The sequence below is a fragment of the Eucyclogobius newberryi genome, unplaced genomic scaffold (assembly GCF_026437365.1).
Source record: "Eucyclogobius newberryi isolate DKJ021-1_F unplaced genomic scaffold, fEucNew1.0.hap1 SCAF_10, whole genome shotgun sequence".
Classification (NCBI taxonomy): Eukaryota; Metazoa; Chordata; class Actinopteri; order Gobiiformes; family Gobiidae; genus Eucyclogobius; species Eucyclogobius newberryi.
In genome coordinates, this window is record NW_027315724.1 from 29,334,918 (window position 1) to 29,397,920 (window position 63,003).

At 39.7% G+C, this 63,003-nt stretch overlaps 6 protein-coding genes and 1 pseudogene across 6 annotated transcripts; 3 read left to right on the top strand and 4 right to left on the bottom strand.

Annotated features, from left to right (window-relative positions):
- The first annotated feature begins 1,804 nt into the window (after positions 1–1,804).
- On the top strand, positions 1,805–4,792 carry LOC140367320 (sialate O-acetylesterase-like). Its single transcript, XM_072453746.1, has 9 exons — positions 1,805–1,984; positions 2,298–2,467; positions 2,543–2,681; positions 2,769–2,937; positions 3,014–3,105; positions 3,482–3,615; positions 3,712–3,866; positions 3,943–4,126; positions 4,250–4,792. The coding sequence occupies exons 1-9, from the start codon at positions 1,864–1,866 to the stop codon at positions 4,574–4,576; spliced, it is 1,491 nt and encodes a 496-aa protein (XP_072309847.1). The 5' UTR covers positions 1,805–1,863; the 3' UTR covers positions 4,577–4,792.
- A 2,515-nt stretch (positions 4,793–7,307) lies between these two features.
- On the top strand, positions 7,308–18,977 carry LOC140369915 (uncharacterized). Its single transcript, XM_072456990.1, has 27 exons — positions 7,308–7,478; positions 8,377–8,480; positions 9,666–9,715; positions 10,717–10,855; positions 10,926–11,052; positions 11,200–11,348; positions 11,431–11,556; positions 12,293–12,454; positions 12,635–12,812; positions 12,895–13,025; positions 13,104–13,269; positions 13,339–13,442; positions 13,524–13,621; positions 14,227–14,279; positions 14,441–14,572; positions 14,677–14,734; positions 15,590–15,672; positions 15,750–15,786; positions 16,368–16,601; positions 16,678–16,748; positions 16,827–17,056; positions 17,144–17,280; positions 17,423–17,569; positions 17,658–17,755; positions 17,896–18,006; positions 18,358–18,503; positions 18,856–18,977. Exons 1-27 carry the CDS (start codon positions 7,336–7,338, stop codon positions 18,942–18,944), a joined length of 3,303 nt encoding a protein of 1,100 aa, XP_072313091.1. The 5' UTR covers positions 7,308–7,335; the 3' UTR covers positions 18,945–18,977.
- Positions 18,978–19,260: 283 nt separating this feature from the next.
- LOC140369931 (sialate O-acetylesterase-like) lies at positions 19,261–21,727 on the bottom strand (annotated as a pseudogene).
- Positions 21,728–28,631: 6,904 nt separating this feature from the next.
- LOC140367398 (collagenase 3-like) lies at positions 28,632–30,103 on the bottom strand. The gene is made up of 4 exons (XM_072453870.1): positions 29,977–30,103; positions 29,681–29,829; positions 29,473–29,598; positions 28,632–28,738 (listed from the first exon to the last, which is right to left on the bottom strand). Exons 1-4 carry the CDS (start codon positions 30,066–30,068, stop codon positions 28,659–28,661), a joined length of 447 nt encoding a protein of 148 aa, XP_072309971.1. The 5' UTR covers positions 30,069–30,103; the 3' UTR covers positions 28,632–28,658.
- Positions 30,104–31,320: 1,217 nt separating this feature from the next.
- On the bottom strand, positions 31,321–38,643 carry mmp20a (matrix metallopeptidase 20a (enamelysin)). Its single transcript, XM_072453782.1, has 10 exons — positions 38,386–38,643; positions 37,207–37,466; positions 36,072–36,220; positions 35,783–35,908; positions 34,792–34,953; positions 34,605–34,710; positions 34,333–34,475; positions 32,797–32,953; positions 32,146–32,249; positions 31,321–31,512 (listed from the first exon to the last, which is right to left on the bottom strand). Exons 1-10 carry the CDS (start codon positions 38,503–38,505, stop codon positions 31,412–31,414), a joined length of 1,428 nt encoding a protein of 475 aa, XP_072309883.1. The 5' UTR covers positions 38,506–38,643; the 3' UTR covers positions 31,321–31,411.
- A 266-nt stretch (positions 38,644–38,909) lies between these two features.
- Positions 38,910–46,120, bottom strand: mmp20b (matrix metallopeptidase 20b (enamelysin)). The gene is made up of 10 exons (XM_072453769.1): positions 45,722–46,120; positions 44,927–45,165; positions 43,735–43,883; positions 43,099–43,224; positions 42,656–42,814; positions 41,829–41,958; positions 41,412–41,545; positions 41,183–41,339; positions 40,048–40,157; positions 38,910–39,072 (listed from the first exon to the last, which is right to left on the bottom strand). The coding sequence occupies exons 1-10, from the start codon at positions 45,845–45,847 to the stop codon at positions 38,972–38,974; spliced, it is 1,431 nt and encodes a 476-aa protein (XP_072309870.1). The 5' UTR covers positions 45,848–46,120; the 3' UTR covers positions 38,910–38,971.
- Positions 46,121–55,106: 8,986 nt separating this feature from the next.
- On the top strand, positions 55,107–60,970 carry mmp13b (matrix metallopeptidase 13b). Its single transcript, XM_072453758.1, has 11 exons — positions 55,107–55,309; positions 55,385–55,495; positions 56,646–56,773; positions 56,875–57,023; positions 57,176–57,301; positions 58,295–58,450; positions 58,531–58,651; positions 59,200–59,333; positions 59,406–59,565; positions 60,493–60,596; positions 60,670–60,970. The coding sequence occupies exons 1-11, from the start codon at positions 55,169–55,171 to the stop codon at positions 60,768–60,770; spliced, it is 1,431 nt and encodes a 476-aa protein (XP_072309859.1). The 5' UTR covers positions 55,107–55,168; the 3' UTR covers positions 60,771–60,970.
- The last annotated feature ends 2,033 nt before the right edge of the window (positions 60,971–63,003 follow it).

Genomic DNA, 63,003 nt, shown 5'->3' on the forward strand with positions numbered 1-63,003 from the left:
AGTCCACACAGTCAGTGCACACAGTCAGTCCACACAGTCAGTCCACACAGTCAGTCCACACAGTCCACACAGTCAGTCCACCCAGTCCACACAGTCAGTCCACACAGTCAGTCCACACAGTCCACACAGTCAGTCCACACAGTCAGTCCACACAGTCAGTCCACACAATCCACACAGTCAGTCCACACAGTCCACACTGTCAGTCCACACAGTCAGTCCACACAGTCCACACAGTCAGTCCACACAGTCAGTCCACACAGTCCACAGTCAGTTCACAATTCCACACAGTCCACACAGTGTCAAAGTTTAGTCTATACAGACTGCGAGAGGCGAGGATCGTTCTCAAGTTCTTTATTTGATGAAAACAGGGAAAAACAGGCAAAACAGTAGCATGTTGTTCGTCTTGCAGCTGAGATTTGACTCTTCACAAAATTGTGCTGTATTTTATATCGCTGTTACTTGGGTCTGATAAAAATGGCCTGACCTTCGCTATGACGTCCGCTTTAAGATTGTTTAGACTAGTCCACAAATAATCTGAAAATACACAGAATAGTTCATTGTGACCCATATGCAGCAAGATCGTTGTGACACATGATAAATAGGACACAGACATGACAATAATTGATCAATATCTACAACAGTCCACAGTCCACACAGTCAGTCCACAGTCAGTCCACACAGTCCACACAGTCCACAGTCAGTCCACATAGTCCACAGTCAGTCCACACAGTCAGTCCACACAGTCAGTCCACACAGTCCACAGTCAGTCCACACAGTCAGTCCACACAGTCCAGTCAGTCTGCACAGTCCACAGTCAGTCCACACAGTCAGTCCACACAGTCAGTCCACACAGTCAGTCCACACAGTCAGTCCACACAGTCAGTCCACACAGTCTACACAGTCAGTCCGCACAGTCCACAGTCAGTCCACACAGTTAGTCCACACAGTCTACAGTCAGTCCACACAGTCCACACACAGTCCAGTCAGTCCACACAGTCCACAGTCAGTCCACACAGTCAGTCCGCACAGTCCACAGTCAGTCCGCACAGTCCACAGTCAGTCCGCACAGTCCACAGTCCACAGTCAGTCCGCACAGTCCACAGTCAGTCCACACAGTCAGTCCAAACAGTCCACACAGTCCAAATAGTCAGTCCACACAGTCCACACTCTTACACACAGTCCAGAGTTATATCTCTCCAACATTAATGGTCCTTTGAGTCGGATGTAAGATGTTTTGATGGATGATAACCGGATCTTTCGACCCCGTGATGAGGACAGCGAGGGCGGAGCGAGAGGAACTATCACGTGAAAGACTGGTTTAATACAGCAGCAGTCACAAGAATGCGTGCCAGAAATCTGCCACTGTTCAACCGTGTGGAGAGTTTGCGGCTCACTCCAGCGCCACAGGTCGATGTAGTTCCTCCCCAGCCACATTCTAAAAAAGAGGAAGAGGAGTGGCCGTGTTACTGGAGGTTAAGAAGCCGGAACCGGCCCAAGTTCAGTTCCACCGGGCTTGCTGAAATAGGAGGAACCGAACGAGGCTTCGACACTATCGTGAATCAGTTGCAGAACCCGCGGAGTGCGCTTCAGCACGGATCCTTTCACTTTCACGCTTTCTGCCAACCAAATGGCGAACGTGAAACCTGGACGTAGTTTTTGCGCTGTATTCGCCTTGTGCATTTTTTGCCTCATAAATCTACTTTCTGCTAAGATCAATTTTGGCAGTAAGTTGATACTTTGTTCATTATTGTGACTAATGTTAATACATAGTGTTTTGCATAAATTGTGTGCTATTTACATTTAGAGCAAGAGTGGCCATGTGGGAATGGGACCCTGCGCTTTGCCTCTTATTACGGGCATCATATGGTCGTACAGAAGTCCCCTCAGAGAGCTGTGCTGTGGGGCTGCGGGCCTCAGGGTTCAGAGGTCACCGTGTATGTGCTGGGCCCAACGACACAGAAAAAACAAACCTCTGTCTCAAATGGTAGGTCCTGCTGATGATGAGCGGTGCATACAACTTAGAATATCATAATTAAGATCATCAAATGTTTTTAATGTTGCTACTTGAAGGAACATTTATCCAATCACAGTAAATGGCACATAATGGTATAATGGACTGGAAACATTTCAGTGACTTCCACTAACACTTAATGAAATTAACCCAAACAGGGTTTATTTCTCTTCTCATTCCATGTAATGAACTAGTTTTTCTTGAATTGATAAATTGCTTTTGATAATGCCGACATTATTAAATTAACAGTAATAACGTCTCACTTAATGTTCTGGCCCTTGATCAGAAACTGGGATGTGGCGAGTGATGCTTGACCCTATTGAAGCTGGGGGTCCATACAACATCACAGCTGCTTCGACAAACCCCACAAACGAGTCAGTCACTTTGGTTGACGTCTTGTTTGGAGATGTGTGGCTGTGCAGCGGCCAAAGTAATATGTACTTTCAAGTTTCACAGGTAAAGCAAACCATACTGTAGATAGTAGAAAATACTGAACATAACATGCAATATCATGTTTTCTTTGTCAACTAGATTTTCAATGCATCGAAGGAGCTGGCCCTTGCATCCAAATATCCACATGTGAGGATTTTTATGGCAGACTTAGTTCAGAGTGAAACGGAGCTGCCGGACTTGGCTAATGTCAGTATTCCTTGGTCTGTTCCCAATGAAAGTAAGACTTTTATCTTCTTTTCATTTACACACTATCTTCATTTACAGACACGCACATTTCTTTTCATCATTCCTCTTTTGTATTTAGAGGACTTGGCTCCCTTCTCTGCTGTGTGCTGGTTGTTTGGCCGTTACCTGTACCAGATCTTAAAGTACCCCATTGGTTTGGTAGAGTCCTGCTGGGGGGGCAGCGCTGTGGAGGCATGGTCTTCACCCACTGCACTGAAGAAGTGTGGCCTTGATTACATGGATGAAAAGTAACAAAAATAATACTAACTTTTTGTTGACCAGAAAAACAATTATTTACTTTTAATCCCTACTTTTGTGTGGAAGGTTAATGGGTCCTCACGCAAATTCAATTTTGTGGAACTCAATGATTCACCCATTGCTTAATATGACGATCCAAGGAGCGATTTGGTACCAAGGTAATGCAATACTACTGCATACTTGCCTGACCCGCCAGCCCCGCCCACATTCTGTCCGAATGCGTCTCGGTCTGGAATCGGACCATTGGGGGGCGTCAAAAAAAACTTTCCAGCATTTACCGGTCCAACCACCGCCGCTAATTTGTGTCACGTGTCTCTCAAACGCGGAAGACCTCGTAATCCACCTTGTTTGTTTAGACACGAACGGACAATGCGTTTGTCTGATTGGTTAATCCGCCTGTCAATCACTCCCTTTGGAAATTGGCGCGACTGGGTTGGATCCCAGACCCTCAGGTTTTGTAAAGTAGTCCGTCAAAACATGTTGGGAATGGCTGGTCAGGCAAACTGCGTACTGGCTAATACATTTGTTCAATAGGGGAAGCAAACACAAACTATCACAAAGACTTGTACAACTGCTCTTTCCCTGCCATGATCGATGACTGGAGGACGGCCTTCCACGAGGGCTCAGGGGGTCAGTCGGCAATAGATTTTCCCTTTGGATTTGTACAAGTGAGTTATAAGCTGCGTCTATAATGTTTTTATTTCCATCTAAATGTGTGCATGGTAAAGTCTAATGATCGGTAACAAACTGTGCCCTCTGTCCAGCTGAGCACAGATATAAAAAACTCAACTGATGATGGTTTCTCTGACATACGCTGGCACCAGACGGCAGACTTCGGCTTCGTCCCAAACTTTAGGATGAAGAAAACCTTTATGGCCGTGGCTATGGATTTGCCTGATTCAACATCCCCCTTTGGAACGTAAGACACATTTAATGGTTACACGGGTAATGTTTTTGCCTGCGCTCTGATGCACTGTTGTGTACCACATTTTCAGAATCCATCCGAGGGATAAGCAGGATGTTGCATACAGACTGACACTTGGCGCGCAAGTTGTAGCGTATAATCATATTTTGACATGCAACGGTCCTTTCCCTTTCCTGATTTTGCCCGATAAAATGTACGTTTACATTATATTTGATCAGGAACTCGCAGTCACGCCGTCCAAAGACATATTTGAGGTAAGATTAAAGCATTTCTCTTTCATTTATTCAACATCTGGGTTTTTACGGAGTGAGATTAATCACTAAAAGTAAGAACTTAAGGCAAAGAATGTGTTTTTTTTTAAATATTTCTTTCTGCAGATATGCTGTTCTGCCTCCGTCTCATTATGCGGCCCGCGGTCCAACTGGGTGTCCGCTCCCATTAAGCTGTGGGTCCAAAGAACAATACAGTTATCTACAGAGTTATGTCCACAATCGGAGGAAGTGGCTGCTGTACGATACGCATGGAGAGACTGGCCCTGCGACTTCAAAGCTTGTCCAGTTTACAGCGCAAAAACGGCTTTACCTGCGCCACCTTTTATCATTAACTTTCAGTCTTCATCTGGATGGAAAAGAAGACATATCGCAACTGATAATTACTTAAGCACAGAAGATGATTGGCAGAAAATGCAGAATGGTTTCCTCTAGAAAGAATTAGGAGTATGAAATTACATTCTATAAAAAGGATGTTTAATGACCACTCGCTTTACAGAAAACAACGGCGACATTTATATTTTATTATAGCAACACAGCCTGGTGTTGAAATTATGCATTTAACTTTGTAATCATGTTCAGGTTTGAATGTAATTGCTGCTATGGTACAGTCTATAAATACAGCATCAAGGTAAGCACTATTGGTTAAAAACAAAAAAGGGTGTCCAACATTATTACTGTAATGTGTGGTTAAAATTAAAAATGAAATTGTCTATGCACATAATTGACTGATGTTTATTGTACTTTATTAAGTGCTGATTTTCAGGAGCTGTAGTAGGAGGTGGAGGGTTTCAGATTTGGAGATGCCAGGTGGTGCTGATGAGAAGTACAGGGTGACTGAGGGGTTTGACCTGTGGAAAGAGAATTTATATTTGTACACACATTGTAAAGGCTGTAGTGGTTACATTTTTAAAAAGTCATGCAGTAGTTAACACAACAGAGAAGTGGAACAAGGAAGTGGAGTTTTGTAATACTTTTCAAACGAGGCAAATCAGTCATTCTATACCAGTTCTTTTCAAACCGGGCGGTACACAGGAAACTTTTTATTTAGTAATATTGTCTTGCTGGAAACTTAATTTAGGCATTTCTGGTTGCATATGTTAGTATAGCTCATTTGAGTCAGTTTTAAAAGGTGCCACTAATTAAAGACTGTAAAACATTTCAAACAATCAAGAAAGAAATGTTGAGCTACCTATGACGTGCTCTGTCTTTATGGCGTCTTTAAAACTCTGGTGCCTCTGGAAGGCATCAAAGTTAATGGAAGCGTCATCTTCAGATAGACTGTGAGTAATCTGTCCGTCACCGGGGCGACACACCTCAAAACGTATCCATCGATAGCTGCAGAGACAGAATCAAACATGAGCAGGGGCTAGAGAATTATTCATGTACACTCAGTCCTTTATGGCCTTGTATTTGTTTTGTATTTGTTTTCCACACAGTCAGTCCACACAGTCCACACAGTCAGTCCACACAGTCCAGTCAGTCCACACAGTCCACACAGTCCACACAGTCCACACAGTCCACACAGTCCACACAGTCAGTCCACACAGTCCACACAGTCTGGCCCAGTCAGTCCACACAGTCAGTCCACACAGTCCACACAGTCAGGCCCAGTCAGTCCACACAGTCAGTCCACACAGTCCACACAGTCAGTCCACACAGTCCACACAGTCTGGCCCAGTCAGTCCACACAGTCAGTCCACACAGTCCACACAGTCAGGCCCAGTCAGTCCACACAGTCAGTCCACACAGTCCACACAGTCAGTCCACACAGTCCACACAGTCAGGCACAGTGAGGAAGCCTCCTTTTAAAGGCCCAGGTCACAGGCCATAGGCTGTCAGCGGTTATGAGGGCCTACTGCCACATCTGCAACATATTTTTGATAAATAAATACATCCAGGAGCACTAACAATCAAAACATACTGGAAATAGGAACAAAAAAACTAAGAATCACATGTAGGGGTGAGCGAAATGCCAAAACAAACACAATTGCCATTTTTTGAGGCTGATTCTGAAAATGTATTCTTCAGTGTGATTGGTTGAATCCACTCAACCTGACCATGACAGAAGCTGACCAACAAGAGGAGTTTGTGGGGAAACGCATTCATATTTGAGCACAGACCTGCATTACATAAAAAACAGTGAATGCCAGTATGACAGTATCACCAAAATAGTTGTCACAGGGATGACATCACAATTAAATGTTTAACGCCATATAGCCCAGTCCTAATTGCACGCAGAGGATGATATGGAGGTCACAACGTGAGGGGATGTGGTACATTTAAATTACAAGTTGCCAGGACCACTAGGAGGAGCATGTGGGTTTCATTATGTGGGGTGTGGATTTGGGACGACTTGGGGGAGCAACACATACAATGCTCAACAATTTATGAATTTATATAAAAATGCAGAGAAATGGTATTATGGTAGAAGGCTGAGGAAATTGTCTAGTAACAACCTGAGATATAATTGAGTTATACATTGCTGCAATTGCTGTTATTCACATTATCATAGGTATTATATGAATAAAATAAATCTGCAAACTAATTTTATCATTATAACACAAAATTTTAGTAATATGCACATCAGCATGAATTACAGTTCTGTATATGGGCTATAAGAGAATCAACAAAACTATTATGTATTTGCGTAAGTGTACACATTATGAACCGGTATGCCCACATTTAACTTTACATACGGTAACCAAGATACTGCTATGCATATGTTTATGTGCTACATATAAAATGCAACCACATGGAATAAGAGAATGAGATGGAAGTTAATGTTTTGTTAATTAATACTGTACATTGTTTGTAATGGAACTTAGCAGTTCATTGTAAATAGATGATTATAGACATCACATGAGCTTGAATGAACTAAACTAAAATGAACACGGTACCGCCAAAACTGGGTAATAGGCAAATACATCTGTTAAAAAAATAAAAAAATAAAAAAAGACTTTATATTACCGTAATAACGGTACACTTTGCAATTAGCTATTTCAACTACAACTATTGTTGTTTTATCACGATTAGCCTTGCAGCCTCTGTCAGCATGACTCAGCAGAGAACTCTAATAACAGCCTTCTACAGCCTCTCGGAGTGTGGCTGTCTTTGTGGTGTGCTGCTGTTCCGTGTCCCACAATGTAGTGACATATGTATGTTTGTCTGTCTTCACAGGTCATAAATACTGGATGGTTAAGCAGCTTAAAGTGAAGAGTCACGCTGCCTCAATCTCCGACTTTGGGTTCTCCTCCAGTGTTAAGCACATTGATGCCGCGGTCCATGTCAGTGAATATGGCAAAACTATATTCTTCACAGGGGATTTGTATTACAGGTAACACAATAGCACATCATAGGTTTCTATTGAGACTATAGAGGGCCGTGTATATATAAAAACATATCTATAATGATCTATAATTAGAAGAAGAAAAAAAACTGCAAACATTGACAATTTAAAATACTTCCAAACACAAAGGTATTTGTTACATACACCGATGCTATTCCGTAACACATCGAGAACACAATTCAACCTAGAATATGAAACGACACAGAAACATCAGACATTTGTGTGGCATGCATGGGAGAAAACGCGGGGACTGTGTCAGCCAGGCCGTTGTAAGGAGCCTGGCTGACCCTCCTGCGTCTCACCCCCGCGTCTCACCCTGTTTTTTCCATTGCTGGTTGGTTTTATTAGATATTCTGGAATAGGCGGGTCACATTTCTCATTGGTCAGCCTCACATCAAGGCACTTGGTATTTTTCCGTAGAGATAAAGCCTGCAAAGGGGGGTGCAACTCCCCCCCTGGGGCAACATTCTTTGGCCCATCTTTACGACCCCTTCACAAACAAATGCTGTCACACACCCGTTCTTCTCTTAAACTAATGATGCAGATAAAATATCACTATTATGCAGATAAAATACATCACAGAAATATAATCATATATTCACATTTTATCACACATAATCAGGGTAATAATAAAACAAATATGTATACTTATCCTTGTCAATATCACCCTGTAGTTTCACCACAATATGGACAGTAATTTTATATTTGGATGAGAAAAAGTGTATGACACCAATGGAGACGGAAGTTGGACAAAAAAGTACCACTTAAACTGAATGCAGGTTGCAAGTTTGATAATACAGCGTGAAGTGGCTGTATTATTCACTACGGACAATAGCCCAAAAAGCAAAATACAAAGGCTTTTTACAAATGACTTCTCTTTGATCAGGTACGATGATCGCAAAAGGAAAATGGACAATGGTTTCCCTCGACACATCCACACAGACTGGCCCGGGATCCCGAGCAAAGTAAACGCTGCCTTCAAGCTACAAGGTAAAAATGCTCCCAGGCTCTGTATATGGACATGGACGTTCTATAGGGGAGACCTCAGCAGCTGCAGCAATAGCATACCGCTGAAATAGAAGTTGTAATTTCTTGTTTTCACCATTTTTAGGTGGTGAAGGGTGGAGTTCACCACCACATGAACTTTCTCTTCCCTTTAAAACAATATAGCTTCATATTCCGCTGTACCAGTCCATGACAATAACGTTTAGCGATGTGCAATTAATCACACTGTTTATTCAATTACAAAAACTGCATAATCTAATGATAAGGGGCTCATTTTTGCCACAGAAAAAGCTGGAGCTGAATGATGATATAGGGTATTTGTCACTACTTTGTCAGCAGGTTAACAAGTGGCAGGACATTTAAAATCGATGTAAAGTATCATAATTTAAAATGAAAAAAAAATATTTTTGTTAACATCTTAGAGTTCTGTGGATTTGATCAAAGGCAATACTTTATTATTGCACTAAAATAGAGACAAGATCTTGAAAACACTGCTAAGCAAAGAGTAAATTGCCTCTGACAAATTATTTAAATAGCACAGCTTTTGCAATTTAACTCAAATTTGACCCAAATAACTTTTTTTTTTGACCTAACAACACTCACATTTGTGTCTGTAACAGGGAGCATTTTCCTGATCAGTGGAACAAAGTCCTACCAGTACGACTACAGGAAGAACAGAGTAGTCAAGATCATTTTGTCAAATTCCTGGCTCGGATGTTGACAGCGGTCGGCGGGTTGTTGATTGACATGCATCCAATCCTAGTTTATTTACTGGTGTGGTAATTATTTTTGCTAATAATATTCTTGCACAGTATTGTTTCTTAAATAAATGTGATGGTTTTTTTGTATGTATATTTTTTTTGTGTGTGCAAATGAGACAGCCCACAATGCTCAATAAAAAAAAAAAAATTGACTTAACTGACCTGTTTTAATCTATGTTTCAGCGGACATTAACCCCCCACACAAGACACTTATTTACATAGGAACTCAAACACAGGAGTATTTAAGTCCACTGATGCAAAATAAGCACTGTTTGTATAGATAGTTAACTCTGAAGCTCCACAAGATTGGCCACAAAAACAGCTACAATAAATAAGACGTAGGCCACTACTTTAAAAATGCATGCATTTTGGATGGTGCTGTCGGGTGCTTTGGCCCTGTGTCGTGCAGCGCCAACTATTGCTCCAACAATTTCACCAGTTGACCAAACAAATGCTGAGGTAAGAAGTGCTCAGATTAAGAATCAAATCAAATCAAATCAATTTATTTTTGTAAGGCCCAAAATCACAACAACAGTTGCCTCTGAGGGCCACAGGGAGAAATGAATCAACAATGTCTGTGGTGGCGATGGAGTCAGACAATGTCTGTGGTGGCGAGGGACGATGTCCCAGGGTCCTCTGTCCTTAGACTCTCCTTCTCGGCCAAGAAAAACTACAAAAAAAACCTCTTTGGGAAAAAAGCGTAGAAACCTGGAGGCGTTCCAGTGAAGGAGAGATCCGACTCTCACAGACGGACAGACGGACACGAGGATACTGGAGCTGGACCCACTCTTCAAGCAGATGAGGGACCGACTGAGGCGAACTGGACCCACTCTTCAGGCAGATGAGGGACCGACTGAGGCGAACTGGACCCACTCTTCAGGCAGATGAGGGACCGTCTGAGGCGAGCTGGACCCACTCTTCAGGCAGATGAGGGACCGTCTGAGGCGAGCTGGACCCACTCTTCAGGCAGATGAGGGACCGTCGGAGGCGAGCTGGACCCACTCTTCAAGAAGATAGTGAGGCTGCACAATAGCAAATTGCAAAAGGATATAGCAGTAACAAAGTTGACAAATACAATGCAAATGCTAAATGTATCAATGTCTCAAATGTATCAATGGCTGTGGTTATCAATGTGACCAAAACATACAGTTTAAATGAGCCGTTAGTCCAAATGCTGCTGGATAGATCTGGTTTAAACTTGTTTAGAAATAAACTTTGTTTGGTTTGTCCTATATGCTTAGTCAAATTTTTGTGTTATCAAATTATACTTTTTCTAATAGAGGATTCAATAATTTCATGTCACTTCATGTACCCTCAAAGAACAAAATAATGAACCTAAAATTTAGGTCTATTTTAGGTTCAGTTCAGGTTCATCACCCATATTTTGTGAACCTTCTTAACATTTCAGCATTTTGATATGGGATTTTACTACGCTACTTATTATTTTGCATTCTTTCAAGGATTACCTTTATCAGTATTACTCTGATATTGGGGTGTCAAATGTTACATCACAAAGCCTCGTCGTAGCTAAAGACTTCACAGAGGACTTGGAAGCCATGCAATCTTTCTTTGGATTAGAGGTACTTTTTTTATTTTATTGTTTTTTTAGACCAGGGCAAATTTAGATAAAGATGTACACTAAACTTATTTTATTTTGCTGACCTGAAAGTGACCGGCAGTTTGAATAATGAGACAATAGAAGTCATGAAGGCACCGAGGTGTGGTGTGTCAGACATAAGCAAATATGGACATTTTAGTGGTAAACCTAAGTGGAAGAAAAGTCTACTTACATACAGGTAAAATAATAGCATGTGATCAACTTGATGCGAGCAAGAAATTATTGCAAAGTTCCCCAGCAATGGTTGTGGTGTTGTGGTGCTCAATGAGTAATATTGTGTTCTATACTTTACTAAACTAAATGGACTACTTGGTACTTTTTGTAGGATCACACAGTACACTCCAGATCTTTCAAAGAGTCAAGTGGACGCCACGATTGCCCAGGCCTTTCAGGTGTACAGTGATGTTATTCCATTGGACTTCAAACAGATCGACAGTGGAACTGCAGACATCATGATCCTGTTCAAGGGTGGATGTAAGTGCAAGAAATCTGTTTGAACATTTTTTAATTTGTATTTAAAAAAAATCATATATATCTATGTCATATATTGCTCAAGATCATGCAGACTTTTACCCTTTTGATGGCGCTGGAGGGGTTTTGGCCCATGCAAACTCTCCTGGAAGGGGGCAGGGAGGGGACACTCACTTTGATGATGATGAAACCTGGACTCTAACCCAAAGAGGTAAACATGTTCTGCTAAAGTCTCGAGTTCAAACTGTATGGAGGCTCTGTGCAGGGGGCACATGCACTAAGATTTCATAGGACCACCTTTAGTTTTGATTACAGCACACATTCACTGTGCATAGTGTCAATAAGCTTCTGTAATATTAAAAGAGTTATTTCCATCCAGTGTCTTATTATTTTTCACCAATTGATGCATGAACAGTTGGGTTTAACCCTTGAGCTACCCTCAAAGATAGTTAAAAACTCTTTTTCTTCTTTTACTATTTGTTTTTAAACATAAAACGACAAAAAATAAATCATATTGTGGAGGAAGGGGGGAGGCTTTCTACTACAGATGCCTGCGGATCATCTAGACCTGAAGATAGCATGAAGGTTAAATACCGTGTTGCAGCTGAAAAATCATCACCTGCAGCAGTTATCCAGTAGGAAGAGAGGACCTACTGTATTTGCTTAGTTGAAGCCAAGTGGCGACTTATGTTTTGGCAGTGTATTTGACATGTCGATTCAGGCATGAATGTTGAAAAATACAGGATGTTTTTTCCTGCTATGACGTTATTGCTAACCCTGTCCAGTCATGTGAATCCATTTTCTTTAACCAAATGTTACACATAATGTAACACACATGAAATACAGAGGTTCATACAAGATTTATCAAATCCATACTCAAGTGGTTTGCCCTTTCTTTCTGACTTGACATGTTGAAAATATTTAGTGTTTTCTGTTTTATTGTTTAGGTGTGAATTTATTGCTGGTTGCAGCCCATGAATTTGGCCACGCTCTGGGCCTGGATCACTCCCGGGACAGACGTGCGTTAATGTTTCCGACATATCAGTACGCCAACACAAACGGATACAGACTGCCAGACGACGACAGAATAGGAGTTCAAGCTCTTTATGGTAAAGCAATAAGCATTCAAAGCTTAACTTATCCTAAATGTAAAGGTAATGTATCTCACTGACTCAATCTGTAGAACGGCCTGTTTTTTGTCTGGAACTGGTCTAGATAAAATAGCCCAACCTTCGGTAGTTTAGTGTGTAGAGTTGTGTGACTAACCTTTTTCCACCTGCAACTTCTAGGTAGCCGAACAAAAGATCCTAATCCGCAACCCCCTCCCACACCAACCCCTGAGCCAGATCCAGAAGAGCCTGAAGACCCAGACCCTCTGCCAAATCCTGGTGCAGAAAAATGCAGCCGCAGTTTGGTCTTTGATGCAGCTACTTCTATTAGAGGAGACTTATATTTCTTCAAAAATGGGTACAAATGTAATCATTTCAGCATCATTTTGTTCTTATAGTATTGAAAAATGTATTAATATTTTGGGGAATTTCTTAAACAGCTATTACTGGAGAAAGAGTCCGTCCCTCGTTCGCATACGTCTGATAAAATTTCCCTCTAAATGGGGACAGGTAAATCAAGTGGATGCTGCTTATGAAGTCCCGAATGAAAACAATTTTTTTGTCTTTGAAGGTTGGTGTTGAACAAGATCTATAATTCCAAATTCAGTCATATTTCAGGAATTTACTGTACTAACAATATTTTGAACAGACCGCCAATACTGGGGTATAAGATCTACGTCAAAGACAAAGCTCCCTAGCTACCCAAAACCTTTGACAAACCTCGGCCTCCCTTCTTCCGTCAGTAAGGTGGATGCAGCAGTTTATGTGACCTCAACTAGAAAGACGCTCATTTTTGTCGGGAATCAATACTGGAGGTAAGTACATCATTGACGGATATAGCAAGAAAAAAAAGCCATTTTCATGAGTAACATTGTGTTTTGTAGCTATGATGAGGCCCAAAACCAAATGGACAATGGTTATCCGCGATACATCACTCAAGATTTCCCTGGTATTGGTTCAAGGGTGGATGCAGCATTTGAGAATTATGGTAAGAAATGTGTCAATTGCTGAGATGGATATGCAATATAATAGATTTAAGTTGGCCTATAAATATGAATTCTTTGCATAGGATATTTGTACTTCTCAAATGGCCCAAGACAAAGTGAGTACTACCTACCATTCAGGAGAGTTAATCGTGTTCTACTGAACTATGGCTGGCTCAACTGCTACTGAAGACTGCTGCTTGGCTTAAAAGCCTGTTAATCTCAGGGAAAAACTGCTGATTCTGGAAAAGACACATTCATAAATAATGTTTAGTTGTCACTGTAGATCAGACTGTGATCAGTCTTTAACAACCCAATGTCTCAAATATGACAGCTTACTGAACTGTGACTATGTAATAAACTGTCTTTTACCAACACAATGAATTGTGGTTTAATTTGTGGTTTACTGTGCTTTACCTGGAGTATTCTTTCATCCTGATCAACCAAGCATACGATATATGTAATTAGTGCATTGTTAGGTTACTATTACCGTTTTCATGCTTTTATTTTGTCAGCTGTAGAAATATCCGGTTGTGCAGCAGTAGTGATCTTCCGTGTAATGCTATTCCAAGTAAGTTTTCGGTTCCGCTCTCCGTTAAGACGTAGCTTCAAATATTTTATTCTATTTAAAAATGTATGTAAATGTTGTGAATTTAAGAGAACGACATCATATTAGTCTGATGATAACGCACACGTATTTTATTTACATGGTGTGAAGTTAGCTAGCATTTAGCGCAATGATTTAGCGTTAGCTGCTAAATGTAAACAATACGACGCACATGAATAAAGGTTCCGGCTGACAGAATTACTGCGCGGTTCTTCGCTCGTTCTGGATTGCAAAGGTATGCTTGTTTTAGTACTGCTTTTCAGCTTTTTGACAATAATCTTAACAAACATGGCAACAATCAAAATGTTGGATATTGGAACGGTTGCTAAATATCTCGTTTAACGAAACCAAAAAATGCCGTGGCTACAGTCTTATTATTATTTACTGTTTCTCCAGGACTGAGGTTCTTATGGAGTCCCTCAACACTTTTGAATCTGTGATGGGAACTGACGGACAGGGAAACTACTCATTATTTCCTGCACTAGACAGTATTGCAAGCTTGTCTGGAGCTACTGAATCACTGGAGAGGTAAGGCTAGCTGCGTTGTTCAACCTAGTATTCCTACTTCGTTCTGCAAAGGTAGGCGTGTTATCTGCGCGGTTTAATACTATTTTTGTCTTTTTTATTTTTAGTGAAGCTCAAAGTGAAGTTGCTGAAAAGCCCAACCTGACATGGCTTGATGCTGCACAGGTAAAATGATAATTCACATGTAAAAGGTACTGTATATGCAGCCCGTGCTCCTAATGGTTTCAAAAGGGTACTACAATCACAACTGAACCTGTGTTGTCAGTGCCTTAACCTGCATATTGAGGAGGACACATACACATGTGTCTTCTCAGTACATGGACAGGCAATGTTTCGCGTTCAGCTCAGAATCTCCAGAAGACTCTCACTGAGCTGCAGAAGCTGCACTAGCACTGATTTATGATGGCGTATGTACTGGGGTTTTAGTAGTGACTATTCAGATCAGAGAGTGGACGTTTAGGTCATAGGAACTGGGAACCCACATGTGAGACTCCTAAGAGGCTCTTTCTGCTTTCTGATTGGATAATCATCTTGAGAACTAAAACACAATGAAAATGTTGTTATTAAAGATAAATCAACCTAAATTTGTTATTAGTAAAAGTTATATTTGATCTTTTCTCATATCTGGAGATGCGGGTGGATATTGTTTATGAAATTGAAATACAAATTTTACATACTCTCTTTAAAGGCACAGTATTTAACTTTTGGGAGGTGAAATAATGCACAATTCCATGGAAATGGAAGGTTGAAACCATACCATCTGTTTTATGCCATACTGTATTATAGCTAAAGGAACATAATTTCCATGGAAACAAGCAGCAGGAAGAGCAAGAAGTAAATTTTGTGGTTATCCCACCCCACTCAGTTTTTAAATTAAATTATTTTGTGCGATAAAACCATCTAAAAAAAATGTTTAAAAGGGAGGAAAAAAATAAAAAGAATAAAGTTATGTTCTGTGCCTTTAATTCCACATTCATGGTCTTTTGACACATTACTGACTGCTTTTGTTATGTCTTGTAGATTGTGTTAGAAGAAGCTGGACGGCCCATGCACATCAAGGAGATCAAGCAGAGGATCGTTGACAGGGGACTTGTTCAGTCAAAGTATAAATAATTCCTCACCATATGGTGAATTTAAAAATGCTTGTACTATGGCCAATTTGTGGTGTTTTTCTTGACAGTGCGAAGTCAAGCCTGGAGGCTGTGATGTACCGTGAGGTAAGTATTGTTTAATATTGCTGTTAAGTGTCTCAATCTGCACCAAATGTCTGTATTTTTGTTCCGTCATTGCAACACCTTTTGACTTGTATCATTTGTCGTTTCTATTCAATTCAAATGTTTTTTATTCATTCTCACCTATTTTCAATCACAATTGTCAGGTGTACAAAACATTTGAAGTGATAACTAAACAAAAACGAAAGATATTTCATAAATAGTTTAACGGATCCAAATCAGCTTTTAGCTCCTTCTATTGGCTTCAGTCTCAACTTATGTTTCAGACACAAAAAGGCAGCAGGAGATTCAAGAGGATTGAGAACAGAAACGGAGTCTTTGCGTTGCTGGTGAGTGGGACACTTGCTCACAAATCTCAAGTATGATTGAAAAAAATTAAATAATAAATAAATAGTCCAACATATTAATCGGCACAATGCAGTTTTGATCAGAAGTTATTAGGCTTTATAATGTTGTTTCTTCATTCATATTAGTCTTCATTTCCACTCATTGTTGTACATTGTTGCACATCTCCACAATGCCTCTGATAATGACTTTGTACAACAATTGAAAATGTCTCTTCCCAGACTGACGAGGACCGGCATCAGGCCTTGCAACCCTACACCCCACAGTCTTTCCTCAGCTCTCCACATAATACAGTTTCTAGTTCTGGCTCAGGCACCTCAGCTCCTGCTTTTCCCTCCCCTGCAAGTTCATCTGAACATAAGGCCAAGACGAAGAGAGGGCAACGGAAAAACCAAAATGAAAAGTACAGACTGAAGTACCTACGGCTACGCAAAGCAGGTCGCACGATGATATTTGTAAGTACACATTTTGGAAAAGTTAAAGCCAATAACATGAATGAAGAATTTCTCATACTAATATTCTTACTCTTAGGAGAACGCTGCCCTCTGTGATGAAATTGCACATTTAGAAGAGAAGTTTATCAGAGCCAAAGAAGAACGCAGGTACATTTTCTGACCTCAAATAACCACCCCAAGTAGACAGGCTTCTTATCTTATAAATATTCTCTTTTTAACTCACAGATTTTTATTGAAGTCACTGTTGCAGTACCAAACACTGTCAGAGGGGGAGCTCCTGCCCACTCCCAGTGCCAGCACACATCCTCCTGTTCAAAATGTAGTGATGGCTTCAGGGACGTCTGGCATGTCAGGAGGACACAGCTTAGCGCCAGTGCCAGTGACAGAAGATGGCCCACTCAAAAAGCCCAAGAAAGAAAGGAAGGAGCGTGCCAGAGAGAATGGCAAAGATGAAGGTGAGTGGGGGAATTAAATGTGCCACGTAAAAGGTGAAAAAAGACATCATAGTTTATTATTTCCTTTTACAACTACATTTTCTTTAGTTACAAAAAAGATTTCCAAGAAGAGAAAACTTGCGGATGGCTCTCGCAAACTGGTGCAGCCCATTCCCCTGGACTCATCTGGTCGTCCAGTATTTCCCATAGTACTGGGAGGTTTAACCGTGTACAGTTTGGGAGAGGTCAGTATCATTTAGTCAAGGTAACGCATCACATTTTGTCTCACACACACACATTGAAAACAAGCCAGTTTATTCTAAAATAACAATAATACAAAAGTTAACATTGTCTGTCCTTTAAACCTCTCACTGAACTGTTTTCCAGATCATCACAGACAGGATGTTGTTCCATGACGAGTGTGCCATCTACCCCGTGGGCTTCTGCAGCACTCGAGTGTTTGCCAGTATGAAGAGCCCAGAGCAGCAGTGCCTCTACACGTGCCAGATCAAGGATGGAGGCGCAGGTCCACAGGTAGCACTCGAGTTCCATGCTTGAGATTTAAAACTCCAAATGCAGAATCCACGAAAGCTCACGCGTATCGTTCAATTTTCCCCCTTAGTTTGAAATCGTCCCTGAAGAAGATCCGCAGAATGCCATTGTGGCCTCTTCTGCGCTAACGTGCCACGCCAATCTGTTCAAGGCCATTGCAGCGGCCAGGTACGCATTACACTTACGTTTTTGTGTTTGGACGAGGCGTGTACCAAATGTGAGCCATCGTACGAACGCAATTCACATTTTAATATTGTCACATTTCTGTAACGACGTTCAATTGAATATATATATATTTTTTTCCACAGCTTGAAACCCGTGGTCCCTGTCATACCGTCAGGGGCAGACTTCTTTGGCTTCTCTCATCCTACGATACAAAATCTCATACAGAGCTGCCCCGGAGCCCGTAAATGTACCAAGTAAGTCTCACACTTCCCTAAATTTATACAGAATCAGCCTGAATACACTGGGCTAGGTTTTCCTATAGTAAATATATCCCTATCAGCGCCTTTTTAATATTATCAAACATTGTACGAGTTATTTGGGCCATGGACTTTGCTCAGTTAACATTAATTATTCAGCATTTAGACAAAAGGATATTTGTAACCAAGACAAAACACTGCATACACTGCATTTTTCTACTTCTAAACAAATGCTGATTCACATTTTTCTGCAGTGAGTTGGAGCAGTTCTTCAAAACAAATACAAGGCCATAAAGTGTACATGAATAATTCTCTAGCCCCTGCTCATGTTTGATTCTGTCTCTGCAGCTATCGATGGATACGTTTTGAGGTGTGTCGCCCCGGTGACGGACAGATTGCTCACAGTCTATCTGAAGATGACGCTTCCATTAACTTTGATGCCTTCCAGAGGCACCAGAGTTTTAAAGACGCCATAAAGACCGAGCACGTCATAGGTAGCTCAACATTTCCTTCTTGAATGTTTGAAATGTTATACAGTTTTTAATTAGTGGCACCTTTTAAAACTGACTCAAATGAGCTATACTAACATATGCAACCAGAAATGCCTAAATTAAGTGTCCAGCAAGACAATATTACTAAATAAATTCCAAGGCATCACCAGAAGTTTCCTGTGTACCGCCCGGTTTGAAAAGAACTGGTATAGAATGACTTATTTGCCTCGTTTGAAAAGTATTACAAAACTCCATTTCCCTGTTCCACTTCTCTGTTGTGTTAACTACTGCATGACTTTTTAAAAATGTAACCACTACAGCCTTTACAATGTGTGTATAAATTCTCTTTCCACAGGTCAAACCCCTCAGTCACCCTGTACTTCTCATCAGCACCACCTGGCATCTCCAAATCTGAAACCCTCCACCTCCTACTACAGCTCCTGAAAATCAGCACTTAATAAAGTACAATAAACATCAGTCAATTATGTGCATAGACAATTTCATTTTTAATTTTAACCACACATTACAGTAATAATGTTGGACACCCTTTTTTGTTTTTAACCAATAGTGCTTACCTTGATGCTGCATTTATAGACTGTACCATAGCAGCAATTACATTCAAACCTGAACATGATTACAAAGTTAAATGTATAATTTCAACACCAGGCGGTGTTGCTATAATAAAAAAATATAAATGTCGCCGTTGTTTTCTGTAAAGCGAGTGGTCATTAAACATCCTTTTTATAGAATGTAATTTCATACTCCTAATTCTTTCTAGAGCAAACCATTCTGCATTTTCTGCCAATCATCTTCTGTGCTTAAGTAATTATCAGTTGCGATATGTCTTTTCCATCCAGATGAAGACTGAAAGTTAATGATAAAAGGTGGCGCAGGTAAAGCCGTTTTTGCGCTGTAACTGGACAAGCCTTGAAGTCGCAGGGCCAGTCTCTCCATGCGTATCGTACAGCAGCCACTTCCTCCGATTGTGGACATAACTCTGTAGATAACTGTATTGTTCTTTGGACCCACAGCTTAATGGGAGCGGACACCCAGTTGGACTGCGGACCGCATAATGAGACGGAGGCAGAACAGCATATCTGCAGAAATAAATATTTAAAAAAAAAAACACACATTCTTTGCCTTTAGTTCTTACTTTTAGTGATTAATCTCACTCCGTAAAAACCCAGATGTTGAATAAATGAAAGAGAAATGCTTTAATCTTACCTCAAATATGTCTTTGGACGGCGTGACTGCGAGTTCCTGATCAAATATAATGTAAACGTACATTTTATCGGGCAAAATCAGGAAAGGGAAAGGACCGTTGCATGTCAAAATATGATTATACGCTACAACTTGCGCGCCAAGTGTCAGTCTGTATGCAACATCCTGCTTATCCCTCGGATGGATTCTGAAAATGTGGTACACGACAGTGCATCAGAGCGCAGGCAAAAACATTACCCGTGTAACCATTAAATGTGTCTTACGTTCCAAAGGGGGATGTTGAATCAGGCAAATCCATAGCCACGGCCATAAAGGTTTTCTTCATCCTAAAGTTTGGGACGAAGCCGAAGTCTGCCGTCTGGTGCCAGCGTATGTCAGAGAAACCATCATCAGTTGAGTTTTTTATATCTGTGCTCAGCTGGACAGAGGGCACAGTTTGTTACCGATCATTAGACTTTACCATGCACACATTTAGATGGAAATAAAAACATTATAGACGCAGCTTATAACTCACTTGTACAAATCCAAAGGGAAAATCTATTGCCGACTGACCCCCTGAGCCCTCGTGGAAGGCCAGTCATCGATCATGGCAGGGAAAGAGCAGTTGTACAAGTCTTTGTGATAGTTTGTGTTTGCTTCCCCTATTGAACAAATGTATTAGCCAAACTATACTATACCAGTACGCAGTAGTATTGCATTACCTTGGTACCAAATCGCTCCTTGGATCGTCATATTAAGCAATGGGTGAATCATTGAGTTCCACAAAATTGAATTTGCGTGAGGACCCATTAACCTTCCACACAAAAGTAGGGATTAAAAGTAAATAATTGTTTTTCTGGTCAACAAAAAGTTAGTATTATTTTTGTTACTTTTCATCCATGTAATCAAGGCCACACTTCTTCAGTGCAGTGGGTGAAGACCATGCCTCCACAGCGCTGCCCCCCCAGCAGGACTCTACCAAACCAATGGGGTACTTTAAGATCTGGTACAGGTAACGGCCAAACAACCAGCACACAGCAGAGAAGGGAGCCAAGTCCTCTAAATACAAAAGAGGAATGATGAAAAGAAATGTGCGTGTCTGTAAATGAAGATGGTGTGTAAATGAAAAGAAGATAAAAGTCTTACTTTCATTGGGAACAGACCAAGGAATACTGACATTAGCCAAGTCTGGCAGCTCCGTTTCACTCTGAACTAAGTCTGCCATAAAAATCCTCACATGTGGATATTTGGATGCAAGGGCCAGCTCCTTCGATGCATTGAATATCTACTTGACAAAGAAAACATGATATTGCATGTTATGTTGAGTATTTTCTACCATCTATACTATGGTTTGCTTTACCTGTGAAACTTGAAAGTACATATTACTTTGGCCGCTGCACAGCCACACATCTCCAAACAAGACGTCAACCAAAGTGACTGACTCGTTTGTGGGGTTTGTCGAAGCAGCTGTGATGTTGTATGGACCCCCAGCTTCAATAGGGTCAAGCATCACTCGCCACATCCCAGTTTCTGATCAAGGGCCAGAACATTTAGTGAGACGTTATTACTGTTAATTTAATAATGTTGGCATTATCAAAAGCAATTTATCAATTCAAGAAAAACTAGTTCATCACATGGAATGAGAAGAGAAATAAACCCTGTTTGGGTTAATTTCATTAAGTGTTAGTGGAAGTCACTGAAATGTTTCCAGTCCATTATACCATTATGTGCCATTTACTGTGATTGGATAAATGTTCCTTCAAGTAGCAACATTGAAAACATTTGATGATCTTAATTATGATATTCTAAGTTGTATGCACCGCTCATCATCAGCAGGACCTACCATTTGAGACAGAGGTTTGTTTTTTCTGTGTCGTTGGGCCCAGCACATACACGGTGACCTCTGAACCCTGAGGCCCGCAGCCCCACAGCACAGCTCTCTGAGGGGACTTCTGTACGACCATATGATGCCCGTAATAAGAGGCAAAGCGCAGGGTCCCATTCCCACATGGCCACTCTTGCTCTAAATGTAAATAGCACACAATTTATGCAAAACACTATGTATTAACATTAGTCACAATAATGAACAAAGTATCAACTTACTGCCAAAATTGATCTCAGCAGAATGTAGATTTATGAGGCAAAAAATGCACAAGGCGAATACAGCGCAAAAACTACGTCCAGGTTTCACGTTCGCCATTTGGTTGGCAGAAAGCATGAACGTGAAAGGATCCGTGCTGAAGCGCACTCCGCGGGTTCTGCAACTGATTCACGATAGTGTCGAAGCCTCATTCGGTTCCTCCTATTTCAGCAAGCCCGGGAGAGGCAGGTGGAACTGGTGGAACCGGTGGAACCGAACTTGGGCCGGTTCCGGCTTCTTAACCTCCAGTAACACGGCCACTCCGCTCCCTCTTTTTTAGAATGTGGCTGGGGAGGAACTACATCGACCTGTGGCGCTGGAGTGAGCCGCAAACTCTCCACACGGTTGAACAGGGTTGGAACTAGATCATATAGGGAATTGGAAAGGAAGTGACGAAATCCAAGATGGCGGCGCTGTTGCGGCCCAAATCACTTGCGGTTCATCATTTTGCTACACGGTTTTGGTACACCTGGTGGTGAGAGAAATACATTCACTGTCTCAAGTTTAACAATTTCTTTGCAGTCTAGTTTGTTTTGGGATGAGTTAGCTACACTTTTGCTAATACAAAGTCATGGTATAAACTAGTTTTAGCCAAACGAAGTAAACCTAAAACTTAGGGTTAGGTTTAGGTTTAGGGGTTAAGGGTTAAGGTTAAGGTTAAGGTTAAGGTTAAGGTTTAAGGTTAGGGTCAGGGGTTAGGGTTAAACCCAGACCCATGTGATTTACATTTTCACAGTTCTTTGTTTTACATTCAATGCACGCCCATTTAAATTGTTTCTCAGCAAGACAAGACGGCCAGGAACTCATTGTTTCGTCCTTGTTCACATCAAATGCATCGTAAACTTCAGGTTTAGACCCAAGAGTGAAAATTATTGATGGATCAGCAGAATTAGCGGGACCGTTCGCCATGTTTACTACGGTCGACCACCTGTTTACTTCCGCCCGGCTCCCGCCATGTCGTCCTCGCCATGTCGTCACGGGCATTCTCGTCACTTCCTCCTTTCCAATTCCCTATATGACCTAGTACCAACCGGTTGAACAGTGGCAGATTTCTGGCACTCACGCGTTCTCGTGACTGCTGCTGTATTAAACCAGAGTCACGTAATAGTTCCTCTCGCTCCGCCCTCACGGTTGTGACGCTGTCCTCATCACGGGGTCGAAAGATCCGGTTATCATCCATCAAAACATCTTACATCCGACTCAAAGGACCATTAATGTTGGAGAGACATAACTCTGGACTAGGGATGCTTACTATTTGTGTGTATCAAGAAGACTCAAGACAGATGTATATGAATCAGTATATTGTCTAGTCAGTTCGGCAATACACAGTACATACAAGCATAGCGCTAACGCATCCACAGGTGTTCCTGGACTGTACCATTATGCCACTGAGCGGGGGGGGACCCGTAACATCTCCCCTTTTATAGTTATTAACTATATAGTCAAGAAATTACCTGAACAGTAAGTTATTTCACACAAAACATTCAGTAAACAGAATAACATTCAGTAACCAAGATGTAAACAGATTAACATAACAATTCATCTCTTTTTCTTTCTTTTTTTTTTCTTTTCTTTAAAGGTGGTATGGACGATTTTTTTCAGCAAATTTTTTATCATATTTCCTCGTGGCGTGGATAAATCATTTGTCCTGCCACGTATCAATCATAAAACGCACCTACCGCTCACCTGCAGCCGCGTGCGGTTCGTCCCCACGTTTCCGCGTGCCTAAGCGCATCATAATATAGTTCCCACAGTGTACGGGGCAAAATGAAGACTTCGAGCTGACGCAGAAGTGGACAGAAATCTACGGGAGAAGAGAGATGCGATGCGATCCGTCGCGCTAATAAACAAACGCACGTGTGTGTTGTATCAGTCCGCACGGGGGAGTGGCATGCGCACTTCCGCCTGCGTTCTCAAATCGCAGAAAAATCGCCCATTGCGCCTTTAAAGGTTCAGTCTTTTGGGTGGTTTAATCAGCCTGCCACTGCTGGTTCTATACTCCTGTGGGGACTGGGCATTGCACTCCTCAGGCAGCTCGGTATTAGTCTCTCGTGTGTCCATTTCTGCCCTCGCCTGCGTCACAGTGTCCTGATCAGGACCTTTCTCGTCCCGTGACCTCTCTGATGCATCCTGCTCTGCCGGTCGCAGGTCTACTCTGTTACGCCTGTAGCGGGTCCCTTCAATGTCCACCAGATACGAGCGGGGACTCACCTGTTGAAGACACACGCCTCTTCTCCACCTGCGAGTCCGATCTCCTGGCAGTGGCTGCATTCTGATTGGCTGGCCTGTGTGAAGTTCAGGCAGATCCTTGGCTGACCTGTCGTACCAAAACTTAGCCCTTTGGTGCCTGGCCTTTAATTTTTCGGACACGTCAGTAACCACGCATGGCTTTAGGAGAGAGTCTGAAACAGGGAGTGGCGTTTTCAGCCTCCTAGCCATTAATCTTTGTGCTGGGCTGTAGTTTATATCCTCAGAGGGCGTATTTCTCCACTGCAGTAGAGCCAAAAAGGGATCAGTCCCTGCACTGGCTGCTCGTTTGCACAAGTTTTTACAATTTTTACAGCAGACTCAGCTTTCCCATTTGACTTTGGATGTCTCGGGGATGACACAACATGTTCAAAAACCCCACCCTTTTGCAAACTTTCTAAATGTCTCATTGTCAAACTGAGGGCCGCAGTCTGTGATTATGCGATCAGGTTGGCAATACCTGGCAAATTGTGTTTCACACTTCCGTATTGTAGTTTCTGCAGTGAGGTCGGAAAGCTGCTCTATTTCCCAAAAGTCTGAAAAATGATCCACCATTATCAGAAAGTCTTTCCCGGCCTGTTTGTAATTATTTCCATGCTGAGGATTTGCCATGGACGTGTGGGAAGTGCATGTGACATCATTGTTTCCTGCTGCTGTCAGCATTTCTGAGCGCAGTGATCTTGGGATGATGATTCTCTGACCTTTGAAGAGCACCCCATCCTGTGCGCTAATCTCATCCCTGACAGATCAATACTTTCGAATGGCTACAGGAGTCACTTCTTTGTGCTCAGGCCACCCCTGCAGGACAACTGTTTTTAACATTTGTAAACAAGTGTGTTTTCTGATCTGTTCTATGCGCTGGCTTGTCACATTCAGATAATCAGACTGGTTAATGCTTTCAATGTTCTCTTGTGCCCTTTGCAGGAGGCATACGCAATGGCGTTTGTATGTGTCCCCAATTGTTTTTGACGCAACTGTGGCTCTGCTAAGAGTGTCACTAATGTGCATGTCTGAGCCGGGTTTGTATGTTACCTTAAGATTGTAGTTTTGCAAAGTGAGAAGCATGCTCTGCAGGCGTTTCGGTGCACTCAAAAGTGACTTGTTGAAGATTGAGATGAGTGGCTTGTGATCCGTTTCTGCTTTTATCTCATCCCTGCCATATAGATAATAGTGAAAGTGCTGACATGCGAATACAATGCTCAAACACTCCTTCTCAATTTGTGCATAGTTCTGCTCAGTCTGTGTTAGTGCACGAGATGCAAATCCAACTGGCTGTCCATCTTGTAGGAGACAGCATCCTAGTCCCTTCTGGCTTGCGTCACTTTGAATTGTGACTGGTTTTGTTACATTGTAGTATTTCAAAACTGGTGCTGCTGTGACAAGCCGTTTGATCTCCAGCACTGCTGCTTCATGTTTAGGCAGCCAGTGAAACATCACATCCTTGTCTAGTAGCCGACGCAGCGGCTCACTCACTTCTGAAAGGTGTGGCAGAAACTTGGCAAGGTAGGTCACAAACCCTATGAATCTTTGGACTGCTTTAGCATCAGTGGGGTGGGGCATGTCCTGAACCGCTCTTATTTTCTCAGGGTCCGGGCGTAGGCCCTCTCCTGACAGAATGTGTCCATGAAATTTTACCTCTTTTACTTTAAACTGCAACTTCTTGATGCTCAATCTCAGTCTTATCTCACGACACCTTTCCAGTAGTGCAATCAACTTTGTGTCATGATCCGCCCTTGCCTCAGCATCGGAGTCCCCACACCCCACAATGAGTATGTCATCTGCTATTGGCTCAACCCCTCTGAGTCCTGTCAAAAGTTCATGCTGCTTACATTGATACACTTCCGGTGCGACAGATACTCCAAAAGGAAGCTTGAGCCATCTGTACCTGCCCCACGGAGTCCAGAATGTTGTCATGTAGCTGCTTTCTCTGTCCAATTTGCATTGTAGAAAAGCATCTCGTGCATCCACAAGTGTGAAGACTCGGGCCTAGGGAGCTTGTACAGTACGTCATCAAGTGTGGGCATTTGGTAGTGAGAGCGCCTCAAGGCTTTATTGAGGGCCTTTGGGTCAATGCAAATTCTGAGTTTTTCAGGCTGCTTGACAAACACTAAGTTGCTTATCCATTCGGTTGGCTCAGATACTGGGGTTATGTGACTGTCTTTCTCATGTTTGTCCAGCTGAGTCTTGACAGCGCTTCGGAGTGCCACAGGGACGTTTCTGGGTGAAGCTTGTACAGGAGCTACACTGCTGTCTAGCTCAAAGTGAACTTCCCCAGGGAGACACTGAACAGGCCCACTGAACACATCTGCATACGAGTCAATAAGTTGCTGTTTGGTTAAAGACACTGGGGTACCCTGTTCTATTCTGTTCAGTTCCTCAGGGATGGTGAAGTGCATAAGACCTAGCTCAACAGTTGTTGTGCCTGAAAGGAGGGGTCTTTGTTGGCATCTGACTATTTCAAAGTCCAGCATGTGTCTTTTGCCCTGCACCACACACTCTGTTCTAAATATCCCAATCGAATTAAGCATTTCTCTAGAATACAGTAGGAGCCTGGAACATTGGGGGCCAGTTTTTTCTTATCTTTGATGCTCATCACGTTGCAGGTTGCTCCTGAATCCAGCTGGCACCTTTGCAAAACTCCATTGAATTTCAAATTGGCAAACCATTTTTTTCCTTGTCCGTTCACAGCTCCGATGGTTTCTGCTGAATAGATCTGGTTATCCATGTTCTCTTCGCTGCTGGCATCATCTGCCGTGTTCACTCTTTGATTGGGGCCGGACTTCTTCATGCACACCTTGGCAAAATGATTTTGTGTGCCACATCTACGACATGTTTTTCCAAAAGCCGGGCATGCACTACGCCCCCGTTTGTGTGCACCACCACAGTATCTGCATGCTTTGTCATTGATCATCCTTTGCATGTTGTGTGGCTCTTCTGTGCGCTGTAATGGCCGCTGCTGACGCCTGTTTGTGACATGAACACTGTCCAGTGGCCGGACCTGGGACATCAATTTTAACTTCATGTCAGTCATTTCAGCTGCCCTACAAATGTTAATCGCAGACGTCAATGTGAGATCTTTTTCTCTGAGCAGGTGCCGTCTCACGCTCTCATCGCTGATGCCGAGGACAAGCCTGTCCCGTATTTGTTCCTCTCTTAGTTCACCATAGTCACATGAAGCAGCCTTCTCTCTCAGTTTTGTTACAAATGAGTCAATAGGCTCACCTTCGTCTTGTTTGCAGTTTCCAAACACGTATCTTTCAAATGGCATTTCTTTGGGGCTTGAAGTAGCTCTCCAGTGCATCCAAAATAGCCGTCACGTCCTCTTGTTGCTCCGCTGACAGGGTCAAGTTGTGCTTGTAGACATGGCGGCATTCACTTCCCATTACGCGCCTCAATGTTGCAGCTTGTACTTTTTTGTCCTTGTCGGCTAATCCCGGGGCCAAAGAATAGTCATCAAATTCTGTCCTGAAATGTCCAGTTGTTAGCGATATCACCGGTTAGCTTCATTTCCTCGGGCGGTGGAATGCTCGTTGCCATGCGTCTGTTAGCTCAAGCTCGCGTCCCAAAATTTTTCTTGAGAAAAAACAAAGCTTCACAGAGTCCTCGATGTTGTTTTCACAGCTGAAAAATCCACTTCTGACACCATGTTTGTGTGGATCAAGAAGACTCAAGACAGATGTATATGAATCAGTATATTGTCTAGTCAGTTTTGAAATACACAGTACATACAAGCACAGCGCTAACGCATCCACAGGTGTTCCTGGACTGTACCATTATGCCACTGAGCGGGGGAGCCCGTAACACTTACCGCTACGACGGACCGGATCTGGACTTGTAAAAACGTTTCGGAAGTGAACCGTGTGTCCACATGAGAACACTGAAGTGAACCGTGTGTCCACATGAGAACACTGAAGTGAACCGTGTGTCCACATGAGAACACTGAAGTGAACCGTGTGTCCACATGAGAACACTGAAGTGAACCGTGTGTCCACATGTGAACACTGAATAAAACATGTTCCCAGAGAATGAGCAGAACGAGAAGTGAAGGTCCAAACCTAGCTATAGTGAAGAGACTGCGTTTCTGCAACTTTGCCACTTTTATATAAAAATATTTAGTATTATTCTATAACAGACATAATCATAATATGTCTGGTTATTTTTCACTATCAATTTATTATAATTTATAACAAATAGTCTAATGATGCTTTTTAAATAAATTGAAATGTTTTATTGCTCTATTAAAAGTGAATTACAATATAAATGTTTGTTCTGATCTGAACATCACACACTGGACTCCTGCATGAAACAATGCTGCGATGTGATTGGCTGATTGACCTTACACGCATAAACCTTTATGTTCCTCTCATTGCAAGTTAAGAAATCAAAGTAAAACAGACATCACGAGTCACGATTGATCTCACACATGGTGATGTGAGAGAGGGGACGCAAACTCAAACCCGCTCATCTCTAACTGAGGCTGCACAGGGGCCCGGGACAGGGGCCCGGGGACAGGGGCCCGGGACAGGGGCCCGGGACAGGGGCCCTGTTGACGTACTGATAGTACAAATACATTAACGCACGTCTGTCCGGGGAGTGATCCAGGCCCAGAGCGTGGCCAAATTATGGGCTGCAACCAGCAGTAAATGATTACCTAAACAATAAAACAGAAAACACTAAATATTTTCAACATGTCAAGTCAGAAAGAAAGTGCAAACCACTTGAGTATGGATTTGATAAATCTTGTATGAACCTCTGTATTTCATGTGTGTTACAATATGTGTGTCATTTGGTTAAAGAAAATGGATTCACATGACTGGACAGGGTTAGCAATAACGTCATAGCAGGAAAAAATATTCTGTATTTTTCAACATTCATGCCTGAATCGACATGTCAAATACACTGCCAAAACATAAGTCGCACTTGGCTTCAACTAAGCAAAAACAGTAGGTCCCCTCTTCCTACTGGATAACTGCTGCAGGTGATGATCTTTCAGCTGCAACACGGTATTTAACCTTCATGCTATCTTCAGGTCTAGATGATCCGCAGGCATCTGTAGTAGAACGCCTCCCCCCTTCCTCCACAATATGATTTATTTGTTGTCCTTTTTTGTTTAAAACAAATAGTAAAAGAAGAAAAAGAGTTTTTAACTATCTTTGAGGGTAGCTCAAGGGTTAAACCCAACTGTTCATGCATCAATTGGTGAAAAATAATACAACACTGGATGGAAATAACTCTTTTAATATTACAGAAGCTTATTGACACTATGCACAGTGAATGTGTGCTGTAATCAAAACTAAAGGTGGTCCTATGAAATCTTAGTGCATGTGCCCCCTGCACAGAGCCTCCATACAGTTTGAACTCGAGACTTTAGCAGAACATGTTTACCTCTTTGGGTTAGAGTCCAGGTTTCATCATCATCAAAGTGAGTGTCCCCTCCCTGCCCCCTTCCAGGAGAGTTTGCATGGGCCAAAACCCCTCCAGCGCCATCAAAAGGGTAAAAGTCTCCATGATCTTGAGCAATATATGACATAGATATATATGATTTTTTTTAAATACAAATTAAAAAATGTTCAAACAGATTTCTTGCACTTACATCCACCCTTGAACAGGATCATGATGTCTGCAGTTCCACTGTCGATCTGTTTGAAGTCCAATGGAATAACATCACTGTACACCTGAAAGGCCTGGGCAATCGTGGCGTCCACTTGACTCTTTGAAAGATCTGGAGTGTACTGTGTGATCCTACAAAAAGTACCAAGTAGTCCATTTAGTTTAGTAAAGTATAGAACACAATATTACTCATTGAGCACCACAACACCACAACCATTGCTGGGGAACTTTGCAATAATTTCTTGCTCGCATCAAGTTGATCACATGCTATTATTTTACCTGTATGTAAGTAGACTTTTCTTCCACTTAGGTTTACCACTAAAATGTCCATATTTGCTTATGTCTGACACACCACACCTCGGTGCCTTCATGACTTCTATTGTCTCATTATTCAAACTGCCGGTCACTTTCAGGTCAGCAAAATAAAATAAGTTTAGTGTACATCTTTATCTAAATTTGCTAAAAAAAAACAATAAAATAAAAAGTACCTCTAATCCAAAGAAAGATTGCATGGCTTCCAAGTCCTCTGTGAAGTCTTTAGCTACGACGAGGCTTTGTGATGTAACATTTGACACCCCAATATCAGAGTAATACTGATAAAGGTAATCCTTAATAATAAGTGGCGAAGTAAAATCCCATATCAAAATGCTGAAATGTTAAGCAGGTTCACAAAATATGGGTGATGAACCTGAACTGAACCTAAAATTGACCTAAATTTTCTTTTTACTGAGAGTAGTACATTATTGTGTTCTTTGTGGGTACATGAAGTGACATGAAATTATTGAATCCTCTATTAGAAAAAGTCTAATTTTATAACACTTAAACAAAAATTGGACTAAGCATATAGGGCAAACCAAGTTTAAATTTTACCTTCAAACAAGTTTAAACCAGATCTATCCAGCAGCATTTGGACTAACGGCTCATTTAAACTGTATGTTTTGGTCACATTGATAACCACAGCCATTTGTACATTTGAGACATTGATACATTTAGCATTTGCATTGTATTTGTCAACTTTGTTACTGCTATATCCTTTTGCAATTTGCTATTGTGCAGCCTCACTATCTTCTTAATCTGAGCACTTCTTACCTCAGCATTTGTTTGGTCAACTGGTGAAATTGTTGGAGCAATAGTTGGCGCTGCACGACACAGGGCCAAAGCACCCGACAGCACCATCCAAAATGCATGCATTTTTAAAGTAGTGGCCTACGTCTTATTTATTGTAGCTGTTTTTGTGGCCAATCTTGTGGAGCTTCAGAGTTAACTGTCGATACAGACAGTGCTTATTTTGCATCAGTGGACTTAAATACTCATGTGTTTGAGTTCCTATGTAAATAAGTGTCTTGTGTGGGGGGTTAATGTCTGCTGAAACATAGATTAAAACAGGTCAGTTAAGTCTTTTTTTTAATTGAGCATTGTGGGCTGTCTCATTTGCACACAAAAAAAATATACATACAAAAAAACCATCACATTTATTTAAGATCACCATACAAACACAATAAAGTCAGTGAATGTGAATGCTCAGAACCAGAAACAATACTGTGCAAGAATGTTATTAGCAAAACTAATTACCACACCAGTAAATAAACTAGGATTGGATTCATGCCAAGATTATTCTTTTCTTGATCCAGCTCAAAATGTTCACTGTTACAAGTGATAACAAGCCAAAAATGACGTGATTGGAGCATGTCAATCAACAACCCGCCGACCGCTGTCAACATCCGAGCCAGGAATTTGCCAAAATGATCTTGACTACTCTGTTCTTCCTGTAGTCGTACTGGTAGGACTTTGTTCCACTGATCAGGAAAATGCTCCCTGTTACAGAAACAAATGTAAGTGTTGTTAGGTCAAAAAAAAAAGTTATTTGGGTCAAATTTGAGTTAAATTGCAAAATTGCTATTTAAAATAATTTGTCAGAGGCAATTTACTCCTTGCTTAGCAGTGTTTTCAAAATCTTGTCTCTATTTTAGTGCAATAATAAAGTATTGCCTTTGATCAAATCCACAGAACTCTAACATGTTAACAAAAATAAACTTTTTTTCATTTTAAATTATGATACTTTACATCGGTTTTAAATGTCCTGCCACTTGTTAACCTGCTGACAAATACCCTCTATCATCATTCACCTCCAGCTTTTTCTGTGGCAAAAATGAGCCCCTTATCATTTGATACTTGTTGATTATGCAGTTTTTGTAATTGAATAAACAGTGTGATTAATTGCACATCGCTAAACGTTATTGTCATGGACTGGTACAGCGGAATATGAAGCTATATTGTTTTAAAGGGAAAAGAAAGTTCATGTGGTGGTGAACTCCACCCTTCACCACCTAAAAATGGTGAAAACAAGAAATTACAACTTCTATTTCAGCGGTATGCTATTGCTGCAGCTGCTGAGGTCTCCCCTATAGAACGTCCATGTCCATATACAGAGCCTGGGAGCATTTTTACCTTGTAGCTTGAAGGCAGCGTTTACTTTGCTCGGGATCCCGGGCCAGTCTGTGTGGATGTGTCGAGGGAAACCATTGTCCATTTTCCTTTTGCGATCATCGTACCTGATCAAAGAGAAGTCATTGTAAAAAGCCTTTGTATTTTGCTTTTTGGGCTATTGTCCGTAGTGAGAGTATAATACAGCCACTTCACGCTGTATTATCAAACTTGCAACCTGCATTCAGTTTAAGTGGTACTTTTTTGTCCAACTTCCGTCTCCATTGGTGTCATACACTTTTTCTCATCCAAATATAAAATTACTGTCCATATTGTGGTGAAACTACAGGGTGATATTGACAAGGATAAGTATACATATTTGTTTTATTATTACCCTGATTATGATATCCAGACCATCATTTATGAAATATGCCAAAACAACTTTACATTTCAAGGTTGAGATTCAATCATTGTGCGAAAAGTGAACAGGACTGTAAAGTTACAACCAAAAGAGCAAAAAATATAACAAATACCTTTGTGTTTGGAAGTATTTTAAATTGTCAATGTTTGCAGTTTTTTTTTCTTCTTCTAATTATAGATCATTATAGATATGTTTTTATATATACACGGCCCTCTATAGTCTCAATAGAAACCTATGATGTGCTATTGTGTTACCTGTAATACAAATCCCCTGTGAAGAATATAGTTTTGCCATATTCACTGACATGGACCGCGGCATCAATGTGCTTAACACTGGAGGAGAACCCAAAGTCGGAGATTGAGGCAGCGTGACTCTTCACTTTAAGCTGCTTAACCATCCAGTATTTATGACCTGTGAAGACAGACAAACATACATATGTCACTACATTGTGGGACACGGAACAGCAGCACACCACAAAGACAGCCACACTCCGAGAGGCTGTAGAAGGCTGTTATTAGAGTTCTCTGCTGAGTCATGCTGACAGAGGCTGCAAGGCTAATCGTGATAAAACAACAATAGTTGTAGTTGAAATAGCTAATTGCAAAGTGTACCGTTATTACGGTAATATAAAGTCTTTTTTTATTTTTTTTATTTTTTTAACAGATGTATTTGCCTATTACCCAGTTTAGGCGGTACCGTATTCATTTTAGTTTAGTTCATTCAAGCTCATGTGATGTCTATAATAATCTATTTACAATGAACTGCTAAGTTCCATTACAAACAATGTACAGTATTAATTAACAAAACATTAACTTCCATCTCATTCTCTTATTCCATGTGGTTGCATTTTATATGTAGCACATAAACATATGCATAGCAGTATCTTGGTTACCGTATGTAAAGTTAAATGTGGGCATACCGGTTCATAATGTGTACACTTACGCAAATACATAATAGTTTTGTTGATTCTCTTATAGCCCATATACAGAACTGTAATTCATGCTGATGTGCATATTACTAAAATTTAGCGTTATAATGATAAAATTAGTTTGCAGATTTATTTTATTCATATAATACCTATGATAATGTGAATAACAGCAATTGCAGCAATGTATAACTCAATTATATCTCAGGTTGTTACTAGACAATTTCCTCAGCCTTCTACCATAATACCATTTCTCTGCATTTTTATATAAATTCATAAATTGTTGAGCATTGTATGTGTTGCTCCCCCAAGTCGTCCCAAATCCACACCCCACATAATGAAACCCACATGCTCCTCCTAGTGGTCCTGGCAACTTGTAATTTAAATGTACCACATCCCCTCACGTTGTGACCTCCATATCATCCTCTGCGTGCAATTAGGACTGGGCTATATGGCGTTAAACATTTAATTGTGATGTCATCCCTGTGACAACTATTTTGGTGATACTGTCATACTGGGATTCACTGTTTTTTATGTAATGCAGGTCTGTGCTCAAATATGAATGTGTTTCCCCACAAACTCCTCTTGTTGGTCAGCTTCTGTCATGGTCAGGTTGAGTGGATTCAACCAATCACACTGAAGAATACATTTTCAGAATCAGCCTCAAAAAATGGCAATTGTGTTAGGTTTGTTTTGGCATTTCGCTCACCCCTACATGTGATTCTTAGTTTTTCTGTTCCTATTTCCAGCATGTCTTGATTGTTAGTGCTCCTGGATGTATTTACAATCAAAAATATGTTGCAGACACACATTGTATTTGTTCCAAACACTGATCCCTGTAGTGTCAGAGCCCTTGTTACTGTACCAGTGAAGAGGTAGGACACGCCTCTCGCAGGAACATCATACGCAGCGTCAATGTGCGAGTAGATACTTGGTAAATACGTGCTCATCTGACCCTCTGTCAGCTGGTTCCAGTATGTTGTGTATGTAGTTCGCATCCACATGTATCTGCAAGAACAGTTTATTTTTTCCTCTTTACACGTCTTTACACTTACATCTGAACATTTATTTAACTTCAAAATACTCTATTGTCATATATTATCAGCATGAAAATTGTATAACATGATGGAAGTTCACCTGTTTTTAAAGAAAACCATCTCTTTTCCGATCATCGCCGCTGCATCAAAAGAGAAGTTCGGGTCACACTTTCTGGGAGCCATGTCTGCCCTCTCCGTGGGTTTACCTATTCAAATACTCATGTCAATCATATGACGAATTGGATTTTACTGAGGGTTTTTTTCTTTCTTAAATATAATTAGCTCACCATATAGAGTTTGAATGCCAAGTATATCATCCTTGGACAGGGAGTACTGTTTGTTGCTACGTCTTCTGTAGTTGGGGAACATGATGGCCGAGGGGTCCTGGGAGTGAGTTAAACCAAGAGAGTGACCCAGTTCATGAGCAGCAACTGCAAATAGACTGTAACCTGCAAGAAACATTATAACTTTAACTTGAATCATTTGTGAGATAGCTTTTAGTTAACTGGCATGCATTTGTGTGAAGGATTTTGTCATTTAACTTTTATATTATGTTACCAGGTACATCATTTTCAGGTACTTAGTATTGCAGTATAACTTATTGAACAATAACATAAGTTCATTATCATTATTTTGGAAAGCGTTATATGGAACGTTTTTTTAAACGTGGCTATGTGACATTACAGGTATTTTCATTTTTCAAATAATCGCAACAAAGTACAGGGATGTGGGTGGAGATAGGGGAAAGGTGAAATCAACTGATACAACTGATGTAAATAAGATCATGTTTCATTTTGTTTACTTACTTACTATTAGTATTATCTAGTCTTATGCTAGCTATTTTTACTTTACTTTATTTTATTTCTATTATTATTATTTTGTTGTTATCTTTATCTTTTTATTTTTATTTATCTATTTTATTTTATTTTTCCCCCCTCCATTCCCTATTAAGATAGGAGTTTTGTTAATAAGAGTTTTTTGTTTTGTTCATAAGAGTTCTTTTATTAAGAGTGTTTTTTGAAACTTCCTATAATCTGTTATCTGTCCTTTCCCCTGTATCTACTGTGTTGTAACAACAATATTTCCTGTAATGTGGGGACATTACAGGAATATCTTATCTTATCTTATCTTATAAAACACTCTCAGGTACAGGACAACACATGATTACTGAAACATGCATGAATCAATAAAATACAACTAAATGAGGGAACACTGTCATAACACGGTTAATAGCTTATGTAGATTGATTTAGCATAATTTGTCTCCTTTAAGACCAACCATGACTGCTAGTTGTCCATGTCTCATCCTCATCAAAATGGATGTCTCCTCCAATCCCCGATCCGGGCTGAAAAGCGTGAGCTAGTACACCCTTTGGGCCATCAAACGGGAAGAAATCTCCATGAACTAATGGAGAAACAAGAGTTGAAAGTTCAAACTGTTATACTGCCAGTGAAGGGGGGCATTTTATATCAAATTAAGTGGATTAAAGTGTTAGTTAAATCAAGCCACATACAATTGACACGTCATCAAAATGTTACTGTGATTTTGGTAGTATTTGCTTATTTACATCCTCGTGCAAAGGTCAATATGATGTCAGCTTTGCCCCGTTCAACTTGGACAAATCTGAGGGGAGAGGCGTCGCTCCACATCTTGAAGGCCAAGCGAAATGACTTGTCCACGTCGTCCTTCCTCATGTCTGGGGTGTACCTAGCAATCCTGTAAAAATAAGAAATAGGACGTTAGCGCCGAATAACACCGACCTGAGATTCAAGGTCTGGATTACAAAAGAGAGAAGAGTTTTTCACCAGATTGTAAAAGAAAATCAGATGAAAAGCTTTGGTATGTTGAAGGAATCCTTTGGCTTGGAGAAACAGGACTTTTATAGATATTTACAAATAAGGAGTTATTATATCCAAGAAATTAAACAAAGTAATGACCATTATAACCCTCGGAAATTTTAGTCAAGCCATTTAAATCAGAACTTTCAATGGGAATAATATCTAACTTATGTCAACCCATTGATAATCTTGACAACTCTTTTTAAAATTATGATTATGATTATGAGTATTATGATTATGATTATGATGGTTATTAACAGGAAAAAAGGCCCTCACTGAAATGGCTCACAAACCTCACCAACAATCAAGGACTGGACAGACTCTTATTTTCAATTAAATATGCCATGATTTTGTTTCTTTTGATGTTTAGAAGTGAGAAAAATTTGGCCATAAATTGAAATGGCATCATTTATTTTATTGTGTAAATGTTATATGAATTGCTTTCCTTTGGTAGTCATATGTAACCTTATTTTAAAGTATAAAAAAGAGCTTTACACTGTCGGAACCTGTTGTTAATAAGGCCAGTACTTAAAATGTCACAGGAACGGCAAAAATTTCATGAGGAGTGTCAAAAATCAAACAGCAGAATTGAAGACTAATTGAAACTAAAACTAATATTGAAACTATAAACTCATATCAAGAAGGAATGCATCTAGGACAAAGTTGGACCTTTCCTGAATAGTTTTAGAATTGTCTTCATTTATATCAGACCACATCATAATATTGTAGAAACTGCTTTACATTCAGTTGACAATTTTTTTAAAGTCATAATTGTGGTATCAAAATTGGTACTTAGCTTTGCCTTAGTGTGAAAATTGAGCTCAAGTTTTATTATTATTGTGAATGTCTATGTAGTGGACTTACATGTAGGTGATGGTGTTGTTTTTCCAACGGGGCTTGCTGGGGTAAAAGTTGAAGTTATCCACATCTGGGACCCCGCACCTCGCCTCCTTCATGGTGTCCAGTGTCACGTGGTCAATGAGGCCCGTCTCGCTCAGCCCAAAGAAGTGCTGCACTTCTCTGATTCTGTGGTCCAGGTCTTCGGATGTGGTTTGGGGGGTTCTCTCATGCCTCGGTTCGCGCTGGGCTTCGGGGCTGAGCTTGTAAAAACGAGCGAGATAGTTCTGTGGGAGGAGCTATCTTTAGATACATGGGTGTCATTGATTTCATATTTAGCCATGTTTGAAATGTAAACACCAATATGAGTGACTAAATTACCGGTAGTTGATATGATTTTTTATATTTGTAATAAAGTCAACAAATGATAAAGTCAACAAATGATTCTATAATTCTGGATTATGCTCTATAAAATGTAATTAAATATGAGATTACGTTCTTTAAAATTACACAAAACGGGCGTAAATCAAGATTAAAATATAAATGAGTGGACAAGTAATTTTGAACACAATGCATTCTGCAAAATGTATCTAGACTTGTAAGGACCAAGATTTTTAACAACCAGAGTCTCATTTAAGAAGATATTGTAGTATAGCAGAAGTTGCTGTGGTGGAGGTGGAAGTAGTTGATGTTTTTTGGTGCTAGTTTTTTTTGTTTTTTTGTAGTTCCAACTGTAGAAACAGGTCCAATCTTTGTAACTTCAAATGCATTGCACATCACAAATCATTGTTGATCAGTCTTGATAAAAAAGTCAATGCTTTTCTTTTTCAGTCATCAAATTTCCATTAATATTCCATTGTAATAATAATATAACTTCTATTACGATTACAGCAATTAGTGCTTTTCCTAAATCTGCCAAGAACCCAAAACGTTGCAAGGCGAGGCGTTTCTTCAGATGCACTTAATAAAAATACCTTCCATTAAAATACTTCTATAAATGTATATGTAGAGTAACTGTAGACCTGTAGACTGTTGGTCAGTCTTGGTCAAAAAGTCAATGTTTTTCCTTTTCAGTCATCAAATTTCCATCAATATTATGCAACCATGAAACATCATTTGACTAAAGGAATTAACTGTTCATGCAGCTGAACTTTGCATTTCTAATTAAGACCAGTTAACTTAGAAGTAATATTTCTATGCACAAACCTCAGCCAGTTGCACATCTTCAGCTCTGAGCTCCTTGTCCCGTTGCTGCACTGGTAAAGTCCACGACAATCCCGCCAACAAGGAACCCCACGCGAGTATCCAAGAACAGACCCACTCCATGTTTTAAAATGGCCTTTTCTGCGCTGCCTTTGGATATTTTATATGTGGGTATTCTTAGGGGGAATGTCGGGTGATCACATGGTCGCTCTAGTTACAACTGGGTCTACCTGTCCCAAATTTTCTGGAGGTTTTTGCGGTCACAGCCTCTCCAATGAAACGTCTACATTTGTCTGGTGGCAATGTAATTGTTGAACATGTGTGTGCACTTTGGTTTTGAAGTCTAAAGAAATCCAATGTCTCTTTGCAGTCAAGTCAATGCATGCTACAATTAGTGAGGCACCAGGCTTGGTTCATGTACCGCCCTCCACCACAAAAACTCCCATAATGTCAACATTATATGTAGGACAACTCCTCCAGCCAACCTCGATTTAACAACCAATAAAGAGACTGTTTTTAAATTGTGTGGGCCATTTATTCAGGGATATCAAGTCAGTTCTTTGGGACATGTTCACAGAAGTACAACATTTCAGCAGCCAAGCCAAGAATTTGCTCTCTCAACTCCGACTGTGCGTTTCTGGGTGTAGTCGTATTGATAGACTTGTGCTCCAATGAAGAAATAGATGAAACCTATAATGAGAGAAATGGTGAAAATACTGTAATTTAAGTAGAAATACTGCTTCTACTAATATTACTACAACCATTGACATTGAAGCTTCTGCGTTTCTTCAGAAGCAAAAAATGTTGAGTGTAGTTGATAAAAATACCTCCCATTAAAATACTTCTGTAAATGTATGTGTAGAGGCATGTTTTATATGTGCACTTTGTAGCTATAGCATTAAACATAGCTAACTCCATAGCGACAAGCAGATCAGCTCTGTGGAGTGGCTAACAGGAAGAGCAATAAAAACACCTGAGATGAAATAATGCTAGATAGATAAGTTTAATCTCATTCTGTACAACATTCCATGGAGACAGGTGGCTTACACAAGAAAATGTTACAGAATGCCCCTTTAATATAAGTATTGTACCTGCTTCTATTTGTGCTACTACAACATTACTTTTCCTAAATCAAAAAGGAACCAACATGGCTTAGAAATGGTTAAAATTGTTGAGTTAATTTATTACCTTTTATTACCTTATATATGTATTTCTAATGAACATAACTCACATCCCTAAGGACATAACTGACATCCCGAACATAATTCATCAAGGAAATGAATCGCTCTGCATTCCACTTCTGCAGAGTTACATTTTGTCATTTTGTGGTCATAATGCGGATAATCACGCACGTCGACTAAAGTACACATTGCGCTTGCAGTTGAGAATTCCAGCGTGTGATTTGAGAGCTTTTAAGCTATAAAATAAGAATTACACCGTTGCAGTCGCAGAGGGGAACCACACACTCAGCTGATGTAAACGGCATTCCTCTGACAATAATAGCAACGCAGCCTCTCAATCCCCCGAAGCTACAGACATAGGTTTACTGCAGTATCCAAACACAATTACTGTACGCCCAGCAATCTAAACTCCGGCCTCTGCCTTTAGATTTGGGATTTCTAACGAGCAGTGGCTGCATAGAAATAGTTAAAACGGAAGACTTACTCTCTTTGTGAAATGCTGCATTTATTGTTTCCGTCATATTCAGCCCTGGGAAGCCCTCACTGATGTACTTGGGGCAGCCACGGTCCATCGCTCGCCTGTTCTCGTTATAACTGGAACATATATAGAATTATTGATATTCGTTTCAAAAATGTCTGGTTTGGTGGATGTGTGTGGGCCATGTAACAGAGAAAAGAGGCTATAATGCAATCTGGGCCAAGTAACATATTATTTTCAGACTATAATTTTGTATAATGCGTGTATAATGAAGAATTTAATCGACACGTAGAAGGTGTAAAGTATAATTTAACTCAATTTTAAGATAATTTAAAGATAATTTATGATAAAGTGCTTTCTGGGCTTCTGCATTTTTGTTTAATTGTTAATGAGAGGACTGCATCTGAACAACTGAAAGGATTTGCAAGTTTGTGCAAAGCAGGTTCAAACAGACTAACATGCATTCTCAAATGTATTCACTAGGGGCAATATAGAGTCCACTACCCAATTTTTAAACTAAAGGTGGTGGACATTTTCATAGAATAGGGGGAATTTGGGTAAATTGGGACATTGAAATGTGCAGAATTAAAAATACCAGGTTTAGGGGGCGATTATTTTCTGAAATGTGAAAAATTATTATATGAAAGTGACCGGTGTAAAAGTGTGAGCCCAGTGACCGCAGACTCACATAAACACGCACACAGGCCCATCATGGCTCTACACCACACCACTAAAACTTTAAATTCATTTTAGGCCTATTCAACCAACTAATAGATCTTATGTTTTTTTCATTTTCATTTTAAAAAATTAACATATTTGTAATGTCACACTTCAGAGCTCGAACCACAAAAATATTTGGCAACCAACATGTGTTTGAGAAGGAATACCACCTTCTGTGTGTAATGTTCCCGATATTTTCTTTCCCTGGTGTAAAGTAGACTTCTATAGTTTAAAATCAATCATTACAGTCCAGACTTTGGCATTTCACTTAAAATAAAAATAAACAAGATATGTCCAACTTTACCTATTTATCCTACAGATCGTATTTATTGGTACCTATTTTGCTTTTTAACTTATCTGTAACGATATAATACTAATACTATAAACATTTCTCGGTAATGTCTCTGTAATAAGCAAATACCTCCAGTAAATGTCATGCACAAAGAAGAGCGTGCGTCCAGTTTTCACCAGGTGCACGGCTGCGTCCACCTCCTGCACCCACACAGGAAACCCAAAATGGCTGAGGGGCCTGGGCTTGCCCCGCACCATGGAGCCCTTCACTGTCCAGAACATGCTCTCTGCAAGGTGTTGTTGGTTTCAGTGTCCGCTTCGAAAAATCATTAACACGGTCAATTTACTGTGTCTGTTACCATGGAAAAGGAAGGCTGTGTTTTTGCGAGGAATCCTATAGGCTGCGTCAATGCCGGTGTCGATCTTTGGCATGAAGTTTGAGATGGGCCCCTCCTTGATGTCTGACTGACCGTTAAGTTTGATCCAAAGATATCTTGTGGGAAAACAAAACGGTAAAGGGTTCTATCAGGAATACACAATGTCCAAAAAGGTAATTTGCACATTTTTATTTTTAATTTATGTATCAAAAGACTGGATTAAATTTATAGTAAGTATATTGAAGTAAGTATAGATTTTAACTGAGTAACCTTTATACTATGACTATTTTAACAGATTATTTCAAATTAAATCATATGTATTTGGAGCAATGATATAAGTGCATGTTTTGAGTCCTTGTCCATTACAGTATTATTGGTTTGGAGTATTTATACACTCACTTTTCCCTGAAAAAGAAGGTGGCGTCGCCAACAGTGGACACGGCGTCAAAGCTCATGTCCGGAGCACATCTGTCTGCGATGAGATGAGGGAACAGCCAAGGGTTCAGGTATATGGGGAACAGAACTGGGCCTTAAAACATCAGAGCACAGTTTCAAATCAAGCTTAACTTAAAGGTGCTCTGTGTAACTTTTCTGTTGGGGGTTCAGCCAACTGCTCGTAACCATGGAGATGTAATTGCTTTGCCTGGAATGTTCCACAATATGCATTAGCCAAATCCACCTAGCATTTATCCAAAGGCATGGTAACCTTTTAGCCAAATTAATATATGTATGAATGTATGTATGTATGTATGTATGTATGTATGTATGTATGTATGTATTGTGTCCTTTCTGGGAATGGGCTTGCATCTCCACAAACCTGACTCTTACTTTTCGTCCGGAGCAGCCTTGTCCTGCTTATTTCCATTGAAATGTTCCTTAGTTGTTCCTTTGGCTATACTATTCCACAATATGGCATTAAACGTAACTCTCTTTACTTGGAATTATGTAAGTGACTTTCCACCTCCAGAAATTTACTCTGCCCTCAATGTATTTGATGTTTTATTGCTCAAAAGCCCGTTAAAAACAAGTGTTCTTCTGTAAACGTGCTCGTCTCTCCACAGATCTGCCCTGTAACCTTGTGGCCCCAATTGCTTGTTTATATGGAAATTAGTTCAATGCAATTCTATGGAACATTCTTTGCAAAGCAATACAATTTCCTTGGACACAAGCAGATGGCGTACCGAAAATGTTTGAAGTTCTATATATACTATACAAAATGAAGTTACTGTAAAGTGCGTTGATGTTGGCTACGTCCTCCAAGGACAGTAGGTTCACTGCTCGAGACGCCTTGTAGTTTGGAAACATGAGAGATTCCGGGTTTCCAGAGTGTCTCAGACCTAAAGCGTGACCAATCTCATGTGCAGCCACCAGCTTTAAATTAAAACCTGCAACAGACAACGATAAACTTACTTAAATGTGTATTACTACTTTGTGTTGGCACTTGGTATATACTTTAGTAAAATGTATACATTTACAGATTTTGTTTCTCATTATGTATCTGGCATACAGACAAAGTCTGAACTAAACTCGGGCTGGACTGCAGATCAAAACCCAGACAAAACAAGGACTAATTTATGATCTATATTATCATTTGAAAACAGAAAAAATACTTTGACGAAGCCTTTGACCTTTTTTCCGTCTAACTGTTGTAGAACCAGTGTCTTTTTACCCTTTGGTCCTGCTGTCCACTGCTCATTGTCATCAAAGTGAGTGTCTCCTCCGATTCCAGGACCAGGGCCAAACGCGTGAGCCAAAGTTCCGCGTGGTCCGTCAAACGGGAACAAATCTCCATGTGCTTCACAACAGAAAAACGCAGGCCAAACATGAAACACAAACCACAAGAAAAAAAACACTTTTATTCTCGCCAAGAAAAGGAAAAAGATTATAGGTTTCTCCACAGCTTGCTTCCCTCATGCTGTTGTCATATTTAGCTGTCTGTTGTGATCATAGCTCCTTATACCTCTAGATGTTGGTATAATAGTTACAGTTTACTTGAATGTTTTATACATCAATAATTCTAATAGCATTGGTTTCAGAATTATGAAAACTCAGGACGATAGCGATTAACAGTTTAAACATGGGAAAAAAGTCTTCAAAATGTTGCATATATCCAGAAGCTGAAACCCATAAATACTCTCCCCACAAAATAATGAGACAAGACGAGATTTTAACATAATTTTTAATGGAATGCACTTTAAATAAAGCGTTAAATAAATTCTGCTGTACTCCAGTTATGATGCCAATGATTGAACACTTTAAACTACTGATCTTGTCTTTTACACTTTAGGGGTCGTTGCTTACTCACCATATGTTGCAAACTCCATTATGATGTCAGCGTTGTGGCTGTGTGACCGGACAAACTTAAGTCTGCTGACCCTGGACCAGGCATTGAAGGCCATCTCGATGAGAGAGTCCACTGTGCTGCGAGGAAGATCACTGGTGTAGCGCCGGATGCTGCGTGAGTAAAGTCAAATAGGTCTTTAGGTGAAGTAAACTCTGGATGTGTTGACTTGCAGAGCTAAATAATATGAATTTAACCTTTTGCACTGCCACATTAAATACGACTATCAACAGTTGTTTAGAGTTTACAATTAACCAGTGTAATCCATGCATGTCTTTGGATGGGAGTGAGACTGACAAAAAAACGACACCAAACAACTGGTTTGGACTAGATTTAAATTGTTGTATTTATTTTCCAAATGTGGTCAAATTAATTTACCCTTTACACTGTTTTCCTTTGTTTGTGGATATAGAGGTGGGCTGATTATTGAAATGTGAATAACATTGTAAATGTTGTTTTGAAGAACTGCAAATGTTGTATATTGAGTATATTGTTAATAATGAATAAAATGCTGCTGATTATAAAGAGAAATGGGAAAAAAAAAGTCTTCCAAATAAGGGTGTAATTGACATTTGTGGACTTTACATTCATCTGAACCCTCAATTTACACATTTAAAGTCTTGTTTTAGAACATTTCTCTTTGATTGACATAATATTGTTTAAATATCGTTATCAAGATACTCCAAAGAATATTGAGACACATTTTTTGTTCATACCGTCCACCTGTATGTGTTATTATTATGTTATAGAACGGTTGAACTGATTGTTGTCATACACTTCTGTTTATATTCACCATTCAATCATATACTGTAGTCTAAAGATACTGGCTTGATATAAATGCTGGCTGGATATCCTTCGTCCTGAACTACCGAGTCTAACTACGGGAACTGCGTGAGAGCGTTGCAGACATTGTTACATAAGTTCAGACTTGGTTTGGTATACTTGGCATTCAAACAAACCATAATGTCTTTAAGAGGCTGAAGTTTCAAACTGAGAAATATGCTTACTGTGTGACAATCACAGTCACCCCTGCCAAACCTTTTATTGCCTCTTGAAATTGCTCTCTGATTCCTGCCAGTTCATGCACGGTCAGACATGCATGTTAATAAGCGTTTTACATTTTATTTACTTGTAATTGGATTTTACTTTGACCTACTTGTATGTGATTTGGTTCTTGTTCCACCGTGTGCTCTGGATATGGCTGTAGTCCTCCACATCTGGGACCCCACAGCGTGGACTCGTCATGACATCCAGAGTCTCTGAGTCCAATGAACCCGTTACATTCAGTCCAAAGAAAATCTGCATGTCCTTCACTTTAGAAGTGAAAGTCGAGTCGCTTCTCTTCCCACGCCCCGCCGACTCTTCCTTTAGATTATAGAAGTGTTGGAGATATTCCTATGAGAACACAGCTGTAAATACTCAACATTGTGCACTTGTCAAACAGCCACGACATCTATTACAAATTCAGCATACTGTACTTACTGTTACGGTACTTTTATCCACCCTAACCGCACTAAAGATACTTTTACTTTACAAAATGTTGGAGCAAAAATCATATATTAGTAATGTATTGGTACTCATAAGATTATAGGGACAGTAGTTCAAAGGCAGTAGGAGTAGTACTAGTCGTTTTGTTTTTTTACATAGGAACACATTTATAACGCACACATTTTATAATTATTACATCAACCCTGAATAATGTCAACAACTTATGGGAAGAAAATCAAGTCAATTAACACAGAGAGGGCAGTGCATGTACTTACCTCCGCCCCCCACCCACACAGAATCCACAAAATAAATACAAAAGTCACTCATACAGACGACTCCAGACTTGCCCACTAACCCTCCGATCTTTGTTCAAAAACACACATAGCAGTTGAATATGTTTGCATGCCATCCTGTCAGTTACATTACATTTAGTGCAACTCATGCAATCACAGCAGTCACTTACTGTGGCCAGCTCCACGTCGGCCGCCTGTGGTTCGGTGGTTGAAGAGGTCGTTGTTTCGGACATGAACGCGGGTGCCATAAAACCTGACCAGGGCAGGAGCAGCAGGACAAGACAGGGGAACAACATGGCCAAACTGTGGCGAGGTTTGGTGCTACATCAGTTGCGATGGCCTGCTTGGAGGACATGAGGGCAAGCAGCTAAGGTTAATGAGGAAGCCCTTTTTAAATGGTTATTTGGGTGAGTCACAGCCAAATCCGAGGAAAGCCTCCAACAGTGGCCTGGAATTAGGGAGGGGTTAGCTGACAACTTTGTGTCTGTAAAAACCAAATGTTGTGAGATACAGTGACATGCTGGACGAAGACAGAGTAACTTTAGAGGTGCATTGTCAGCAGTTTGGTCACATTTGGTTAAGTTTAGAACCAAAATAACAACATTTGACTTTTATTTTTGTTCGGGAGCCACGGGAGCGCTCTTCTTGTCACAAAGGCAAACCCGCTTGTTTCGCTTGGAACGGTTGCAAAGAGATGGAAACAAGAAACTTACAATTAGGGGCGGCCGATACTGACAAAAAAGAACATCTAGATTTTTACTTTACATTATCTCGAGAACGATAGTCATATCTGTCAGACATTATTTTAACAAAGAATCAGGAATGTGCTCAAATGTGCCTGTACATGTCTTGGTTAAGGTTCCAGTGTTGCACAAAACATGGTTGAACCATAGATCTAATCACTAAAGTGCAGAAATATCACTTTACACCCATGTTTGGGAGATTTCTGTCTCTTTTTTAGGTAATTTACGAGGTACTTTTCCTGATATAGACGATACACTTCCTATACAAATTGCCTATCTCAAAAACGACTGTATCATAACATTTTCTGTGTGTGTCCCACCTCTACTTTCGAGACACATTTCATAGATGCCTAAAATATTAACTTGGGCACCCACTAAAAGTAAACAACAACTAAATACTTGCGTGTAGAAAATGTTACCACAGAGTTCACAAACCAAGAGATATTCGTATATTATGTCCCTCTCCAAAAAGATGGCATCATTTAATATGGTTTTGAAACTCAAATGATCTCTGTCGGTGTAATCCCTCATTTTCTGTTGAAACAAGCAACTCTTTCTTCTTCAGGAAGGCTCCGCCCAATGGGCGGGTCTTACCACAGAACAGTATTAATATCGGAGTTCTCGATCTAAATTCTTTTATTGACAATGACTCTTGGATGAGAGTCGAAACGTCTATTTTTTCTAACTGAGTCCAGATGACTACAACTGAAGCTTTTTCTACTCAAATGATCTCTACAATTCAAGTGCTGCCATGAATTGACAGATGTCCAACAACGAAGGGAAAATGCAGCAGTCAATTTTCCCGTCAGGGTCAAATAAGTTTTAACTATTGTGAGAAATGGCCAAAGACGCTAACTCAAGCCACACAAGCGAGTTTAAATCAAAACTGAACAATGTGTTTGTGGTCCAACCTAAAAGGAAAAAACACACTAATATTAAATCCAGGCATGATGAAAGTTAAACATGAGGCAAGACGTGTGTCCTAACATTCCCATATCCACCTGTACATATGTAAAGCCATTGTTTTGTCACCTGAAGTTCTCCTGAGGCAACTTACTAAAATCTCGCAACACATTTTGAACACGTCCCACGCATTCTGTCTCTCTCAAAATAAAGTTTGGTCTAGTCCCGCTTTAGCTCATGCATGTTAGAGACTTCACCCAGAGAGTTTTGTTAGGAAGGAGCCAAATTGCAGAAGTGTTTTTTTAAGGCCTTCCCCAAAAAGAAAATGACAGCCAGCCAGAACGCCCGGCCTGACAGAGGGCGCTGCGGTGGTGCACTCAGACAGTAATTAGGCTTCATTGGTCATTCCTCTTGTAGGATAGTGTGCCCTGAACTTTTTTCAAACTGTCACTTTGGTTTTAGTTATGAAGTCATTTTAGGTGATGACTGGGCACTTGCTGGTGATATGAGGCCATGCCACACTGTTTATTTCCCTTTAACCACTGCACACTTTAAATATGTATGAGCTGAGGGACTTTAAATGCTGATTTGCTACTTTGAAAGAACGTTGCTCAACAAAATGTTATCATCAATTGGTAAAACAGTACGTTTCCTGAAACACAAACTAGATTTATTTGAAAAAGTCATCATGTCTTTGCTGTAGTGTTTTGTGATTGTGTCAATATTCTGTTGGAGAACAAAATCCATAAAGCCAAATCAATTGTAGCAACTTGTTTGACTGATGTTTGTTCTTATTGCGCCTGTACTGACACTGCGGCCCCTGTGGACCCTTTGCCAGAAGCGAGTAGTACTCTTAAATTTTAGTTCTTGGAGAAATATTATACCTTGACTCCTACTTAAGTCATATTTTTATTGAAGTAAATGAAAAATGTTGGTCTCTCTACTGTCAGTAAGTCTTACAAGTGACAAAAGCTTCTGTAACCTCTGTATTCTTACTTATGCTTCTCCACACAGCTGACTCTTGCCTGGCCTCATGGAACCTCCTCCTGCTCATTTCACTCAAAAAGTGCTGCCTTCTGCTACAGTTGTCCACAGAATGACAAAACACGTATCTATAGCAATGACTTTCCCAGGTTCTATTTCAGAGGAATCATGCAGGTGACTTTCCACCTCTCCAAAGTTACACGGTGTCACTTTAATTTGTTCATGAAGTGAACTGACAAACCCTTGTTGCTTCATAATAAATATGTATTTATAATAATAAATGTGATCAGTTGACACATAGGACTTCAAAGAATACACAAATACAGATATTTGAGTCATGTGTCCAATAGTACATGCTGTATTTCTGAAACTAATTTCTGCTTTCAACTTGTTTTTAAAATTGCAAATATGCAACTCCTATCAGTTTTTAAGCAGAAGTGTTTTATTTAGTCACACAAACCTTTTTTGTGGTAAGCAGTTTGGTTTCTTTTACTTTAATTTTTTTGCACATAATCATTCAAATGATTGTGCGTGTGCTTTGCTGACCTCTAGTGGCATGTAATCAAATGTGCCGCCTTCCAGAGCCTGTTCACAGTGACTATGAAGTTTAAACCAATATCTCACAATCACAAGGTTTCTACTCATCAAACAAGAATGAACTTATTTACATATAACTTATAACCTATACACTTGACGTGATCCATAAATTATGTTCTGAAATTTAAAGTTGCAAGACAAGCCAACCAGACTATAATTTCTAAAATACATTCTAAGGCTGTTCACGCTGCCCAGAAGTACACTGATGCAAAGAGGAAGTGTTTGTTTGTGTTTTTTACCTAATTAACTCATGATGAAAGCGGATGAGCCAAAGTAAACTGGGGTGAACTGACCACTCTGAGCCATGAACATGTCGTAATAGTAAACCCAACACTATCTTGGACACCCTTGAATGTAACATCCCTGTACAATAAATGAACTGTATTTTTCTGTGTCGTCTTTTTTTTAAAGTAAACACCAAAAACTCCCTGAGAGCAAACTTCCCCTGCAGTGAGTCAGGAGCGGTGTGTAACCAATGTCTCAACTCTTCTAAGCCTTTTATGAATGACTTAACGTCTTTGTATAAAACTGATTAGGTAAGGCATTGATTTCAACCAGTGTGCCGAGAAACACTAGTGCGCCTTGAGGTATTGCCAGGTGTGCCTTGAAAAAAATGTCCACTTTAACAGATTCACACATTCTGCAGTGTCCTGAGCTGACTTCTAATCCAAAAAAAAGAAAGCAAACCAGTCACTGCCAAATATAGTGGCACAAACTACATTTGCCACATTACATTACTTATTACATATACTTTTTCCCGTATAAGGTGTGATTTGGTATTATTTTTTGGTAGATAGTGTGCGGAAGAATCTTTTCAACAAAGAACGTGTGCCATGACTAAAATAAGGTTGAAAAACACTGGGGTAAAGTGTACAACATACAACATAGTGCACACAGAATAAAAAAACAGAAAAACAACCAGCAGCACACTTTTACATACTAAAAATCTCAGATAGAATGTTTTGTGTGTGTGTGTGTGTGTGTTGTTTAAAAAGTTGTTTAAAAATGTAATTGTCACACAAAGTAATAATAGTTTCTTTAATAATACTTTCTGACCAAGGGCAGGAGCAGCAGGACAAGACAGGGGAACAACATGGCCAAACTGTGGCGAGGTTTGGTGCTACATCAGTTGCGATGGCCTGCTTGGAGGACATGAGGGCAAGCAGCTAAGGTTAATGAGGAAGCCCTTTTTAAATGGTTATTTGGGTGAGTCACAGCCAAATCCGAGGAAAGCCTCCAACAGTGGCCTGGAATTAGGGAGGGGTTAGCTGACAACTTTGTGTCTGTAAAAACCAAATGTTGTGAGATACAGTGACATGCTGGACGAAGACAGAGTAACTTTAGAGGTGCATTGTCAGCAGTTTGGTCACATTTGGTTAAGTTTAGAACCAAAATAACAACATTTGACTTTTATTTTTGTTCGGGAGCCACGGGAGCGCTCTTCTTGTCACAAAGGCAAACCCGCTTGTTTCGCTTGGAACGGTTGCAAAGAGATGGAAACAAGAAACTTACAATTAGGGGCGGCCGATACTGACAAAAAAGAACATCTAGATTTTTACTTTACATTATCTCGAGAACGATAGTCATATCTGTCAGACATTATTTTAACAAAGAATCAGGAATGTGCTCAAATGTGCCTGTACATGTCTTGGTTAAGGTTCCAGTGTTGCACAAAACATGGTTGAACCATAGATCTAACCACTAAAGTGCAGAAATATCACTTTACACCCATGTTTGGGAGATTTCTGTCTCTTTTTTAGGTAATTTACGAGGTACTTTTCCTGATATAGACGATACACTTCCTATACAAATTGCCTATCTCAAAAACGACTGTATCATAACATTTTCTGTGTGTGTCCCACCTCTACTTTCGAGACACATTTCATAGATGCCTAAAATATTAACTTGGGCACCCACTAAAAGTAAACAACAACTAAATACTTGCGTGTAGAAAATGTTACCACAGAGTTCACAAACCAAGAGATATTTGTATATTATGTCCCTCTCCAAAAAGATGGCATCATTTAATATGGTTTTGAAACTCAAATGATCTCTGTCGGTGTAATCCCTCATTTTCTGTTGAAACAAGCAACTCTTTCTTCTTCAGGAAGGCTCCGCCCAATGGGCGGGTCTTACCACAGAACAGTATTAATATCGGAGTTCTCGATCTAAATTCTTTTATTGACAATGACTCTTGGATGAGAGTCGAAACGTCTATTTTTTCTAACTGAGTCCAGATGACTACAACTGAAGCTTTTTCTACTCAAATGATCTCTACAATTCAAGTGCTGCCATGAATTTTCCCGTCAGGGTCAAATAAGTTTTAACTATTGTGAGAAATGGCCAAAGACGCTAACTCAAGCCACACAAGCGAGTTTAAATCAAAACTGAACAATGTGTTTGTGGTCCAACCTAAAAGGAAAAAACACACTAATATCAAATCCAGGCATGATGAAAGTTAAACATGAGGCAAGACGTGTGTCCTAACATTCCCATATCCACCTGTACATATGTAAAGCCATTGTTTTGTCACCTGAAGTTCTCCTGAGGCAACTTACTAAAATCTCGCAACACATTTTGAACACGTCCCACGCATTCTGTCTCTCTCAAAATAAAGTTTGGTCTAGTCCCGCTTTAGCTCATGCATGTTAGAGACTTCACCCAGAGAGTTTTGTTAGGAAGGAGCCAGTTTGTTTGTGTTTTTTACCTAATTAACTCATGATGAAAGCGGATGAGCCAAAGTAAACTGGGGTGAACTGACCACTCTGAGCCATGAACATGTCGTAATAGTAAACCCAACACTATCTTGGACACCCTTAAATGTAACATCCCTGTACAATAAATGAACTGTATTTTTCTGTGTCGTCTTTTTTTAAAGTAAACACCAAAAACTCCCTGAGAGCAAACTTCCCCTGCAGTGAGTCAGGAGCGGTGTGTAACCAATGTCTCAACTCTTCTAAGCCTTTTATGAATGACTTAACGTCTTTGTATAAAACTGATTAGGTAAGGCATTGATTTCAACCAGTGTGCCGAGAAACACTAGTGCGCCTTGAGGTATTGCCAGGTGTGCCTTGAAAAAAATGTCCACTTTAACAGATTCACACATTCTGCAGTGTCCTGAGCTGACTTCTAATCCAAAAAAAAGAAAGCAAACCAGTCACTGCCAAATATAGTGGCACAAACTACATTTGCCACATTACATTACTTATTACATATACTTTTTCCCGTATAAGGTGTGATTTGGTATTATTTTTTGGTAGATAGTGTGCGGAAGAATCTTTTCAACAAAGAAAGTGTGCCATGACTAAAATAAGGTTGAAAGACACTGGGGTAAAGTGTACAACATACAACATAGTGCACACAGAATAAAAAAAAACAGAAAAACAACCAGCAGCACACTTTTACATACTAAAAATCTCAGATAGAATGTTTTGTGTGTGTGTGTGTGTGTTGTTTAAAAAGTTGTTTAAAAATGTAATTGTCACACAAAGTAATAATAGTTTCTTTAATAATACTTTCTGACCAAGAACATTCTAAAACTATCCATGAAAGGGTTAGTTTATTGTGAAGTCAATGAAAGCTTTGGTGCCTTGAGGGGACCGAGACCACAACGACACTGTTAGAATCTGCTCCATTAAGGTAGGTTAAGGCACACTTTATTGTCCTCTGCATTTGACCCACCCTCCAATGCTGCTGGGACAACCCGTCAGGAGCAGTGGGACCCAACTCAGATCGTGTGCTAGGCTTTGTGATGACCGTAGCACGAGGTGAAACATGCAAAGGCCCGGCCGGTCTGGGAGTTGAACCCACGACCGTGAGTGCAAGCCACACAATCATCTCCTTCTCTGAGCATAGTAGGATTACAGTTTATTGAGCAGCGGAATACTGCCCCGAAGGAGACCTGTGTGGGTTGTCTATGCAAAGCTACACTGTGCATCGGATACTTTCATTTTTGACATTTTGCCTTCAACATTTTATGATTTACTTTGCAATTCATGCTTGGCCTGGTCCGCGAAGAGCACCTGTACGCCATCTTTGTTGATTTCTAGAAGCACTCACCATTTGTGTTTTATACATTGTCTTTTATTAAGTTAAAATAGTGAGTGGGACAAAGAATGTAAAGCCCCTCTTGGTCTCCACTCAAGACATCACATTTCATTCATCCAGATGTTGGGACACGGTATTTAAATTAGAGGATGGTGTGTCCAACTTTGTCCAGTGAGATTTCTATCAGCATTGTTCAAGTTACTGTCTCGTTATAGTAGAAGTATCAATTAACATCTTTTTTTTTTACAACCCCTTATAGGCACTAATTGACCATAAAAATAAATGCCCTTAAAGGTGTTAGTTGCATTTATTTGAAATTGTTCTTACTTTTTCAGTTCCGCACATGCCAGATTTAGCTTGCTTGACTGTAAGTGGCCTTTTTTTTCCGTCTTTCCACTTCAAACACTGACCAACGCACTGTCATTACCAGAAAGATCCCAGCGTATGATAACAGGAATCATGAGCCATCCTGTCAAATCATTCGGGGACATGCTCTAGCTCTAGTCCGTTCGTCCGGTGCTTCATGTCTAAAAATAATTGTTGTAAACATTCCAGGAAACACGACTGACCCATTTGCCGAGCCGCAGTGTCCAGGTGGAGGTGAAGGAATGCATGTAAGCTAAACGATGATGTTTAGCTTACATGCATCCCAAAATTGTTGGAGTCATGGCTAATTAGCAGCATGTCCTGACCTGTCCTTTATTGTACAATAGGGTGTGAAAATACATGAACCACGCACACGCTGTACAAGTCGCCTCCAGGTATTTGTACAACGTCAGTGTATCAGAGTACTGCCACTGTTAATAAAGCCAGGTTTGACTATCTCTCAGAAATGACAAATAACCTAGATTATCCTAAAAGTTCTGGAAAGTTAAGAACATTTTTGAAAAACACTCTAAACACATGCTATTTTTAACAAGAAATGTGTGACGTTGACTTATAAATCTAAAATGTTACATTTTTCTAATGAACATTGTGCTTTTTGATTCTTTTGCCTGATCAATCAGGGATGAAATAAGATGTCGGTTCTGAAATCCCCTTTTGGCAAATGTTTGGATCACTGCCTTTTTTATTTTATTTAGTTATCCGTGAGCTGAAATCCCAGGACACAAATAAGGAAGCCGTTCCACATAGTATAGAACCTTTTTACCTGAAACTGGCTGCAGACTGTTGAAGAACCTCTATCCCACAATTTTAATTTACCGGTAGGTTGAAAAATGCTCAAATTCCTAAGAGCTGGAAATATGCATTTGTTAAAAAGTGATGATCCAAGTGAAGTAAATAACTACAGGTCAACAGTATTTCTAAATTCTGACTTGTGGCCAAAATTCTTGAAAAGCTGGTCAGCATTAGACTGATGATATGTCGTGTAATTTTTAGTCTAGTTTTAGAAAGAAACTTTTTTTAATTTAATATTGTGTTGCTCTTTTTATTGATACATCGAAAGCTTTTGATACAGGTACACCTGTGAATCCAGCTTAGTAACTGCACCCCGGCTCTGTAAGGGGGAAGGGGAAATAACTAAACCAAGATGGAATATGGTAAAATAAAGTAAAATTCTAATGTTTAATGAACAGAAACACACATAGGAAAGAAAACAAAACAAGTTAAATGCCTCAAAAATGCCCGGGTCACACAGGCCTAACAAAACAAAGGCCCATGAACAGAATCAAACAAATTAAAAAGAGACACAAACGAATACGATCTAGTCTCAAAACACAGCATCAGGCGCTGCCACCTCAGCCCTGACAAACGAGACAAATGGCAAACTGACCACAAAGGCCAGCAGCCCTGGACAGCTAACCCAGGTGCCCTTAAGAACTGGGAGGGGCCAAAAACAGAAGAGACATTTCCTCCAATAAACCAGTCAGTTTTGTCTGTCACTTTAGACTTGTTGATTTTGTTGAGGATGAAAAGTAAACTTCCGCCTGAACTTGTACAGCTGACACTGAGACACATTTTATGACCCAAAGGGGGGAAACCCCAGTAACACTAACATTCTCATTGATTCAACATGTTCTGCAATGGTCGATTAAAACGTCACGGTTTCGACAAGAAATGTAATCATAGAGTGATAGTCAGAGTCTCGATGCACCATAAAGAGTGAAAATATATAAATTTTCTTGGTAAAAGGATGTTATCGACAGCTGATGACGGTTCAGCGAAGGCCAGTCCAGGCTTTGGTCTTTTTTTTTTCACATCAGCACATTCTTGGCCCCTGGGAAGAGGAGGAAGTGACAACTAGAGGTGGTTTTACATGAATCACAAAGAATCACTGAGGGGAAAAAAAGAAGAAGACCAACCTACAGCCGTATAAATACCACTCAGACACACTTATCCCCAATGAGTGTTTTGGACAAGACACAAGCAACAATGACAGGTTCATCACTGCTTCTGCTGCTGCTGGGGATGCTGGGGATGGTGGCTCACTGCTCGGCCGGACCTCTACCTCACGAAACCCCAGACAATCTGCGTGTGGCTGAGGTAAGGAAAATATATCATTCTTGGTTCAACAAAGATGTAATGAGATGTAATGTGTTTGTGTTATTGTCGAAACAGAAATATCTAAACCGGTTTTATGGGCTCCCGGCTGGACTCAAGGGAAGAAAAGGCTCACTGGACGCATTTCAGGACAAAATCAAAGAGATGCAAGAATTTTATCAACTTGAAGTAAGTCATTTTTATCTTTTATATAAAGTTGCCTGTGTAGACTAAAGTTGGCAGGCACACAAGAGGAAAATATAAAATCTTCCGCGATTGTAAGACGTATAAAAATAAGTGCAGAACACAGATTATAGGACTTTTCGCAGGGATTATTGTCTTTCGCTCACATGAAGGACAGCGACACCAAGGAACGCGCAAGTGTCACATGATCGACCGGAGTGAAAACAAACGCAATATTCATTCATTTGAGGTGGTGACATTGACTCATTGTAGCTGTGATGAAATGAAAAGGTTTGCTTAAACTCTGTGTTAGTTTTGTCGGATATTTTCTACATTTTAGGAGCCGTCACTAAGAAGGCTGATTGTGAACATGGAACTTTAGGATTAGACAAATAGTCTCAGAATCACATTGACCCCATAGACATGGGGAATGCTCTTACAGAATCACCACTCGGGTAAATCTGGCTTGAAATCAGGCTCAAATCCTCCTGTGTGGAGGACAAGACAAGCTTCAGGGTTAGTTTTTATTGGGTGACAAATTCCACAATTCCATCTGAAGTTAACATTTTAAAGAGCACTATGTACCTTTTCTGGTGGGCGCTGCTTGTCTACATGGAGAAGCTTCAAATATGGCATTGTCTACCTCCATGGAGACAAGCAGGTAACACCATCTGAGTTAGTTACAGGTCAGATCTGTGGTGAGGCGAGTCCGCTCACAATAAGAACGCATGTTTTTAAAGGCATTTTTGAGCAATAAAAAAAAAACTGTAATTAAATAAATGCTTGATTGATCAGTGTAATGCCCGGCTGTGGAATATTCCAGGCAGAGCAATACCATTTGTACTGGAAGAGTTACAGAGTGCAGCAAAACTAAAGTAAAGGTATTCAGGGTGAACTTTAACTTGCTTCTCAGTCACCCACTACAGGGACAGGATTAAAAAAAAAAAAAAAAAAATATATATATATATATATATATATATATATATATATATATATATATATATATATATAATATAATATAAAAAGGATATGCACATGTGAGTGATCCATCATCGAAAGGTTTCAAAGGTACTCCAGATGCCATTGTCTGATCACAACCTTCAAACAATGTATGTACGTTATAACGTATGTATATAATAAAGTGCTATTTCCCAAGGTTACAGGGAATCTGGATGAAAACACGTTGGACTTGATGCGACAGCCTAGATGTGGAGTTCCAGATATAGGAGAGTACAACCACTTTCCCCGAAAATTGAAATGGCAAAACAACAACGTCACATTCAGGTATTTATCACATTTACAAAGGCTACAATACATACAATAGTACATTTTTAGGGTGGTTTTGAAGTGATGTAATCTTCTATCTCCTGTCTTCTTGTGGTTAGGATTGTCAATTACACCCCTGACCTAAAAAAGTCAGACGTGGACAGAGCCATTCGAAAAGCGCTCAACGTTTGGGCCGACGTCACTCCTTTGAACTTCAAGAAACTGTACCAGGGCATTGCGGACATCATGATCAGCTTCGGCAGCAAAGGTCTAATTGACACGTTGTTTTAGCCCTGATGCTCTGCTGTTGAAATGCCTGGCAGTTTACACGCTGGTGCCTTGTCGAGGGTGATAATAACACGGTTTGAATAGACGTTGTAATGACACATAATGTTGGTTGTCTGGCTGCTTTGTCTGCAGAACATGGAGACTTCAACCCTTTCGACGGGCCTAATGGGCTGCTGGCTCACGCCTATCCTCCTGGACAAGGCCTCGGTGGAGACACGCACTTTGATGAAGACGAACAATGGACCAAGGATTCAAGTGGTAAATAAAGTACACACGGCGGCCAGCAATAGAGCGATACAATATTTGCGATACATCCCATGTTTTGTCAAAAGCATTTTATATCAAGAAGAACATCCAAATTAAAACTTGTTGTACATCAATGGCAGTTTTGTTTTCTTAGAATTGTACAAAGTTTATGGAACCACATTGATCCAATTATTTACTTGGTAGATACATTTAAAAAAAATGTTAAATGCAAATAAAATAAATAAATAAAATATAGCAAAACAGGCACCAATTTTATAACATGAAAACTAAAAATAAATTATGATTTGATATAATATGATATACACATTAATGGTATAAGCGGATAAGGGAACATTAAAATTAATTGTATCTATTGAATTTCTGTGCATTTTCCCCTCATTTTCAATTTTTGTAACATTTCTATAAAAATAAAATATATACCTTATATAGCAAAACAGGCTCCAATAACCTAGATTCACACTAGAAGTAGGCATTTTGCATTATTACAAATCTGAGTAAATATAATATACAATGACAGATGTAGTAAGGATAATACAAGTGGGTGAGCATTAAAACTAGTCTTATCTGGGGTTAGTCTTTTTTCCCCTCATTCTCCATTACTGTGTGTATAGTAAAATAAACAACTTTCACAACTTGTGTTTAGTTTATAATACACTGGCTATTTTCCTATGTTTGAAAATACTGCACATTAAGAGAGTTGCACTGATTTGTGGACCTCCAGCTAAAGACTAAACAAATCTGCTGCTTTTAACTGAACTGGCCTGAAATCAAGAGGCGATCGGGTTTTTTCTGTGGCTGCTCCCAAGTTATGGAACAATTTGTCACCAAAGATTAGAACCAAACAGTCTCTTAACACACTCTTTTCGCACTGGCCTTCACTTTGGCCAGCACTGGTTGTTGTAAACGCGCTCTACAGATAAACGTTGACCTTGATCTTGACCTAACTAACATACTAAAGTACTAAACTGCTTTTTCTCCCTCCAGCTTACAACCTGTTCATCGTGGCTGCTCATGAGTTGGGCCACGCACTGGGAATGTCCCACTCCACAGACCCCGGCGCCCTGATGTACTCGGTCTACTCCTATGGCATCGGCTTTCCTCTCAACGAAGATGACATCGAGGGCATTCAAGATCTCTACGGTGAAACACATTGTGCCGGCGGGAAATGTGGCTGTAACACAATGAGCTGACGTGTGTGTCGTTATTTTATTTGATCACAGGACCAAACCCAGACCATAAAAAGGTGAAGCCGAAGCCTGATGCCCCTCAGAAATGTGACCCTACGATGGGTTTTGATGCTGTCACTGAACTGAGAGGAGAGACCATCGTTTTTAAAGACGGGTGAGGACAATTACCATTTTGTGTGTGTCGATCTGAAACAATTTCCTCCAAACAGTTTCAATCTGTGTTACAAAACAACATTTTACAAAAGCGCAAATGTTGTACGGTGACAGACAAAGACAGCGTAACTTTGGAGAAAAAAAGTCATTAACAAAAATAAGAGTTGTTTTTATTTTGGTTCGGGAGCCACATAACTGTTCTTATTGGAGTTAATTAATTTTATGTATTTGTTTTTATCAGCTATTACTCTGAGTGCATTTTAAATACTTGTGTGCTATTGTGGTTTATCCTCATTTAGAAGTAATTTAAGCTTTTTATTTTAGTGTAAGTGTAAGGTAAACAGCATTAGTTAGTAGCAGGCAGACACATACACAAGTATAAGAACAAGTATTGGAGGTAACTATATTTTCAAGGTAATATTATTGTAAGTAATGCTTGAGTACACATTTTAAGTTTATCTTCCGTCTCTGAATAGTCAAGTGAATTCTTTAACCCAACACAATTCGCATGTATTTCTTGTTAACGCACATTCATTGACGTTGGTTCAGATACTATTGGCGAATCCACCCCCAGTTTGTTGAGCCGGAGCAGAGCCTGATCAGGAACACGTGGCCCTCACTGCCGAATAAAGTGGATGCGGCCTACGAGAACGCAGAAAAGGACCTGGTCTTCATTTTTAGTGGTGAGTATATTTTCAGTCTATTTTATCACTACAAGATGTTACACTAAGCATTATGTTGCTACGTTTCAACAGGGATTAAAATGTGGGCATTGAACGGGTATACTCTCGTGGATGGTTACCCCAAATACATTCACAAACTTGAACTGCCAAAATCAATCAGGAAAATCGATGCGGCGGTGAACATCCGAGAGACTGGGAAGACTCTGTTCTTCACGGATGAGGAATACTGGAGGTAAACTTTATAATACACACTTGGGGAGAATGTTGGATTTCAGGGGACTCTTTTGAATTGATGATGCGTGTAAGATGGAAAAACAAGCAAAGAACTCCAAGGCGCTCTTGAGTTGACGGTAGGAGATATTATTTCAGTCCAACAGAAAATTTCTGTTGGACACATTTAATGTGTTAAAAACTGTCTTTAAGCAAATTGGTTGGTTAAATCATCAGACAAGTGTCAAATGTCTGTCAAACGTTTTTTTTTATGACACAATATTATCTCAATTTCAATATATTGAACGTGTCTGACAGTGATAATGATAAGTACGTTTTTATACAGTTTTTTTTTTTTTTTAACGGTAAAAAAAAGGTTCACCGTCAAGAGCATGTTGGAGATCTTTGCCTGTTTTTTCATCCACTGTTTGTACTGTTTTATGCACGAGGATCCATGAAGTAAAGAACAACATCAGGACTAAAATGGGCTGAATTTAGAACCAAATAACAGCGGGCGTTCAGAAAAGCCAACATTATCACTTACTGTGCTCATCTTAAACGGCAATATAGGAGGAATACTAGAAGAAAATAGATGTATGTGTCAAGCGCTATATAGACATAAAGATGTGCTAGTCCCTATGAAGATTGTATTTATTTGCCTGGAATGTCCCATAAAATGGCATTAAAGCTGTCTACATTACATTTACTGTATTCAATTACAGGTGTTTATTTGCTAAAATGCACAGAAACATGGATTCTCGCCGAGACTGCTTGTCTATCACAAATAAATCCCAAAAAGCAGTTCTAAATCATGACTAAAGAACAGTTAAACATTTACACTGATAAATGGATGAAATGAATAATCTATGAGTCATGCTATTCATCCTAAGACTATTGCTTCATATATGATTATTAAGCTCCTCTTCTAATGGAATCACTTTATTCACAGTTATGACGAAGCCTCAGGAAGTATGGACAAGGGCTTCCCGCGCTCCATCCAGACAGATTTCCCAGGAATGAGCGATGAAGTCGATGCAGCTGCGTATCATTACGGTACAGTGCAGTTTTAAATCACATTTTTCAAAACTACCACTTCCTTTGCTGACGTGTAAGTTTTATATTTCAGGTTATTTGTACTTCTTCCACGACCATGTCCAATACGAGTACAGTTACAACTCCAGGAAAGTCCTCCGCATCCTCAGAGCAAACTCCATCCTTAACTGTTGATCAAAACCTTCCCCGTAAATGATGAAAAATATATATCATTCATTCTGTGTTTTAAATTTAATTGTGCTGGACATGTGGACAAGTCACTTTACCTCACACAGAATTCTGGAAATTCAAAGATAATCTTGCTGTTGTTTATATTTATTTGCACAATTATTTATGTCTAACTAAAGACAGATCTTTTGAATAAGATTGTTCTTCAGTGTGCAATAGTTTTTGCTTTGTATTCCATAGACATTTTTTTTTTTTCTACAATAAAATATATTTAAATAGTCCTTTGGGTTCTTGTGTTTTTACTAAATCTTGTCATATACTAATTTACGAGCACCATTTGTACAAAATGCAGGTCGAAGTGTTTTGCAGAGATAAAAATACATCAATACATCAATATAAATGCATAAAACCACAAGACAATATCATTTCACAACAACAAATAAGAATTAAAACGTGTAGATTTAACCATTTTACATTTTTAATTTCATTTGCAGATCTAATAATATCACTACTAAAACAAATGCATAAATACTCAATACATAAGAGTTTGGTCCCTTAACCTTTTACATGGCGCGAGTATGAAATAGTCGACAGATAATTAGTTGTAATTCTGATGGTGTCCACTAGAGGGAACTCTTCACAACAATATCAGCATGACATAACCATGACCCATGCAAATCTAATAACATACAGTTACCACATCACAAGCACAGAAACAAACTTTGTGTCTTTTAGGATTGACTTGTGTTGAGATAACAACTCCAGAGTACATCCTGGAGAAAAAGAACTAAACTATAATAAGTAATTGTGTCCTGTGCTAAAACTCAATTACTCATGAATGCTGTCATTTAATCTTTAACATCCTATCTCATCAGAATGTTAAACAGGCCAGAATGAAGTCGACTGGAGGCAAAGTCAACCATAATACGATTTTAATATTGTAATTGACATTGGATTAAAATTTGAATGCAAATTCTAAATAAAAAATAAGCAACAAAGAAAAAATAAAATGTTCCATGGTAATTGCAAACCAACCAGACATTGTGGTGGTGGATGAACAGCAGAGGAAAGCTGTTGTGGTTGACATGAGGGAGTGGCTACAAGAGTACAATATACAGTACTAGAATATATATATATATATATATATATATATATATATATATATATATATATATATATATATATATATATATATATATATATATATATATATATATATGTATATATTCACATTTCTGTGAGTATTTCACCAAAAATGCAAAGTGTTTATTAAAGTCTTCTTTTGAATAAACAAGTAACGTATAATACAGTATTAGATGTCTTTAAATTAGACTCATCACTCATATGTGATGTGATTTGACAAAATCACATTGAATTTATCATATTATGTAATATTCTGAGGTTAATCAAAGTTTCTCCGCTGAAATCACATTATGAAATCACATCTTTCACATTTGCCTCCATTCAAAACTTTAGAATGTATTTCTTTACAAATGTTTAAAGTGCCGATAGAAACAGTTTTATTGTATTATTATTATTATTATTATTGACGTGTAAAAGTACGTACAGTTGGACTGATTTAAAATGGAGTTGGACTTTGAAAACACATTACCCTTTGTGGCTAGGTGTTCTTTATTTATTTTTTTATTTAGTTAATTTTATTGTATTTCTGTTTCTGTCATTTCTTTGTGATTTGAATGCATTTTTCCTGCTGTGTGAAGCACTTTGAATTGCCTTGTGTATGAAATGTGCTCTACAAATAAACTTGCCTTGTCTATTGTCATTGAACACTGTAACTATGTGGCGCTTGCGGTCAGATCAGTATCACAGGCTGATCATGTGGAAGTAATCACAGAGCAGAGAAGTCACCTAATTGATCTGATCTGAAACAAACTCATGAACCCAGCCATTTCTGGTTTGTGTGTCTTATAGGCCTCAATTACATTTCTTACTAATATTTATACAAAAAGTGAGCTTATTTTCTTGATTGAACCTTCACTGTCCCTGTCATTAGAATGTGCCAAATGTTACAGTGTGTCTTTAGCCTCAACACATTGTTTCAATCGTCACATCTGTGTTTAAATGGTAATTGTGTTGTGGCAAACTGCAAGAAAAAGTCATGACAAAGAAACAGGGTAAACAACGGAGCTTATTGTTCAGCACAAGGCCGGTAGTGTTTCAGCACGCTCCAGGCTCAAAGTCTGCTCATAGCACTTTACCCGTCACTCTCTGCGTCTTA

Coding starts and splice junctions, on each gene's coding strand:
- LOC140367320 (XM_072453746.1), top strand. CDS start 1,864: ATGGTCGTACAGAAGTCCCCTCAGAGAGCTGTGCTGTGGGGCTGCGGG. Junction 1,985..2,297: donor ACAAACCTCTGTCTCAAATG/GTAGGTCCTGCT, acceptor GCCCTTGATCAG/AAACTGGGATGTGGCGAGTG. Junction 2,938..3,013: donor CTTGATTACATGGATGAAAA/GTAACAAAAATA, acceptor TTTGTGTGGAAG/GTTAATGGGTCCTCACGCAA.
- LOC140369915 (XM_072456990.1), top strand. CDS start 7,336: ATGGTTAAGCAGCTTAAAGTGAAGAGTCACGCTGCCTCAATCTCCGAC. Junction 13,270..13,338: donor GTCGGGAATCAATACTGGAG/GTAAGTACATCA, acceptor TGTGTTTTGTAG/CTATGATGAGGCCCAAAACC. Junction 15,787..16,367: donor AGGCTGTGATGTACCGTGAG/GTAAGTATTGTT, acceptor GTCTCTTCCCAG/ACTGACGAGGACCGGCATCA.
- LOC140367398 (XM_072453870.1), bottom strand. CDS start 30,068: ATGAAGGCACCGAGGTGTGGTGTGTCAGACATAAGCAAATATGGACAT. Junction 29,599..29,680: donor GATCCTGTTCAAGGGTGGAT/GTAAGTGCAAGA, acceptor ATATTGCTCAAG/ATCATGGAGACTTTTACCCT. Junction 28,739..29,472: donor CTGGACTCTAACCCAAAGAG/GTAAACATGTTC, acceptor TTTATTGTTTAG/GTAATCATTTACTGCTGGTT.
- mmp20a (XM_072453782.1), bottom strand. CDS start 38,505: ATGGAGTGGGTCTGTTCTTGGATACTCGCGTGGGGTTCCTTGTTGGCG. Junction 34,711..34,791: donor TGGCATTCAAACTCTATATG/GTGAGCTAATTA, acceptor GTATTTGAATAG/GTAAACCCACGGAGAGGGCA. Junction 31,513..32,145: donor CGCTGCCTTCAAGCTACAAG/GTAAAAATGCTC, acceptor TTTCTGTAACAG/GGAGCATTTTCCTGATCAGT.
- mmp20b (XM_072453769.1), bottom strand. CDS start 45,847: ATGTTGTTCCCCTGTCTTGTCCTGCTGCTCCTGCCCTGGTCAGGTTTT. Junction 43,884..44,926: donor AAGAACCAAATCACATACAA/GTAGGTCAAAGT, acceptor TTACTCACGCAG/CATCCGGCGCTACACCAGTG. Junction 39,073..40,047: donor TGCAGCATTTCACAAAGAGA/GTAAGTCTTCCG, acceptor CTCTCATTATAG/GTTTCATCTATTTCTTCATT.
- mmp13b (XM_072453758.1), top strand. CDS start 55,169: ATGAGTGTTTTGGACAAGACACAAGCAACAATGACAGGTTCATCACTG. Junction 55,310..55,384: donor ACAATCTGCGTGTGGCTGAG/GTAAGGAAAATA, acceptor TTGTCGAAACAG/AAATATCTAAACCGGTTTTA. Junction 55,496..56,645: donor AAGAATTTTATCAACTTGAA/GTAAGTCATTTT, acceptor CTATTTCCCAAG/GTTACAGGGAATCTGGATGA.